This window comes from Hyperolius riggenbachi, chromosome 4 (genome assembly GCF_040937935.1).
Source record: "Hyperolius riggenbachi isolate aHypRig1 chromosome 4, aHypRig1.pri, whole genome shotgun sequence".
Lineage (NCBI taxonomy): Eukaryota > Metazoa > Chordata > Amphibia > Anura > Hyperoliidae > Hyperolius > Hyperolius riggenbachi.
The window spans coordinates 22281111-22344470 of record NC_090649.1 but is presented as its reverse complement, the minus strand read 5'-3'; the positions used below and the strand labels follow the sequence as shown (position 1 = coordinate 22344470).

Genomic DNA, 63360 nt, shown 5'->3' with positions numbered 1-63360 from the left:
CCAAAAACCGCTAGCAGATCCGCAAAATGCTAGCAGATTTTGAAACGCTTTTTCTTATTTTTCTGCAGCGTTTCAGCTAGCGTTTTGCGGTTTTGTGTAGCGGTTTTGGTATAGTAGATTTCATGTATTGTTACAGTAAAGCTGTTACTGAACAGCTACTGTAACAAAAAACGCCTGGTTTGCGTTTTTCCTATACTTAACATTGAGGCAGAAACGCATCCGCAATCCAAAATCTGCAGCAGCCCGGGAGTATGCGTTTCTGCAAAACGCCTCCCGCTCTGGTGTGCACCAGCCCATTGAAATACATTACTCTAGCGGATCCGCACCCGCAAGCAGATCGCAAACAGCAGCGGAAACGCTCCGGTGTGCACTAGGCCTTAAAGGGGCTTTGCTATTAACCGCTAAAGTCGGCGGGCGTTTAATTTTCCCACGGTCAGAAGAAGAATATTCAAAATCGATTTTCTCAAAAACTATAAGGTCTTTTTGAAAAAAATTTTTTCCTCTTGTTCACAATTTTCTTCTTAACATTCCCTGCAAATTTGGTGTTTTTAGCTTTTAAGGGGGCTTTGCTATTAAACATTAAAGCCGGCTGGCAGATATTTTCCAAACGGCAGCAAAGCAAGGGTTAAAACGATAAATATCGTTTGGGAACAATACAAATATAAACGATAAATATCGTTTTTAAAGCCGGCGCCATTTTTTAGCTGTCAAAAACGAAAAATAACTAGCGATAGTGGTTCTCTATGGGGCGCCATTTTTTAACTACGATAACTGGCGCCATTTTTAACGGACCCCGGATTTTCCATCTAGGTCGATCGGTAATTTTGATTGATTTTTGGCAAAGTGTGCTCGACCAGGAAAATTGTCCGTATGGCCTGCTTATATCTTCAAAAAAATAGGGAAATGTATATACAGTATATTATATACTCCACTAGTCATCACCACGCCACTATACACAAAGCAGAGCTAATGAGAGATTGCACAGCGGGACAAATGATCTGCCATATTTATTTTCCTTTAACCTGCTGAGCGGTCTGGACGAGCTCAGCTCGTCCAACACCGCCAGAGGCTGCCGCTCAGGCCCTGCTGGGCCGATTTTTGTCAAATAAAAAGCAGCACACGCAGCCGGCACTTTGCCAGCCGCGTGTGCTGCCTGATCGCCGCCGCTCTGCGGCGATGCGCCGCGAGCAGCGGCGAAAGAGGGTCCCCCCAGCCGCCTGAGCCCAGCGTAGCCGGAACAAAAAGTTCCGGCCAGCGTAAAGGGCTGGATCGGAGGCGGCTGACGTCAGGACGTCGGCTGACGTCGATGACGTCACTCCGCTCGTCGCTATGGCGACGATATAAGCAAAACAAGGAAGGCCGCTCATTGCGGCCTTCCTTGTTTATTCTGGGCGCCGGAGGCGATCGGAAGATCGCCTCCGGAGCGCCCTCTAGTGGGCTTTCATGCAGCCAACTTTCAGTTGGCTGCATGAAATAGTTTTTTTTTTATTTAAAAAAAACCCTCCCGCAGCCACCCTGGCGATTTAATCAGAACGCCAGGGTGGTTAAGCAATACCAGTCGCCTGGCTATCCTGTTTATCCTCTGCCTCTAATACTTTTAGCCAAAGACCCGGAACAAGCATGCAGCAGATCAGCTGTTTCTGACATTATTATCTGACAAGATTAGCTGCATGCTTGCTTCTGGTGTGATTCAGACACCATGGGCCATATGCAATTCACTTTTTCACCTGACTTTTCTCCCAGGAGATAATTTTTCATGTTCGATTTAAAATAAATTTTCAGAACTTTTCAACTAAAAAAATACCAAAAGTAGTTGAAAAATAACTATCACAATTATTTTGATTATTTTCTTGCTTCCTGGAGGCTTAAAAGGCATTTTATTGACAACTTTAAAAATATCACCTAGGAGAAAAGTCAGGTGAAAAAGTGAATTGCATATGGCCCCATACCTCCCAACTTTTTGAGTTGAGAAAAAGGGACACTTAAGCCACGCCCCTGTCACACCCCTGGCCACGCCCTCACCATGCCTCTAGGCATGCATACCATAAAGGTTTCATAAGAAAAATATGTTGTTTTATAATTCAAACCACACTGGTCCTTTCTATCCTGAATCATTTTCCTTCATATTAACATTTTAATATTAGAAATATATTAATTTAAAGTATGGGAATAAAGTTTAGAGTCAATCAAACACATTTTTAGTAGAGAAATATATATATTTACATAGAAAGAGGGACAAAGTCCTGAAAGAGGGACAAATGAGGGTGAAAGAGGGACAGAGGGACAGGGCTCCCAAAAAGGGACTGTCCCTCCGAAAAAGGGACAGTTGGGAGCTATGCAGACACTGCTGCACCCAAATAGGTCAGCAGGGCTGCCGGGCAACTGGTATTGTTTAACAGGAAATAAATATGGCAGCCTCTATATTAACCTCACTTTAGATTCCTTTGAAACGTTGTCCTTAATTAAAGGTAGGAAAAGGGTGCTGCAAATACACTGCTTTCCTGAACATGTTAAAACATATTTTAAAAAGTCACAGAATGCAAACCAGCGTATACCAGCTGAGACAGGCATCAGTGATATGCTGTAACTTATGCCAACTATAAGACTGCTTACATAATATGTGTTATAGAGAACCTCAGAGGCCACCCCTACACGGCAAACAGTGTTTATATAGCAAAGCAATAACCAGCTGAACCGGTTTCATGAAGTCTGATCTGCAGATGTTTGCGAAGGATCTCGAGCTATTACCTATGCAATATATCTATATTACAGCTCAAAGCCGCCAGGCAGCAGCTGGTCTTTGCTGAGGGGGAACTAGGAGGGAAAGCTGGCGTTTTGTGGAGGTGTGGTCATGTTATGGCTGTATTGCTGCACTGTGGATGCGGAAGTGTGGGCAGATTCATCTGCTCTTTTCAGTCCGAGTAAGGCCTTGATCACATTCTAAATCACCAGCGCTATCGCAAGCGCTGAGCGATTTTTTTGGCTTTTTTCAAATCGCTTTAACCTGCGCTTTGAGCCTATAAAAGCACTTTTGTAAGCGCTTTTGCTGAGCAATCAAGATTTTCACTTCCTGACGTCGGTCAGGAAGTGAACTCTTTGACCTGAAAAAGAATAAATACAATTGGCCTCAATTCACTAAGCTTATCTCCTGTCTTTAATAACGTTTCTAGAGTTGTTACCATGGTGATAAGGCATGTAGTATTCAGGAAACATTTTACCTCAGGCAAGCCTAAAGTTAACTCTTCTGTCTTTAAGTTAACTCTCTAATCCTTACAATAACTCCAGAGTTAAAGACAGGCTGTTAATGAACTGTGTGTGAAAATAACTACAGAGGAGGTAAATTAACTACAGAGGAACTTAAGGAATGAAGAGATAAAATAACTCTCTCACTGTGTGGAGGTAAGTTTTCTCTTGCCTTATTATCTCCAACATGATCTTAGTGAATTGAGGCCATTGTATGTATTCTTTAGGCCCCATTCACACTTGCTGATCGCAAAACGCTAGCCCTTTTGTTAGCATTTTGCTATAGTGATTTTCTGCGTTTAACGCTAAAAAAAAATCACCATTCACACTTGCCGATTTTTAAGCGATCCTGTTTAGCGCTTCTATAGCACTGAAACGCGATCGCCGGGAAATCGCCTGAAAATGGTGCAGGCTACGGGTTTGCGTTTGGCGTTTTTGGGCGATTTGTGGCGATTAGCGCAAATCACCCAAGTAAGAACGAGCCCATAGGGTTTTATTACACTAGCGCTTTCAAAAGTGCTAGCGTTTGAGCGTTTTGCCGGTTAAGCGTTTTGCCGAAATCGCCGGCAAAACGCTCTAGTGTGAATGGGACCTTAAAGCGCTCAGGAAACCACTAAACATAGCGATTTTTCAAGCATTTTGCGCTTTTCCTATACCTTCCATTATAGCCAAAGCCCCCAGAAAATGGTACAGGCAGCGCGTTTGCGATTTGCTGAAAATCGAAACGCTCACATGTGAACACTCTCATAGGAAACCATTACACGAGCGCTTTTAGGGTGATTTCTAAAATCACCAGTCCTTACAAAAATCTGCAAACACTCATAGTGTGAATGAGCCCTAAGCCTACATCTCTGGAGAGGCTGCACAAGTCAGGCAGGGCCGGATTTCTGGAAAGGCCATAAAGGCAACAACTTTGGGCGCCGAAAAAGCAGAAGGGCAGTAATGTTTGGATCACACACCTGAGACCTGAAATAAACAAGCATACAGCAGATCAGGTGCTCTAGCTGCAGTGTGACTACACTGCAGCTAGAGCACCTGATCTGCTGTATGCTTGTTCAGGGGCTTTGGCTATAAGTATTACAGGCACATGATCAGCAGGACAGCCAGGCAATGTGCATTGTTTAAAAGGAAAGAAATATGCCAGCCTCCGTATGTCTTTCTCCTCAGGTCCCATTTTTAAACTAACCTATCGGAGAAAAGGCGACACCCACATCCTCAACAAGACTACTTCCTGTCCCTGCTGTTTCTAAGTTCATCTGGCAAGTCCATTGTCCTCAAACTCAGTGAGGGTCTCCATCCATATCCAGTCCTTCAAGGCATTGCTCTGGTGATTGCCGAGCAATCCTGTCAATCAAAGCTGCCCACAGGGCTGAGTAACGGGAGGAGCAGGAAGAGGGGCTGTCTTCGCTTAGGGGAGCTCTGGAGATCCTCATCTTCAGGACATCGACACCGAGAACACAAGGGGCGTGGCATAGAAGAGGAGGACCACAGACCAGTTATAGACTGAAGCTTTCCAGGAGAGATGTCACCTTTTCTTCCCAAGTTCATGTTTGGCAACTCAAAAAGGATGCAGGCAACATCCATAATAATGAATAGCTCGTTTAAAAAAATCCAATGTTAACAACATTACCCAGCATACATTTTGAATTTATGTTATTCCTTCTTTCTCAAGCAGTATCATCATGTGAAGCGATACACATTCAGATCTCAGACTGGCCTCTGGCAGGGCTCTGCCCCCTGGTGTTTCCAGCTCAGGGCCAGTTCTAGACTGTTTTGCTGCCTGAGGCAAACTTATGAGGATGCCCCCCTCCCCCACCATTTGTAATGATAGCACAGCACCTGGCAAGCTCAACACAATAGCACACTGGCTGGCTGCGAGTCTGTGACAAACACCCTCAGCCACTCCATTCCTCCTAAGTCAGGACAGCAGTGCCACCTCCTCCCTTCTGCTGTGCAAGTCTAATGAAACACTGCTGCTCTCCTGCCTCCCCCTCCTCACTCACTGTCAGACTCCTCACACAGCACAACAAGCTGCTTTTCCCCAATGCTGCTCTCCTGCCTCCCCCTCCTCACTCACTGTCAGACTCCTCACACAGCACAACAAGCTGCTTTTCCCCAATGATGACCTCATCACCTCGCTCTCCTCTCACATCTCCTCCTACTCTGACTTCATGCTGTTAGTATAAACACAGTACAGACATGCTGCCCCTGTAATCTCTGCACCTGATGCAAGAGTTTCACCTTGCTTCATGAGAGAACCGGCCCTGTTCTAGCTTGATTATGCAATCTCACTCTCTTGCCTTCTAGTCTCTATTTTGATCAAAGACACTGAACTTCTGTTATCAAATCATTTGCATGATCTTATTTTGTTGTGAGCTCCTTGTATGGACTACCTTGTATGTTAACCCATTTATCTATTATGTATATGTTGGTGCTTTATAAATCCAATAAATAATAATAGTGTACTTATGTAGCTTTCGCATGACTTGTGGTGATCATGCAAATAAGCTACTGAATGCAATGCATGAAGCCAGCATCTTATTTTTCTTCTTGTTCTGTTTCCCATATAACTAACCTGCCCCCGCTCATCATATCCACACAGTGCATTATCCAGTGCTATACTCGTAAACTTCATTTTTAAAATGTTGCCAGTGACTCCACTTTAAAGCACTGTATACCTGAACTGAAAGGAATATGGAGGATGCCATATTTGTTTTACTGTTAAACAATACCAGTTCCCTGGCAGTCCTGCTGATCCCTTAGGCTGCAGTAGAGTCTGAATCACACACCACAAACAAGCATGCAGCTAATCCAGCCACCCTTATAGTAAATATGTCACCATCCATATATCTCTCGCTATAGGTACTCTTTAAACTAGATTAACTGAACAGAACTGGGGACTGCAGCTGTTGAGTTGTGAGTGTGCGTACGCTGCTTAAACTCCTCCTTACTATTCTCTTTACTCTTTGGGTTTGATGTGATATTACCGTTACTCGTGCATGGGAAAAGGTTATTGTCCCATGCATGATCGGCTTTGCGCTACTGAGCAGGCTTCCTGCTCTTGGGGTGACCATAACTGGAGGGGGGAAAAAGTGCCCCAAATAGGTACTTACCTCAGTAGAGGGAGGGCTCTGGATAATCCAGAGGCCTCCACCAATGCAAAGCTAGGACCTCCGTAACCTCTTCCACAAGGGCTAGTCAAAAAGTGTGCATGGCTGCTCTTCCATCCGTGGACAAGCATGGCCACACTGGACAGGCTCAGGACAAATCATGCCTGCGCAGTAGCATGGAGCTGATTGGACTCATCTTTTTCCACCGTGCCCGATGAACTCCGTGTTTCTGTATCCTGCGCTTCTTCATGGATGGGAGCGCGGCCACAAACTTTCAGAGAGTCCCAGTGGTGGTCAGTGGTCTTGAGGAGGATGTGGGAAGCCTCTGGAGGATCGAAAGGGTGCATTCATTACCATTGTGGGGGATTTTGGCACAGGGCGAAGCCAAAAGACAGCTCACCCTATGCTTGCACAAATTCCTGCCCGATGGTAATTACTATTCCCCCTCAGAGGTGTAACAACTCTAAATTACGACACGTAATTTGGGCACCGGCTATTGTGGATGGCAGAATTACCTTTTTTTTAGCTAATTTGTGCAATTCCTTGATGAACCTCTGGGCGCCCAAAGTAGCTATGTGTGTTTCTTTGAAATCAGCTACCTCGATCCAGAAGATTCCCTCTACCAAGGTAAGTATATAACCTTTGCTTTTTGTTTTTGTTTTTTAATCTTACAGGGTTTTTAGACATGTCACCAACCTTTACAACAAAGTTTAGAAAATGCATAGACACTGAGTGGGAAGATGTTTTATTGATCTACATCTCACTGACATATTCAAGTGCCAATCAGATTAAGCACCTCTCATGGATCACAGATTAAACATTCCACATATCTGAAATTCCCAAATGCTGGACCGACAGAGATGTTGACTCAGCGGCTGGTCTAGTCCAGCATTCTGCTCTCTCGATTATACTTAAACCATAAAAACCTGTAAAAATAAGAATGAGCGGACGAGTTTTTAAAATAAACCCTACAGCCCACATCTAAGATTGCAAGTATCTGGATATTCAGGTGTGGTCAAATCTGGACCTCAATTGACCTTCAAGCCTCACTTCCATCTGAGATGCAAGTCTTCTGTAGGAACAAAAGGGCCTTAATCCAAGAAATCTATTTGTAGAAGACTGAGAACAGTCACAACATTTTACTTCAGAATAATGGTTTCAAGATTTTGCCCGAACTCTCAGAGAGGCTGTTCCTGTTAATTGGAATCCAGTATTGAAGCCATCTTACAGTAACAAGCAACTGACCTGGCAAATTCCCGTCAGGCAATTCAGAAAATGTGGCTTTGAGCACCAGTTTATTTGTATGGTCATTTGGCAGTGCCAGTTTTCAATAACAGGTGGAGTATTGAGCATAATATGCATGATGTGCAATTTTGAAGAAGGCAATCAATGATCAATTTTCTCAACCATCAAATCCATTTCTTGTGAGCGACTGGAAACTATCATTTGGACCCTTCAACGGACCGGAAAATGATAAGCTATCCGATCAACCGTACGGTTGATTGTTTGGGAAATTGTACCATTAATGGACCCATTTAGACAGCGGAGTTACTTACAAATGGAGGATTGCATCAGAGATGCCTGTCATTTGCTAGTGGATTTTTATACTATATGCATAGGATTTGCATTTTTTAAAACACCGAACATGTAGTCTTTAATAAAACCAGTCAGACTTTCATATTACATTTGAGGGGATACAATGCAATTTTTTTTTCTCGTATGCACTGTGTATTAAAATTTTTGGGCAAAAATGCACATTCTGTTTCTTACTCATGACTATAAAAAAGCAAATGCAGAACTATGCAAAAGAAAATGAAAGTGCGTATGTGAGAATGTAGTGTGAAACGACCTTTAGAATTTGCTGTATTGAGGAGTGCAAGGATTTATGGAGACAAAGGGCCCCCTCAGTCAGTGTGTGACCCAAGAAAGGTGAGCTAACTTTGCAGAGGTCCATCTACACCTGACAAAGGAACAATGTTGAAAATAGTGAGGTGCACATTTTGGACCCAGGAGAAAATTGGTTCTAGAGGCCATCTATATCAGACTGCATCAACCATCCCTAAACAGGTGAGATGGCCTTCAATGCAGTTTATTATCACCATATAATGTTCTACTCAGCAGGAGATATAACCAGAAGACAATGCACCAGAGATAATGACCAGTCTCTACAGAAAATAATCTAATGCAAAAAATCTAACTGAAAAATCTAACAGAAAACCCTAAAGGGGTCCATACACCTAACAATTTTCCCGCCGATATACAGCAGATACGATCACTGTGATCGAATCTGCTGTAAAATCGTTGCGCAAACGCTGACAGAATGATCGATTTCCGTCCGAAATCAATCATTCCCGTAGATTCCTGTCGATGCGTCCATGTGGAAGATTTTTCTCAATCGCCGGCGGATCGGGAGTGCGTCGATAGCGGCGTTCGAATGCCCGACGACCGACGCAATACAGCGGCAATACATTACCTGCTCCGGCCGGCACGTGTCCCCTGCTGTCACCGCTGTCTTCTTCTCCGCTGGGTTTCCTTGTTCTGGTCGGGCTGCCTTCACTTCCTGTCCCGGCAGGAAGTTTAAACAGTAGAGCGCCCTCTACTGTTTAAACTTCCCCGGACAGAAAGAAGTGAAGGCAGCCGGACCGTAACATGGAACTCAGCGGAGAAGACATCGGTGACAGCAGGGACTCGCGCCGGCCGGAGCAGGTAAAGTATAGCTGGCGGGGGGAAGGCAGCAGCGCACCACCACAGATTGTGATCAGTTTCAGGCTGAAATCGATTCACAATCTGTTTGCAGTAAAGGCAGCCATACGATCCCTCTCTGATCAGATTCGATCAGAGAGCGATCTATCTGTTGGTCGAATCTGATGGCAAATCGACCAGTATACACTGGTTACCTTAACAGAAAATTGTATGGTGTGTACTAGGCATAAAGCAGTATTGTCAGTGCGAATTTTTCCTTAATATGTTTTTCAGAGTTGTGGTGTATTGCCTATAACAGTGCACTTTTTTTTTTATTTAAATCCATAAAGCTAGGTACCCCATGTTACTGAGACATTTCCCACGTGCCGATGGTGTGACGGTACCAACAAATAGAATGGTACTTGGGATTTGGCTAATTTGACCACGCCCAATGACAAGGAAATCAATTACCTCAACCAACAAAATTCAGGTATCTAGAAAAGCCACTCCACAGCAGTTAAAAGGAAAAGGTCAAAATTATATGGTCATGCCATAGGTTTCTCTAAGATAACCTTCCAAGTAACAACCCCGGGGAAATCAAAAAGGGTAAAACAAAAGAAATATGGACCTGGCGAAGCGCCTGTTTGGACCCAGATGACATTTGTAGAAACCTAGTTGTCCAGTTTCTGGTAAATAACTAGAAAGAATGCCAGTAACCACCCCAAGGTTCAACTGTAGATTACCCCATGACCATAGGCTAAGTAGGTGGTAAACCTACAAAAAATGCTTTTGTTGGGACAAGAGGGCAGGTTTGGCAAGCACTGTATTAGAGGAAACACAGTTGTTTAACTTTCAAGGTAAATTATTAAAATCTAAAGATTTGGCATAAGGAGGCTGATGCTTCCTTGTTCATCTGAAAAATGTCCAGTCACCGCAAGTAAGGACAGCATCTGATGGGCCAATGTAGTATCTCACAAACCACATCACTGCTCAGTGGGAGACTGCTCATCAATATAATGCCAGACTTGGCTACAATCGGACCCTGCCTTCTAACATCCTGGATGCAAGAAACAGAGCATTACCTTTGGTATTAGCATGCACTTGTAACAGTAACCAGTAACAGCCACCGGTAACAGCACACGTGAGGTTTGCGTCTCATGCAGAGGAACGTGTGGCTCCTGGAGCCTCTTCACCACGATCTGCATGACGTGAGCAGGAAATCTGCTCCAAATAAATAACAGCTCCTGGGAAGCCTACGGCTTCACTAAAAATAAATACAAATATTGCATTTTATCTTCGGCCTGTTCATGGGATTGTGTTTGGAATGTGACGACAGTTCATAGTCCGTGAAGGCCTTAAATGGAGACGGCCCGTAAGTTCTGGAAGTCCTGCTGTTCTCTGTTTTTTAGCATCTTCTTTGCAGCAATGATGGTGTTTTTCATCAGCATGGCGACTGTCATGGGACCAACTCCTCCGGGGACTGGCGTGATGTAACTGGCCTTCTTTCTCACCTCTACAAAAAGAGAAAGACACAAATAGACATTTACTAAAAATGTAACTGTACAAAGATAACTTTTTTTATATTCTCCCTCAGACTATCGTTCATCCAACCAAAAACACGTAAGACCTCATTTAAGCTATTTCTCTTGCCAAGTGGTTAAATCGTACCTCAGAAACATGTGTACACGTGAAAGGAAGTTCCTCTCACAAAGACAATGCAACACATGATATTTATTTGAGTCGGTTAAATGCATGATTACGCAGTGAATACTACCCGATTACTCACAGAAGGCCACCTCTAATCATGCACTGGAAACCACCCTGATTGCACACTAAAAGTATTCACTGATCATGCTCTGAAGACCACCCATGATCATTCACTGAAAACTGATCATGTACTTAAGACTACCTCTAATAAGGCCACAACTGGTCAGGTAATAAAGACCACCTCAAATTACGCTTTGAAGGCCAACAATGCCACCACTGAAGACCAACCATGATTATGCACTGTAGACCATCATTGTTTACATTATGTACCATTATATGACACATTGGCAAAAAATGTGCCTGGTAAGGTGCATATTTGCCCAAAAAAATGTGCTGGGTTACTATAAACGGCCCACCTGACATGTACACACTCTACCCAATTCCAGAATTGGCATATTGGCTAGAGTTGAGCCGAAATTTTCGTAATTTCGCATTACTAAAATTACGCATGCGAAATTTGCGATTACGATGCAAAATTATGGTAGCGTAATTGCCATTAAAATCGTAATTGAAAATACCATAAGCGTAATTTTCAACACGTAATTTCGCGTTTCGTTCATGCCGTAATTTCGCATTAAACGCTACCGTAATTTCGCGTTAAACCGTAACGCTCTGTATAATATAAAAAAGCCGCCGACTTTAAGGGTTAATAGCAAAGCCCCCTTAAATGCTAAGAGCCTCAAATTTGGAGAATATATTAAGGAGATCAGGAGGAATAAGAGGAAAACATTTTTTTTCAAAAATACCTTATAGTTTTTGAGAAAATCGATGTTAAAGTTTCAAAGGAAAAATGTAAACATTTAAAAACCCGCCGACTTTAACGGTTAATAGCAAAGCCTGCTTAAAGTTTAGGAACACCAAATTCCCAGGGTATATTAAGGGGATCAGTGGGAATAAGAGGAAACATTTTTTTTTCAAAAAGACCTTATAGTTTTTGAGAAAATCGATTTTTAAGTTTCAAGGGCGAAAATGTCTTTTAAATGCGGAAAATGTCAGGTTTTTTTGCACAGGTAACAATAGTGTATTCCACATACATAAAACTTTGGCGCTAAAGGTACTTCTTTCCTCCACCAACACCCTTCAAAGTGCAGGCTTACCAGCTCTTAGTGAGACCCAGATTATAAGGTCTGAAGCGCATGTAAATATATATCTCCACGATCACCATTTCTTGTCTTTATCTTCTATGCTTGTAAGTCCAGCCTCCTTCCTTAGCTTTTAGACATTCCCAGCATTTGCATGATAAATGAATAAAGATCTAAGTGTACTCCGTTTTAAAAGTACAAACATTTATTCCAATAAAATAGTGTTAACAGGATACTCACTCCTGGGCCCTTTTGAAAGGGACCCACAGCAGTAAAACGCAATATGATCAATCAATACATGGGGTGCCGCTTTCCCATCCACCAATCCTCCGCTCGACCAGGTTTCGCGATAGCGTCATCAGGAGCTCGGAGAACCGAATGGTGAAAAAAACGGCATTTAAATACAAAAGGACGCGGCGCACCCGACGTACCTCCAGTAATTACAGAGATACGTAACGTCATTTCCGCCGCGTCATCTTCCCTACTTCCGCCGCTTGGAGCGCACGGAGAGGTAAAGTATACATGCACGCATCTATAGCGTCACGTCCGCCACATCATCATCCAAACTACCGCCGCTTGGACCGCACAGACAGGTAAATATAGATACACGCGTCCATTGCGGAATTACTCGCTCTGGAACGCGGAAGAAAACAGAAGAGGAACGCAAGGAACGCCAAGCTGATGGCTCCGATGGGCGGTGGAGGTGGAGGCCGCGATTTCCTGGGGGGGAGGTTCATGGTGCAATCTGGGAGTCCCCTTTAAAAAGGGGTCCCCCAGATGCCCACCCCCCCTCCCAGGAGAAATGAGTATAGAGGTACTTGTACCCCATACCCATTTCCTTTAAGAGTTAAAGTAAATAAACACACAGACACTTAGAAAAAGTATTTTAATTGAACAAAAAACATAACCACGAAAAAAGTCCTTTAATATTCTTAATTAACCATTAATACTTACCTGTCCCTTTAAATAAATGGTCCCTCGCAATATCCTCGGAAATGTTCTATCAGTTACAATGTAACAAAGTTATTACAATGTAACAACTTTGTTACATTGTAACTACGCCGCACCCGACGTCACTCGCCGCCACCGCCGCATACGCGTCTGCGCTGCACAGACCCGACAGAGCTCTGAGCTATATAGCTCAGAGCTCTCTAAGCATCTTTGTATTTGGGCTCCAAGGAGCCCCATTGGTCCTTAGCAGACCAATGGGGTTCCTTGGAGCCCAAATACAAACATGGACAAGGGCTCGGAGGGGGAGGGGAAAGCTTGGCTGCCCCTCCCCTTCCGAGACCCCCCAATCCATGGACCATGCGGGCTGGTATAGTCAGGGTGCGGAGCCCCACGCGGCTGGTGCTCCGCATTCTGGCTATCCCAGCCTGCATGGGGGACAAGGGGTTAAAGAGGTCTGGGAGGGGGGACCCCACGTCGTTTTTTTTTATATTTCCCACACTCAGAACGAAGTAAGTAAAACTCTTCCCACTTGGGGGAATCTATGAAAATAATACACTATTGTTACCTGTGCAAAAAAAACTGACATTTTCCGCATTTGAAAGACATTTTCGCCCTTGAAACTTAAAAATCGATTTTCTCAAAAACTATAAGGTCTTTTTGAAAAAAAAAAATTTCCTCTTATTCCCTCTGATCCCCTTAATATACCCTGGGAATTTGGTGTTCCTAAACTTTAAGCAGGCTTTGCTATTAACCGTTAAAGTCGGCGGGTTTTTAAATGTTTACATTTTTCCTTTGAAACTTTAACATCGATTTTCTCAAAAACTATAAGGTCTTTTTGAAAAAAAATTGTTTCCTCTTATTCCTTCTGATCTCCTTAATTCTCCAAATTTGAGGCTCTTAGCATTTAAGGGGGCTTTGCTATTAACCCTTAAAGTCGGCGGCTACCTAACATTGATACATGCGTCAACTTTTCCGCTTGGGAACATGGCCATACGCATTAATTTCGTAATACCGACTGTAATGCGAAAATTAAGCGAAAAATTACGCTTACGCGAAATTTCGCGAAATCCTTCTTCATTACGATTATGTACTTACGGCCATAATCGTAATTACACTAATTACGCGAAATTTCGCGAAATCATAATTACGTCATTACGCTCATCTCTAATATTGGCACACTAGGCTAGTTTCTCCATTACAGCCATGATGGAGGAGAAGATTAGCATGTAGTCACTTTCAGCAGAAGTTATATTCCTGCTGTCACTCACCTTCAAAATCTACATCGCCCACAAGTTTGGATTTGCCAGTGACTGGATCCTGGACACGATTGATTCCAACATCGATAACAGCAGCACCTTCTTTGATCATGTCGGCAGTGATGAGATTGGGAATTCCTGCATGGAAACAGTCAGAGTTATAGTCTATCCTGAAGGTCCTACAGACCTTATCATCTATTCTATGGGTGTCACCAGTCATACTGACCCTATAATCTATCCTACAGGAGTCACACCTCTTACAGAACCTAAAGTCTATCCTACAGGTGTCACATGACATACAGAGCTTAGCATCTACCTTAATGGTGCCCAGGGGCATAACAATAAGGGATGCAGCCCCTGCACCCGCGTGGGGGGGGGGGGGGGGGGGCTGCTCAGGGCCTTTTTTTTCCCCCGGCAGGAGGGATCGCAGCATGAGGGGAGAGCACTGCACATCGGCGGGAAGGGGGGACAGTCCCCTCTCCCTCACCTTGGGCTCTCCATTCAGCACGCTTCCCTCCTGAGGTGCTATCACCCCACCCCGCCGATGTGCAAAGCTCTCCCCTCATGCTGCAATCCCTCCTGCCCCTGAGCGTGCACCGGGGGGAGGCATGCACATTTTTGTAGGGGGGCCAGGTGACTTCTAGTTATGCCCCAGATGGTGCCACCTGTCCTATAGAACTTGCCATCAAACCTAGTGGTGCCACCTGACATAAAGAACCCACCATCTATCCCAATGGTTTCACCTGTCATTTAAAATGTATCATCTATTCTTAAGGTGTCACGTCATAGAGGACTAATCTAAGGATGTCACATCCTAGAGGTGTCTCCTGCCATACAGAACTCGCTATTTTCACTACAGGTGTCACCTATTATGTAGATCTCACAGTATCTAAAGGTGTCACGTGTCACACAGAGCTTACCATTTATCCTAAGTTTGTCACGTGTCATATAGAATGGATTATTTATACTAAGGGTTCATTGCGAATTATGGTGTATCGGGGACTATGACATTACCCACACAATTTAAAGTCAATGACAATGTTCCGGTGCCGTACCTGCAGCAGCAACAACGATGTCGGCGATCTTAGTGTGCATCTTCAGCTGCTCCTTAGGCGTGTATCTGTGCGAGATTGTGACTGTGGCGTCTCCTGTAAGAGTAAAGTTCTGCAATCAGCATCAGCAACACAATATCCAGACATTTATCCCTAATGTTTTGTTAGTTATAGAAAATCAGAACAAGCTTCTGCTGCATTCCACCACCTGTACAGTTTACTATGCATATGCATGCGCCATACAGTTAATTAAAACAGATACGGCTTTATGATTGGGTGGTCTATCTGGAAAAATGTCCCTTATGCGAATAGTGGGTGGAGTTTGGGGGTGGAATTATCAGAGCAAGCTGCCAGCATGCAGAGCCCTGATGTATACATAGTACAGGCTGCTGTTAATGGGGAGGTGTTTGCAAACAAACTGCATCCCAAGGAGTCTCCGATCCACTAATTAATTTAAAGTACCAATGGTCTAGCACCATACAAAATAAATGGGATACAGTTGGGGACATCAAACTTGGAGAAGGACTTAGAAGTACTCATCGACAACAAGTTAAATAATCGTACTCAATGCCAAGCAGCTGCAGCTAAAGCTAACAAAATTTTAGGATGCATTAAAAGGGAAATAAAAACTCGAGATGCTAGCATAATATTGCCCCTGTTTAACTCTCTAGTGAGGCCACATCTGGAATATGGAATTCAGTTCTGGGCACCACATTACAAAAAAGATATTGCAGTTTTAGAGCAGGTGCAGAGACGGGCAACAAAATTGATACGTGGGATGAAAGGTCTCACTTATCAAGAAAGGTTAGATAAACTGGGTTTATTTAGTCTAGAGAAAAGACGCCTTAGAAGAGATCTAATTAACATGTATAAATACATCAGAGGGCAATATAAAAGCTTGGCGGATGAGCTTTTTGTCCCTAGGCCTTCTCAAAGAACTAGAGGACATGATCTGCGCATGGAGTAAAAACGTTTTACCCATTTATTTAGGAAAGGGTTCTTTACAGTAAGAGTGATTAAGATGTGGAATGAATTGCCACAGGAAGTAGTTATGGCACATTCTATACCATTAAAAGGGAGCTTAGATACTTTCCTTGCGTTGAAAGACATCCATGGCTACAATTACTAGGTAATGCCCAGTGATGTTGATCCAGGGATTTTATCAGATTGCCCTCTGGAGTCGGGAAGGAATTTTTTGCCTTTTGAGGCTAATTGGACCATGCCTTGTAAGGGTTTTTCGCCTTCTTCTGGATCAGCAGGGGTATGTGGGGTTTCAGGCTGGTGTTGTACTTTGTTCTCTGGTTGAACTTGATGGACATATGTCTCTTTTCAACCAAAATAACTGATTAACTATAGTATGTACTGTAACTATGTAAACCTGAGATAGGGGAACAAGTTCTTTTTTACTTACCCGGGGCTTCTACCAGTCCCTGTAGCCTCACAGGTCCCTCAGTTTGTTACCAGTCCCCTTCTTTGTACCTCTGTGACTCTCCGAAAGATTTCCCATTGCAGGCTACAGAGCTTGTATCATCCGGATTGTGCGCCTCCTCGAGTGTGCTTCCATAGACAGGAGGGCGATTGAGGAGGGGGCGTGGCCGGGATGTGCATGTGGTCCAATTAGCAAGCTTTTGGAGGGGCACAGGAAACAGAAAACAGAGGGACGTGCAAGGCAACAGAGGCTGAAAGAAGCTCTAGGTTAGTAAAAATAGACCCCCCCCACTTCATAGGTACACTTTAAGGGGAAATCAAGGACTTATTAGCATAGCTATAGGTACAAGTACACTTAAAAGACTACTTTAGGAGGGGTCGGGGGAAAAAGAGTTGAACTTATCTGGGGCATCTATTGGTCCCCCGCAGACATCCTGCGCTTGCGCAGCCACTCACTGATTGCCCGGCCCCGCCGCCGGTTCACTTCTGGAATTTCCAGTTAAAGCCGGAAAACCACTGTTCCTGCACGGCCATGTCCTCGCTCCTGCTGACGTCACCAGGAGCATACTGGGCCTGAGCAATACACTCCTGGTGACGTCAGCGTGAGGGAGGGCACGGCTGCGCAGGTGCAATGGTTTTCCGACTTTAAAGTCTGAAATTTCAGAAGTGAACCGGAGGCGGGGCCGGAGCACGGTGAGTGGCTGCGCGGGCACAGAATGTCTGCAGGGGACCATTAGAAGCCCCGGGTAAGTTCAACTCTTTTCCCCCCGCCCCCCCCTACAGTATTCCTTTAAGTGAACCTGAAGTGAGAGTAATATGGACGCTGCCATATTCATTTCCTTTTAAACAATGCACATTGCCTGGCTTTCCTCCTGATCCTCTGCTTTTAATACTTTTAGCCATAGACCCTGAACAAGCTCACTGATTAGGGCTTCTGACTCACGTCTGACTGGATTAGCCGCATGCTTGTTTCAGGGATGTGACTCAGTCACTACTAATTCCAGAAGACCAACAGGCTGCCAGGCAACTGGTATTGTTTATGAGGCAATAAATACGGCAGCCTTCATATCCCTCACCTCAGGCAAGACTGAGTATACAGACTCTTCTCTGTCACATGATTGGCTCTTACCTCCTGGGCGCTCGTGTCTGCCGTCTGTGTGTAGCAGCATTGCAATCGGCATCCCCACATTCTTGGACCTTCCGGCTACCACTACATTTTTTCCAAGCGTTGGAATTCCTGTATGGTGGGAAGAAAAGGAACAACTGAATAGAAGACAATATGTTGCTGTCAATATATTCTACATATTGTACCCACAATGTTTAACATGATGGAACCCCCCTGTCTGCATTTTAGCTGGCATTCCTCCATCGCTCACTTGGCAATGTGAAGGTCAGGACAATGCCAGTTTTTGGGGCTAATGGGAACCTGGTCTTGGAGTTGGTCAAACTGCTGCCTTGCTGGCATTATTCCAGTCAATTCCTTACAAATGTATTTATTTATTTATTTTATTTATAAAGCGCCAGCATATTACGCAGCAAATCTATGCAAACATCATTGCACTGTGTCTCCTCCTTCTACATAAGCAATTAAAATAGCCAGCTTTTGTAAAGAATAAAGGAGATACCGAGAATACCCCATGAGGAGACTGTACGGAAACCTGTCAGATCTGTGATTGTTACGGTCAAATGTAAGTGACAGCAGCATATGAGATTTATAGTGAATTTTAATCTTGGAGAATCATACTATAAGTGTGTGCATACAGTACATGTATTCCTTTAGGCCGTTTTTATCAAGGTGCATATGTTCATAAATCACATCTTTATCTCTAGGAAGGCCAATATACCTCACAGTGAGTATGGCCCAGAGCACACCAAAAACCGCAAGCAGATCTGCAGAACGCTAGAGGTTTTTGGAGCAGATTTTCAGAGCATTTCTAGGCCTGTTCAGAGAGGTTCTCTAAACATGCCTGGCTCTTTTTTTGGGCGTTTTTGTGTAGCAGATGTCATATATTGTTACATATAAAGCTGTTACTGACAGGGCCGGATTTGAACTTTTTGCCGCCCAAGACCCACTATGACCAGCTGCCCCCGGACCGACAGCGTCCTAAACTACCCCCCCCCCCTCCACACGGCAGGGATTAGATTGTAGGGTCCTCTGAGGACAGTTAGTGACATGATGGAAGGGATTAGATTGTAAACTCCTCAGCGGGCAGCACATTTGGTGAGTGACAGGCGGCTCAGAGAACACTAGTGCCTGTTTGCTGCCCCATGCATCCCCTGAGTGCCAGATCCGGCTGTTGGTAGACGCCCACTGCCATGTTTAAACTCTGTGTTGCAGGACAAATGTTCGGCACGCTAACTGCTAATGCCACCCTGCTGCCCACAGCCCGCCCCTTGCTTTCCTGGTGCCCTAGGCCATGGCCTAATGGGCCTTGCCAGAAATCCGGCCATGGTTACTGAACAGCTTCTGTAACAAAAACGCCTGGAAAACCGCTCTGATGTAGTGTTTTTCAGAGCGGTTTTCTACTTTCCTATACTTTAACATTGAGGCAGAAACGCCTCAGAAATCTAAAAAATGCTGCAGCCCCCGAGTTTGCGTTTGTGGAGGAAACGAGCCGCTCTGGTGTGCACCATCCCATTCACTTTCATTAGCCAAGCGGATTTCCCCCTGCAAGCGTTTAAAAAAAAAAAACGCTTCAGAACCGCTCTGGTGTGCACCAGCCCTGATTCCACCAGAACCAAGACTATACCTCTGGTGCCACCAGACCAAGACTATACCTCTGGTGCCACCAGAACCAAGACTATACCTCTGGTGCCACCAGAACCAAGACTATACCTCTGGTGCCACCAGAACCAGGACTATACCACTGGTGCCACCAGAACCAAAACTATACCTCTGGTGCTGCCAGAACCAAGACTATACCTCTGGTGCCACCAGACCAAGACTATACCTCTGGTGCCACCAGAACCAAGACTATACCTCTGGTGCCACCAGAACCAAGACTATACCTCTGGTGCCACCAGAACCAAAACTATACCTCTGGTGCCGCCAGAACCAAGACTATACCTCTGGTGCCACCAGAACCAAGACTATACCTCTGGTGCCACCAGAACCAAGACTATACCTCTGGTGCCACCAGAACCCAGACTATACCTCTGGTGAGTGCAGACACTGTATGAGGTATTTTTGTTGGACCTTCCTGAATGTAAAGACATTGGCACTTTATGATTGAATAATGCGGTAACACAAGCTTCTGTGAGACGGTCTTACCTGTCCTCTTGATGATCTCCCACACCCCCCAGGGAGTGGCCGGTAACATGGAGTACTGGTCTAAGCACATCCGGCCAACGTTCACCACATGGAACCCATCCACGTCTTTCTCTGGAATCACCGCGTTGCAGATCACTCGCTCATCAAGGTGTTCTACAAGGGTTGGAACATGCCAGGAAAGTGGGATTTAATGTCAATGCCAAACACAGCAATTAATCAGTTATGTGACATGAGAAACAGACATGGACTATCCAGGTGGCAGCATATCACCCCTTATCTCCTGACCAATGCAGGAGGTGCCCTTGTACAGCCAGATACCATCCAGCTCTCATTACTGTCATCTATTTATATCGTCCATTACTAGAGGGCCAATATTCATTCTTATTATAACTAGTCCACAGGCATTCTACCAGTCCCATGGATACTGCGCTCTCATTCAGTTGTGCTTCAAACTCTTTGATCTTCTGTGTATCAATTCACTCCATCAGACATAAAGATAAAACAAAAGAAAGAACAATACATATCGTGTAACGTAATTTTCCCACCACAAACACTTTGTATTCTGTTTGATCCCATCACACCAACGAGAGTCACAGCTCCTCCTTTATAGTGACTGCCTCATCATAGACAGCATGCACGTTTTATGACAATAAGGTTCAGGTGAGAGGCCAAGTGTACCTGTGTGTGGAGCAGCGGTTTGGTGGAGGATAGTGAAGTGAAGGTGTCCGATCACTTGACATAAAACGTGCATGCTGTCTATGATGAGGCAGTCACTATAAAGGGTGAGGAGCTGGGACTCACGTCGGTGTGGTGGGATCACACAGAATACAAAGCTACACGTGTTTGTGGTGTGAAAATTACGTTACAGAGTCACGCTATGTTTTGTTTTCTTTTGTTTTATTTTTATGTCTGATGGAGTAAATTAATACTCAGAACATCAAAGCGTTTGAAGCACAACTGAATGAGAGCGCAGTATCCATGGGACTGGTAGATTGATGCACTTTATGTTTGGTGATTAGGTCTGCAATCCATTGCTAGGTGGACTTTCATGTGGTAGTCTTATTATATGTATACACAATATTTATTTGTACACTAATAGAGCGCACTATTCATTGTCTATTTAGTCCACAGGCATTGCATAACCATCGGCAGAGCTGGACCTAGCAGTGTCCTTAGAAATTACAGCAATGGTCAGCAGCTAAGTCAGTATCGGCGGTACATTTTAGTCAGACCAATTACCGTGGCCAAATGTTAACATTCATGCAAAGGCAGCAGAATCAAATCTTGAGGATTATTTAACAATGGTAAAATATGCACCTCCTATTGCCTAGTATACTTACTGATAAATTAACAGCACAGGTAAATTGCACTTACTAACTCCCCAGTGACGCATGCTGGGTAGGTAGGCTGCAACAACAGGGCTGAAGCAGACAGCCATGGCCAGTAGTACAGCTTCCGAACCACTTCAGTCGTCTGGCTCATCCTGGCTCAAACTTGCCTCCCCCAACCAACACCCCCCCCCACACACACACACACACTAAACCCAGGTGCATCATTTTATAGTCCGGTGCATCTTATGGAGCAAGTTAAAATTCCTCCAAAAGGAACAAACAACAATAAAAAACAACCCTGCAGGAGTTCTAACTCATACTAACTGTAGGAAATGTTTTCCTCATTATTGTGTCCCTTAAAGAAGGAAACCATAACTTCTTTTACTGACTGATTGGAAGTCAATGGCATTCTCCTTTGTGCGGACCCTGACTAAAATTTTACTTTTTTGTATTAGTTATAGGCATTACTTACCCTAACCAAACCTTTCAAAATTATAGGGTGTTTAATTAGGCCTCAGGGTCTACCTCCAGGTACAAATCTAAAATACTGTTGTATAGGAATTAAAGCGTGGATGCATAGAGTTTGTAGTCCTGCAGCAAGAGTTACAGACACATTTCTTGCCTATTCTATTCCAAAGTCCAAAGAGAGTGACTCATGCTGTCAGCTCACAGTCCTGCCGCCACCAAACGAGACGTTACAGGACAACGCGACTTCCTGGCCGCCCCAACGCTGCCTGCCGCCCGTGTGAACTGGCCCTAACTCTTAATACATGCCCCATGCTGGAGATTACAAGGTGAGGCTTTATATAATTTTTTTTACACTTCACACACTTACTTCAGTGACAGGAAATGTGAGTAGATCAAATAGATAGTAAACACAAGGAAAACCTGTTTGTAACTCTGTTGCTGCTGGATTACAAACTAGCATATGTACACTTTACTTTATATACAGCAGTGCTGTGTGTTAAATTATTTTAGTTTTTCCCTCAACCTCCGCTGCTTGCTTCATAGGAGATCAGGTGACTGGAGGCCTGGGAGGGGCTTACCAGGGAGGGGCAGCTGCACCAGCAGACCATCCACTTTGCTGTCATGGTTGAGTTTGCCGATCAGATCCAGCAGCTCTTCCTGAGAAATGGATGTCGGCTTCAGAATCGTTTCGCTGCTGATACCTGAGGAGACAAAACAATGCGGCTGTTAATATATAAAAAAAACAAAACAAAAAAAACATATTTTATACTATTATTAGCACTCTTTATGCTACTTGTATCTACTGTTCCCTGGGGTGACTTTGTTACTCCTTCCCAGGGATGAGGAAGGACGTTAACAAAATAGAGCGTCCTGTAGAGAGCGGGAAATGTAGGGTATACTCACCTGGCTTCCACCTGCATTCCGGTGCGTCCCATCAGCGTACAATGGCGGAACTTACGGCTCTAAGTGCTGCAGTATTTGCCAATTGAACACACCAGAATATCTTCTTTCTGTGAGAGCTGCCTCACTCATCCCTGCTCCTTCCGTCTGTCACTGTATGACTAGGCATGATCAGTGACATTATAATAATCCTGAGATGGTGATGTTATTGTCATTTTATTTACATAGATGGGTCTTGAAATTGAACCAATCATATTCAGCAGCTGCTGATTTTGTGATTGGTAGATAGGCCACACCTACCTTTCCTGAAAAGCAGCATTCAGGGTTTTGACTCAGGGCCCGTTTCCACTAGTGTGACGCGATTTCGCCGGCATTCCGACGCTTGTAAAAACGCATGCGGGTGCGTTTCCGCATGCGTTTTACCCGCAATTTCGCGTGCGATTTCGCATGGCAGGGTGCCATGCGAAATTAACCATGACACTGCCAGAGCAAAATAACATTGAGAAGGGTGCGAAATCGCACGCGAAATCGCGGGTAAAAACGCATGTAACAAACGCATGCGTTTTTACTATTAAATACATTAGCGGCGATTCGCACGGATTCCCGACGCAAGCGAATTCTGCGGGTCCCGCCGTGCAGATTTGGCCCGCCGCCAAATCGCTCCCGCACGCCGCACAGGTGGAAACAGCCCCATCCACTAACATTAACTATGCGAATCCGCATGCAGTGCCCGCATGCGGATTCGCCCTAGTGGAAACGAGTCCTCAGACAATACTTACCATATGCCAGAAGATCAACAGGGCTGCCAGGCAACTGGCATTGTTTACAAGTAAATAAATATGGTAGCCTCCATATCCCTCTCACTTCGGCTTCCCTTTAAGCTTACATATTCCCAACTAAAGCACCAGTGCAGAAGTATGGCAGCCAACCATGCATGTGAACATTTCCCATAGGAAGTATACATACCGACATCTGCAGCGGCTCTCGTCTTATTGAGCACGTAGGAATGGCTGGCGGGATTGTCACCAACTAGCACCACGCTGAGATGGGGCCTCTTGTTGCCGGATGCCACCCACTGCTCCGCCTCAGCCCGGGCCTCCAGGCGGATCTGTCTGGCCAACTTCCTCCCAGATATGATGACCGCTTCATTCCTGAGATCAGAATCAGAGTCATCAGTATTTCAGATATTATTATTATTATTATGCATAAACAGATCTCTAACTACCAGGGGAGAAGACCCTGCAGTCACAGAGCTTCAGAGCTGTGGTGACCTAATTTTCTATACACCTTAAAGAGGAACTCCAGTGAAAATAATGCAAAAAGTGCTTCATTTTTTAGAAGAATTATGTATAAATGATTTAGTCAGTGTTTGCCCATTGTAAAATCTTTCCTCTCCCTGATTTACATTCTCACATTTACCACATGGTGACATGTTTACTGCTGGCAGGTGATGTCACTGGAAGGAGAAGCTGCTTTCTTTTTTTGGCAGCTGTTATTTCCCTCAAGGCAACAAGGCTCCCACAGTGTGATGTTAGGACCTTGGACCATGGTCCTGACATCACACTGTGGGAGGGGTTTCACCACTATATCAGCCATACAGCGCCCCCTGATGATCTGTTTGTGAAAAGGTAAAGATTTCTCATGGGAAAGGTGGTATCAGCTACTGATTGGGATGAAGTTCAATTCTTGGTTACGGTTTCTCTTTAAATATAGGGGCACCCTTACAGCGCTCCTCCTGTGGTAGCCACCACTAACATGACCATGCAGTGCAGTATTTTCTGGTTACACGATGATAAAAACAATTGTATCTATCCTCCTACTCCTAAAAATTATATATTTTTTAGATATCCAACATTACTTATTTAATTCACTGATCAACTCCTTGAAGAATTCAGTTTTAATTGATGCTGCCCTCATTAAAATCAGAATTTGTATAATAGTCAACGTCTTGCTCAGTGTTAATTTTAATCCCATCACATAAAAGAACAAAAAATAAATAAAGAAATAAATAAATACATATACATGCAGTCGTCTACTTACAAACGGCCCGTGCTGTAATCTGTCATAGATACAAACACAGTTGTCTCCATGTACACAATATACTGTATATTACTGTACATACTTTTATTATTATGATTTACTTTTGTCGCTATGTTACAGTATTGTGCTAACTGTTGTAAGAAGTAAGCAAATAAAAAGGACGTAAATAATGTATCCACGGTTTACTATCGTATGTATAACACATGACTCAATTTACAAACTAAATCCTGGAATGTAACCTGTTTGTAAGTAGGGGACCATGTATGTATATATATATATATATATATATATATATATATATATATATATATATATATATATATATATATATATATATATATATATATTGCCCCCTGAACCTAATAACTGGTTGGGCCACCCTTAGCAGCAATAACTGCAATCAAGCGTTTGCGATAACTTGCAACAAGTCTTTTACAGCGCTCTGGAGGAATTTTGGCCCACTCATCTTTGCAGAATTGTTGTAATTCAGCTTTATTTGAGGGTTTTCTAGCATGAACCGCCTTTTTAAGGTAATGCCACAACGTCTCAATAGGATTCAGGTCAGGACTTTGACTAGGCCACTCCAAAGACTTCATTTTGTTTTTCTTCAGCCATTCAGAGATGGATTTGCTGGTGTGTTTTGGGTCATTGTCCTGCTGCAGCACCCAAGATCGCTTCAGCTTGAGTTGATGAACAGATGGTCGGACATTCTCCTTCAGGATTTGTTGGTAGACAGTAGAATTCATGGTTCCATCTATCACAGCAAGCCTTCCAGGTCCTGAAGCAGCAAAACAACCCAAGACCATCACACTACCACCACCATATTTTACTGTTGGTATGATGTTCTTTTGCTGAAATGCTGTGTTACTTCTACGCCAGATGTAACAGGACACGCACCTTCCAAAAAGTTCAACTTTTGTCTCGTCGGTCCACAAGATATTTCCCAAAAGTCTTGGCAATCATTGAGATGTTTTTTAGCAAAATTGAGACGAGCCTTAATGTTCTTTTTGCTTAAAAGTGGTTTGCGCCTTGGATATCTACCATGCAGGCTGTTTTTGCCCAGTCTCTTTCTTGCGGTGGAGTCGTGAACACTGACCTTAATTGAGGCAAGTGAGGCCTGCAGTTCTTTAGATGTTGTCTTGGGGTCTTTTGTGGCCTCTCGGATGAGTTTTCTCTGCGCTCTTGGGGTAATATTGGTCGGCCGGCCACTCCTGGGAAGGTTCATCACTGTTCCATGTTTTTGCCATTTGTGGATAATGGCTCTCACTGTGGTTCGCTGGAGTCCCAAAGCTTTAGAAATGGCTTTATAACCTTTATCAGACTGATAGATCTCAATTACAGTACTTTTGTTCTCATTTGTTCCTGAATTTCTTGGGATCTTGGCATGATGTCTAGCTTTTGAGGTGCTTTTGGTCTACTTCTCTGTGTCAGATAGCTCCTATTTAAGTGATTTCTTGATTGAAACAGGTGTGGCAGTAATCAGGCCTGGGGGTGACTACAGAAATTGAACTCAGGTGTGATAAACCACAGTTAAGTTATTTTTTAACAAGGGGGGCAATCACTTTTTCACACAGAGCCATGTAGATTTGGAGTTTTTTTTCTCACTAAATAATAAAAACCATCATTTAAAACTGCATTTTGTGTTCAATTATGTCATCTTTGACTAATAGTTAACGGTTTTTAATGAGCAGAAACATTTAAGTGTGACAAACTTGCAAAAGAATAAGAAATCAGGGAGGGGGCAAATAGTTTTTCACACCACTGTATATATATATATATATATATATATATATATATATATATATATATATATATATATATATATATATATATATATATATATATATATATATATACATATATATATATATATATAGACAGCGCCAACACATTCTGTAACACTGCACAAAAGCATGAAACAATGGGAAGCCCTGCAAATCAGGATAATCAATACTGATGTATCTTGTATATATTTTATTATTATTATTCATGTTTTCCCCTCAGTCAGTCTCTTGTCTGAGGCCTAGTGCACACCAGAGCGGTTCGGCTGCGTTTTGCGATCCGCTTGCGGCTGCGGATACGCTTGGGTAATGTATTTCAATGGGCTGGTGCACACCAGAGCGGGAGGCGTTTTGCAGAAATGCATACTCCCGGGCTGCTACAGATTTTGGATTGCGGAGGTGTTTCTGCCTCAAAGTATAGGAAAAACGCGAACCGCTCTGAAAAACGGCACTTCAGAGCGGTTTTGCAGGCGGTTTTTGTTACAGTAGCTGTTCAGTAACAGCTTTACTGTAACAATACATGAAATCTACTACACCAAAACCGCTACACAAAACCGCAAAACGCTAGCTGAAACGCTGCAGAAAAAGAAGAAAAAGCGTTTCAAAATCTGCTAGCATTTTGCGGATCTGCTAGCGGTTTTTGGTGTGCACCAGGCCCGAGAGGATAAAAAGGATCTGATTGCGCCTAATCCCACATAATGAAATAGAGAAGATTATATAACTGAGCATTAATTAACTACAATTTAGAGGTTACACTTCAGACTGATAACATAAAGATGTGGAAAATACAGGAAGAATCTGAAACAGCTGGAAGGGCGAATGAAGAACAAACAGAAGTTAAAGCCACAGTTTTTCTTTCTTTTTCTTTCTTTTTTTTTTTTTTTGTGGGCAGGGTTCATAAATGGTAAGAACACCAACCATTTATTTTTAGATTTGTTATTCGATGTGCTAAATTGTATAGTCGGTTTGTAAAAAGTAAATTGGACGCAGGGCAAAATCAAAAAACGGCTCACCCAGCTCCTTCAAAAGTCTTGGAGGTGTTAATTACTATTCCCCCTCCAGGCTACCATGGATAGTGAGGGGTAAGATGGTAATTTGCCTTCCAGCTATTTCTGGCGGCTAAATTACATGTTTGTGAGTGGCCAAATTTCCCGGCTCCCTTGACATAATCTGGCCTATGCCATGGAGTACTTGGTAAGCATAGGCTTCCAAATAGCGGGTATGTACCATAATATTGCTGAGAAGCCCTGGTGTACAATCATAAATGTTAGTCTTTTAGTCCCCTATACTGTCCTAGTAGTTTGGGGTCACCCTGAGCTGCTGGAGTATTCTGTTAATCATGACTAATGAACTAGTAAAATTAAATCTGAAGGTTGTTTACTAGATCCAGCTTTCTGAGGACACATTCAGAACCTCGTTAGGTACTCTTCACATGCCAGCCCCCATGTTGTATGACTCTCAGCAGTCCATTCTGGGTATGAGGCCCCAGCCCAGCTAAATTTAGAACCAGCTGATAATGTTACAGTGTTTTCTTCCCCTGGAACTGCCTGAGAGACTTGCTCCTCTGCACACTATTTACCATCATGCCTCAGAGCCGGATGAAATTCTATGATCCTCCAAGTCCCCTTATTGCATTCATTTTGTTTTGTTTTGTTTTTTAAAAAGAAAAATTCTGCAGCGCCAAAATCTGGGCTACTGTGGCATTTTGAGTTTAAAATGTCCATCTGTTGCTATTGGCTTTGTTGAATAAAAATTCCACTCTTGCTTAACTGTGACATCACAATGTATCAGCTGGTTTAGCAGTTTCACTTCAGTCCTCTTCTTGCTCTGTATAATATCTAATTTATCGGGTCCAGATGAGTGCTGGAATGTTTCACCTTTTTTTTCCTGGCACCTCAGTTTTTAGTTTTTACCCATTTGGGAGATGGTCACTTTACTTTTATTGAATATTTTATTTTATTTCTTGCTCATGTTTATTTCAATTTTAGAAATAATAATCTTTTTAATAGTAAAGTCCTGGGGGGCGCATGCGCGGCGCGGAAGTGATGAGACGGATTTTCATGCTGCGCTGCTAAGCCTCTGATTAAAGCCGCGATTACCGGGGGAATCATCACCTTTTCATACTCCAAAGTACCTACCACCCCCGGGTAATCTGCTCGTGCATGTCGAACAGGCGGAAAAAGAAGGAATCACTGGCTCAAACATCGGTGAGAGACTATTTTACCAGGGCCCGCTCTGCAAGCATGTCTTCTCAAGATGGCGCCCAGTCCCGTTCCTGCCCTTCGCAAGATCTTATTTCAGAAGACGCCGGCGATGCCTGGCCTCAACACCCTCCGGGGTTGACCAAGAAGGAGTTGGACGATAGCCTGGAAACGATATACAATAAACTTGTCTCCAAGTTTCAGTCAGAGCTGCATCGTGCCACTACCACGCTATCTCAGGAGCTTGCGGCCTTAGGAACTCGCACACAGAAGCTGGAAACTGCCCAGGATGACTTATTTAAAGCGCATACTACACTTCGAAGGGAACACAAGGACCTACAATCTACGGTTACCCAGCTCCAAGTTTAAGCGGAGGACCTGGACAACTGTAACCGTCGGAACAACTTACGCATACGGGGCCTTAATGAATCCTATACAGATCTGGAGCTTCATGTCGGTAAGATTTTTCTATCTCTCTTACCTGAGGCCCCGGCTTCGGCCTTCATCTGTGACCGGATGCATCGTGCATTGAGATCAATGCCCGGACAAGACCAGCCACCTAGAGATGAGATCTTATGTCTTAAGGACTTTCTCATTAAAGAAAAGATCCTGTCCGCGGCCCGTAATACCTCTTCTCTGTTGTATGAAGACAAATCAATCCAAATTTTTCCGGACGTATCCCCTGTCACTTTGGAGAAGCGGAAAAGGATGAAGGACGTTACCGCGGTCCTCATAGAGGCCAAAATTCGTTATAGATGGGGTTACCCTTTTAAATTGATTGTGCCCCATAACGGCTCTACTTTTCTGGCTACTACACCTAAGGAGGGATTGGAGATCCTATATAAGCTTGGACTGAAAAGGCGTCCACATTCGCCTCAACAATCTCAGCGTTCTCCTGGCAAGGATCTATCCCAGCGCCCTACCTATTCCCAAGCACTAGACTCTTAAGGTACTTTCAGTTACTTTTATCTCCCTACTTTTGCTATTGGGCCTAGTACGCTCTTTTCAATTATGAGGACTAACTGAACTTAGGATCCCTTCGTTTTCCTGGATGATCAGGACCTCATAACATTCTCACCGAGGAAAAGATTCTGCCTTTTCTGACTTCACCTTATTTTTTATATATTTGCGGCTGTCCTCTCATGCTACGTGGTCAGCCCACTACCCCCCCATCATGCGGTGCTGTACTGTTTACACTACTTTGAAAGTCTAGAGGTGCCCTACGATGCTCTGTTTGCTGCAGAGGCTAAAAGATTCAACGGTTACAACCCTATGGCTGGAGTCCCAGCATTGGGCCGAGGCCCACACTTCTCAACAGGGTTGTGCTATTTGGTTAAGTTCCTATTTGATGTTTGTTTTAATAGTTTTTTTGCTCCCTATAGGTACATGTTCATTGCTGTGCAATTGGTTCTTATGCATTTTTAGTATCTGGTTATTTTATATTCACTCCTATAGAGGTGCTTCTCCTCTCTTCTTCTCTGTATTTAGGTCAAAGGTTAACATTTGTCTGTGGTGCTTAGCAGTATCTAATTGGAAATGACCATTACCTTTATCTCTCACAACGTGAGGGGTTTTAATACCCCCCACAAGAGGAGGAAAGCCCTCAGGGAATATAAGAAATCTAAACCAGATTTTATCTTTTTGCAGGAGACCCATTTCTGTGATCGTTCTGCACCAACCTTTTTTGATCCTTGTTATTCTCGAGTGTTTTACACTACCTTTGAGACGAAGAAGAGAGGAGTAGCTGTTCTCATTCATAATAAGACCCCCATCACTGTCATACAGGTATATAGGGACCCACAGAGCCATTTCATTATCATCAAGGCCAGACTAGGTTCCAAGGACATTACATTGGTTAACTGCTATGCGCCCCAAAGCTCTCAAGCGCAGTTCTACAGATCCTTGTTCCAGCATATGGATCAGTTTCATTCGCCTCATTTTATTCTAGCTGGCGATTTTAATGGGGTGTCTAGTCCCTCCATGGATAGGAGCAGACAAACTGTTTTCACTAGAGTGTTTCCCAAAACTCTTATTTCCTGTCTACGTAAGTTCCAATTATTGGATGTTTGGAGGGCTCACTTTCCTGGTGAGACTGGGCACACCTATTACTCCCAAGCTCGGGACGTGTATGGCAGGCTGGACTATATGTTTGTTTCCCCTGTAGATATTGGGGGCTCTTCGGGTGTTGAGACGAGGTGGCACTCTTGGTCAGATCACGCTTCATTACAGGTAACATTTCACCACCTTGGCTTTCCTTATTCGCTGGCTCATTGGAGGCTAAATGACTCTTTATTATCTGACTCCTCGGTGAGGGATCAGCTCTCTAACACTCTTGAGAATTTTTTTGAGGATAATGAGAGAGATGATCTTTCGCCGGGAATTCTTTGGACGGCACATAAGGCTGTCCTTAGGGGCCATTTAATAAGCATAGCCAAACATAAGCAAAAATCTAGAGGCGAAGAGATTGCCCGACTTAGTAGAGAACTTGATATTTTGCATAGGAGAAATATAATCAGCAGTTCGGGCTCCTTGAGAGACTCTATTACAGCTAAACGTAGAGAACTAGAATCCTGCTTTGATTCCCAAATTGATAAAGAACTTAGACGTTTTAAAACTCGGTTTATTCTACTAGGTAATTCGCACTCAAAAATGTTTGCACGCAAATTGAACCAATCATATAAAGTCCCTCATGTGTACAAACTTCGAGACTCGAGGGGCCGCCTCGTCTCTCACCCAACTGAGGTTGTAAAATTGTTTGAGTCCTTTTATAGTAAACTTTATACCCCCGAAGCCTCTCCTTCTTCTGAGAGTATCAAGGACTGGCTGGATACACTGCCACTGTCCAGGTTGAGTGCTGACCAGGTTGAGACTCTAGGCCATTCAATCACGGATGATGAAATACGTACGGCTATTCAATCCCTTAAAAACTCTAAATCACCAGGCCCCGACGGGTATACGGCTCTGTATTATAAAACCTTTAGTCACATACTTTTACCCCGTCTTAAGGGCTTGTTTAACTCAGTTTTGAACGGTTCTCCTCTTCCCAAAGAAATGTTATTGGCCAGTATGTCTCTCATTCCCAAATCTAAATTGGACCATACACAACCTACCAATTATAGACCAATTTCAGTCCTGAATAATGACATAAAATTGCTGGCAAAAATCCTAGCCTTTAGATTAAACAGAGTTATTCACTCAATTATTTCCCCTTCTCAGACGGGATTTATCCCTGGACGTCAGCTTACGGATAACACAAGATTAGCCATCAACATCATACAGGATGCCTGGTTAACAGGGGAACGGTTGGTTTTACTGGAAGCAGTAGATTTGGGCGCATGAGACAAGTGGACAAAAAGGGCGCCCCATTCACTTTCATTATAAATATCGTTTAATGGGCGCTGAACGGGGAAAATAAGGCGCCGGAGATTTTTAAGGATTTATAACTATGTTTGTGATGATTTAAGTTTACAAAATGAGCCCGTGACGAATAACGTTTATGAAGATAATAAATCACTATTTCTAAAACATTTCTAACACATTATTATCCACCCAAAAAAATAATTTACATTTTTTTTCTTTACATTCTTTATTTATTCATGTCTGTAAAACATTATTATCCATAGGGGGTCTTAGGTTTAGGCACCAACAGGGGGGTCTTAGGTTTAGGCACCTACAGGGGGGTCTTAGGTTTAGGCACTAACAGGGGGGTCTTAGGTTTAGGCACCAACAGGGGGGTCTTAGGGTTAGGCACCTACAGGGGGGTCTTAGGGTTAGGCACCTACAGGGGGGTCTTAGGTTTAGGCACTAACAGGGGGGTCTTAGGTTTAGGCACTAACAGGGGGGGTCTTAGGGTTAGGCACCAACAGGGGGGTCTTAGGGTTAGGCACCAACAGGGGGGTCTTAGGGTTAGGCACCAACAGGGGGGTCTTAGGTTTAGGCACCTACAGGGGGGTCTTAGGTTTAGGCACTAACAGGGGGGTCTTAGGTTTAGGCACCAACAGGGGGGTCTTAGGGTTAGGCACCTACAGGGGGGTCTTAGGGTTAGGCACCTACAGGGGGGTCTTAGGTTTAGGCACTAACAGGGGGGTCTTAGGTTTAGGCACTAACAGGGGGGTCTTAGGGTTAGGCACCAACAGGGGGGTCTTAGGGTTAGGCACCAACAGGGGGGTCTTAGGGTTAGGCACCAACAGGGGGGTCTTAGGTTTAGGCACCAACAGGGGGTCTAGGGGTTAGGGATAGGTACAGGGAGGGTTTTTAATAAACGAAAATATACGTTTCACTTTACAAACAGGGAAGATTAACGTTTTAAGAATTGCCGATCTCATACACATTATTTAGTGATTTATACATTTTTAAATCACTATTTATAAACGAAATTCTACACAATAATTTCTATAAACGATATTTCCATTTATCGTTTATACCACGCGCCCTTTTTTCCCGACGCCCTTTTCGTACGTACGCGGTTTTACTGAGTCTTGACCTGGTCAAAGCATTTGACTCTGTGCTCTGGCCATATATGAACACTACATTGCACCATTTTGGCATCCCAGACACAATACTAAATACGTTCCAGTCTCTTTATCGTTCCCCTGAAACAATAATTAGGATCCCAGGAGCCAACTCTTCTTCCATTACTATGCAAAGGGGAACCCGTCAGGGGTGTCCCCTCTCCCCTCTAATTTTCTCTCTGATGATGAAACCTTTAGCATGTGCCATTAAATCTAATCCGAATATTAAAGGTTATGAAAAAGGTCCATCGACCTATAAAACAATTATGTATGCAGATGATGCCCTTATGTTTATTACTCAACCTCTCACTTCTATGCCTAATTTGCTTAATTGTTTAGACGAATTTGCCGGTCTTTCAGGTTTGAAAGTTAGCCCACACAAATCTAAAGCTATGCCAATCAATTTTCCTCCAGCTGTCTATAAGGTCTATCAGGCAAACTTCCCTTTTGATTGGTCCCTAGATTTTATCCCTTATCTGGGTATAAAATTAACATCCACATATGAGACCTTATTTAAATACAATTTTCCCTCTTTGTTTACTTCGATTTTAAGCAACCTGAAGGACTGGCTTGCATGTAAAATCTCTTGGTCTGGTCGCATGGTGGCCTATAAAATGACCCTTCTGCCAAGGCTCTTATTTTTGTTTCGGGCAATCCCAATACCGGTTTCTAGATCCCTTCTAAATTCAATCCAGGGGCAGATTTTAAAATTTATCTGGGATAGGCGACCCCCTCGAGTTAATCGTAAATTTTTGCAAAGGCCTAAGCATTTGGGAGGGATGGGTCTACCTGACCTATGGTCCTACTATCTTGCCTCACAGTTCGCTCAGTTGGGCGGTTGGTACTCCACATTGGAACCTCCTCTTTGGGTAGCTTTTGAAAGGGAGGCTATTGGCCCCTATAATCTCCATTCTTTATTGCCCTCAAGTAAGAACCTATCTAAACACCTTTTGAAGTATAATAAAGTGGTTTCTCATGGGATATCTTTATGGTGGCGCAGGTTTGGGCGGTCCCTTCCAAAAATCTCAGTTATCCCTTTAATTGGTAATACTGATTTCCCCCCAGCTTTTGATAACCCGGGCTCATTTAAATGGTGGGAAGATAATGGCATGCACTATGCCAAAAAATTTTGGATCTCTGATATTTTTGTTTCTTTTGAACAGCTTAGATTTACCAAAGAGGTTCCTAGATCGGAATTTTTTCGCTACCTGCAGATTAGGCATTTTTTGCGCTCAAGGAGCCTTGGCAGAAGGGTTGACACCCCGTCACTCTATGATAGAATATGTAGAGGGGATGCCCCAAGTAAGGGGCTTATCTCCTCTATTTATGAGGATTTGATCACAGCCGGTATTGAAGCTAAACCAAAATATATATTGGATTGGGAGGGGGAACTGGGGATTACCCTTACTGAAAACCAATGTGTGCTCATTTATGACAGGATATTAAAATCCTCTCCATCCCCCTGCTTAAGGGAAACAGCATTTAAACTGATAATGAGATGGTATAATACACCGGTTAAACTCCATAAGATCTTTCCCACTCATTCTCCACTATGTTTTAGAGGTTGTGGGGGGAGGGGTACATTAACTCATATTTTTTGGGACTGTACGGTTGCCCAATCCTTCTGGGCTGAAATTTGGGCCCTGTTTCACAATATTACTCATATAACGGTCTCTAGCTCTCCGGCCCAAGCTCTGTTATATGCTAATGCCCCTAATATCCCTAAGACCTTCAGACGGTTATATAGTGCTTGCCTGTTAGCCGCCCAATGGGTTATCGCTTATAATTGGAAGCAACATACTCTACCTTTTTCATTATTTGAACAGAGACTGAATCTTATTATGGAATCTGATAGATTAGCCAGTGTCATCTCCTCTCATGATAACTTTCAAAACAGGTGGTCTGCCTGGTTGGAATATAAGTCCAATTCTTCTCCTGCTTGATTTTATATGTGCTGTATTGAGATCCAATGTTTCGGCAATGTCTAATTTAATATGTGCCTTTTTGTACTATGGAGCAAAGATCGTTTGAGATTTTGTCTGTTTTACTGTTATACTGTCATCTTATTATACTGTAAGCTATGGTTGCTTATAATTTTGTTATATCAAAAGTTTTATATTGTACTATGCTCTGTTGATGACTTTATTCTAATAAAGACCTTTTGTAAACTAATAGTAAAGTCCTGATGAAGGGCACACGACCGAAACAAACTAGTGTCGTTGCCTAGAAAAGTATTTTGCTTACCACTAAAAGCCAGAATGTATAATTTGTATTGGCCTCATGAGGATGTGATTGTCGATGTGCTTAGAATCTGTGATCTCCTTGAAGATTGACCAATTGAATTGTCTTAATTGCTTTCAATAAGGAATATTTTTGTATTTTGTGCAAATAAGGATTTGAACTCTTTTTTGACCTGCAAAACGTTGCGATATCTCAAGAAATATATGATTATGGGTGTGATTAGTGGTGTGACAGGGGTGTGGCTTAAATGTCCCTCTTTCTTATCTCAAAAAGTTGGGAGTCGTGAAAGGCGTTCATGGCCAGCAGTCAGGAGCCTGAACTGTCCAATAAGCAGGCCTTAAAGAGAAACTCCAACCTAGAATTGAACTTTATCCCAATCAGTAGCTGATACCCCCTTTTACATGAGAAATATAATGCTTTTTACAAATAGACCATCAGGGGGCGCTGTGTGACTGATTTTGTGCTGAAACCCCTCCCACAAGAAGCTCTGAGTACCGCGGTACTCTGGGCAAACTGCCACAATGTAACAATGTTCACAGACAGGAATTAGCTGTTTACAGCTGTCTGTAACAGCCAAAACAGCTAGGAGCAGCTACATAACCTGCCCACAGTAAAAATGTCACCATGTAATAAATGTCAATGTAAATCGAGGAGAGGAAAGATTCTACAATGAAAAAACACTGACTAAATCATTTATACATAATTATGGTAAAAAATTAAGCACTTTTTTTACTACATTATTTTCACCGGAGTTCCTCTTTAAGGTGCGTACACACGGACTACAGCAGCCAACGACGGGTCCGTCGGCACCTCCGCCGCGCGGTTCGTTCAGGAACAGCCTTATCAGTCCGCCGACAGTGCGTACACACGCACTACAGTCTGCTGAAAACCCGCCCAGCGGTAGGTGCCGACGGACCCGTCATTGGCTGCTGTAGTGCGTGAGTACGCACCTTTAGGGTGTACACACACATCGAATTTTTAATGACCAATTTCACCACTTCCATTATCCATGTAGTATGAGATCTTATCTACACAACTTGCATACATACAGCATGGACGTGGTCAATTTTTCACATCAAAATTGGATGTATGTACAACCCTTTTGTGTGGAGTAGCTGAACAGCCAGGCTTTTCCATTTGTCTTGCCTTATACATCAATCATCAATCGAACACAACATAGAAGAGACATATCAATTTAGTCAAGAAAGTTTTTTTTTTTTTTTTTGCTGCACTCAGTGTCAGACACTTTACAACTGACCTATAATTGTTCAGCAAACAATAACACTTACAGGTCCACTTAAAAGAATTTTTTTTGTAAATATTAACAAGTGGCCGACTTGTAACGGTTGTGTAGCCCCAGTCTTCAGAGGGAAGGCAGTGTGCTCATGTCTATACAGCTTGGTTACATAACACTCAGTAAATATAGAGAGCCAACAAACCAGCAGAGACCATCATCTCCAAGATCAGCTGTGTCTACAAGTAGCAGCTTGTCTCCAGGCCATGTACACAAGAGGTGAGACTGGGATACCAGGCCCACAGCAGGAGTTCTGTGAGGAGGGACTGGAGCATTGGGCAATACACTGTGAGCTCCTGAAGACAGTCAGTGACATGACTATGTACTCTGTAATGTGCTGCAGGAGATGTCAGTGCTATATAAATACATAATAATAATATGGTAGGACATTAGACTATGACTATGGTAGGATTAGAGTGTGATCTTCTCTGAGGACAGTCAGTGACATGACTATGTACTCTGTAATGTGCTGCAGAAGATGTCAGTGCTATATAAATACATAATAATAATATGGTAGGACATTAGACTATGACTATGGTTGGATTAGAGTGTGAGCTCCTCTGAGGACAGTCAGTGACATGACGATGTGCTCTGTAATGTGCTGCAGGAGATATCAGTGCTATATAAATACATAATAATAATATGGTAGGACATTAGACTATGACAGGATTAGAGTGTGAGCTCCTCTGAGGACAGTCAGTGACATGACTATGTACTCTGTAATGTGCTGCAGAAGATGTCAGTGCTATATAAATACATAATAATAATATGGTAGGACATTAGACTATGACTATGGTAGGATTATATTGTGAGCTCCTCTGAGGACAGTCAGTGACATGACTATGTACTCTGTAATGTGCTGCAGAAGATGTCAGTGCTATATAAATACATAATAATAATATGGTAGGACATTAGACTATGACTATGGTTGGATTAGAGTGTGAGCTCCTCTGAGGACAGTCAGTGACATGACTATGTATTCTGTGTGTGCTGCAGAAGATGTCAGTGCTATATAAATTCATAATAATAATATGGTAGGACATTAGACTATGACTATGGTTGGATTAGAGTGTGAGCTCCTCTGAGGACAGTCAGTGACATGACGATGTGCTCTGTAATGTGCTGCAGGAGATATCAGTGCTATATAAATACATAATAATAATATGGTAGGACATTAGACTATGACAGGATTAGAGTGTGAGCTCCTCTGAGGACAGTCAGTGACATGACTATGTACTCTGTAATGTGCTGCAGAAGATGTCAGTGCTATATAAATACATAATAATAATATGGTAGGACATTAGACTATGACTATGGTAGGATTATATTGTGAGCTCCTCTGAGGACAGTCAGTGACATGACTATGTACTCTGTAATGTGCTGCAGAAGATGTCAGTGCTATATAAATACATAATAATAATATGGTAGGACATTAGACTATGACTATGGTAGGGATTAGATTGTGAGCTCCTCTGAGGACAGTCAGTGACATGACTATGTACTCTGTAATGTGCTGCAGAAGATGTAATGATGGTGACACAGTACAGACTGTAAACCCACAAATGCAGGGTAATAAGGTGTCTTTCTGCAGAATGCTGGGTGTGATTCAGTGACTTGGCAGTTATACACCTGAGCTGTGTAATTACAGGTGAGTGTGCTTCATACCAGTCATGGCTAGATTTAAATAGGTTAGCAGGAAATTCCACCATCATCATATGAGAGCTATAAACATAGACTGGAGATACACCAGCATGCAGGTCATTCACTGATATTAATCAGGATACTTTCTGTTCTGATACTGATTGTAAGCTCAGATTGCCTTTCTTTGTTGCTATAGCAACAATAATCTGGAGTTCAGACTGCCTAGAATACCCATCTTGCTGCATGAAAATTTTGCTTGACAGCATTATTTGTCACCACAAGTGTAATCGTCCTTTTACCTGTTAGAACAAATAACAAGTGTTGGGATCCACTAGAGCAATTTTTTGAGCATTTTGGAGAACGATTCAAAACACTTGCGATTTCCCTAAACGCTCAGTTAATGTTAATGGATGGGCCGAATTCCACTGGAACGATTGCGATTAGCAAAATCGGTATCGCAGGACATTCAGCATTTTTGAGCGTTAGCATTTTGCGTTAGCATTTCTGCAATGTAAAGTATATAAAAGCTGGCGTAATCGCTCATGAATCGCGATTTGCTAGCGTTTTGAAATTACTGCACACTGTAAAAAAATTGAAAGGACCAATCACAATTAAAAACGCTGATCGCAAATCGCTACACAACCGCTGGCAAAACACTGACACTTTTTAAAATAGCCAGAAAACGTTTATGGAATCGCTTACAAACCGCTCATTAAAAACGCTAGCGATAGCGATTTGCGCTTTGTAGTGAGTTCCAGGCCTGAAGTGGTTAAGGGAAAGAAGTTGGTTTGGCAGATCAGGGTCCCTTAAACACCCACCATGTCCTAGGCATCTGCCTATGTCGCCACGCTGATGGCCTGGCTCTGGTTGTGCTACATACAAGCCAGTCTAGTAATAAGCTCCAGGCACTCCGGTTTCCTCCCACATCCCAAAAACATACAGATAAGTTAATTGGCTTCCCCCTAAACTGGCGCTAGACTACAATACATACATAGACATGTGACTATGGTAAGGATTAGATTGTGAGCTCCTCTGAGGGACAGCTAAGTGACACGACTATAAATATATATACTCTGTACAGCGCTGCGGAAGATGTCAGTGCTATATAAATACTAAATAAAAACAGTAGTAATCTATCATCCTATTGTAACAGACAGGTTCCATCACTAGAAGGCGCTCATTTTTGTTTAACATTTTAAGAAGGCCTTGTTCACATTATAAAACGCTGAGTGATTTATTAAGTGTTTTTAAAAGCGCCTTTCCCTGCACTGTGCACTTAAAAAAGCGCTTTTGTATGTGCTTTTCTAAGCGCTTTTACTGAGCGATTCCTTTTTCGCTTCCTGACGTCAGTCAGGAAGTGAACTCTTTGACCCGGAAATGAATAAAGACAATGGGCCTGATTCACAAAGCGGTGCAAACTTTTTCGCTGACTTTTGCGCGCGCAAAGTGCCACGATTCGCGCGATCGCGGCACTTTGCGCGCGCAAAAGTCCGCGAAAAAGTTTGCACCGCTTTGTGAATCAGGCCCATTGTCTTTATTCATAAAAGCACTCGGGAAATCGCTATAGAAAGCGCTTTTTCAAGCTTTTTGCGATTTCCCTATATGTTCCATTGAGCAAAAGCGCTCAGAAAATGGTACAGGCAAAGAAATCAAAATAATTACATGTGAACACTCTCATAGGAAAACATTGTACACGCCCTTTTAGGGCGATTTCTAAACTCTCCAGCACTTTAAAGAGACTCTGTAACAAAGAAACAGTTCCCCGGGGGGTACTCACCTCGGGAGGGGGAAGCCTCAATAGGGTCCAGAGGCTTCCCTCTCCCGAGGTGAGCACTCCCCGGGGAACTTTTTTTGTTACAGAGTAACAACTCTGTCCCACGGCGGTCTCACTGCAGCCCATGGAACACACAGCCGACAGTTTGTCAGCCTGTGCAGTAATTACCTTCCCTGGCTCCAGCGGGGGCGCTGTTGCAACTCTTCTGATGGAGATAGGCGAAAATAGCCGATCTCCGTCTGGTCTGCTCTACTGTGCAGGTGCCGGAGACTTGCGCCTGCGCAGTAGAGCAGCCCGACAGCGATCGGCTATTTCCGCAGAGCGGAGAGCCGATACTGCGCCTGCGCCGGAGCCGGGAAGGTAAATATCTACATCCCCGCTGCTCGGGGAGCTTTATCTCCGCCTCTGTGGGACCGAGGAGGACGGGGGAAGCCTCAATAGGATCCAGAGGCTTCCCCCACCCGAGGTGAGTACCCCCAGGGGAGGTTTCGGTTTTCTTTAAAAAAAAAATAAACCGGAAACGCTCATAGCACTCAATTCTCTAAAAAGCATGATGACTACAATCACAGCAGTTATCACACAATCTGCCGCGCGCAAAGGTTTTCATGTGAACAGCGTTACTTCACGTGATAAGCGTAGGTTTGCACGCGGCAGATCCCTGTGATAACTGCTGTGATAGCACGCTTTACAGGATCGAGCCCATAGTGTGAACGAGACCTAAGAGGGCTTTTTGGTCCACTATAGCCCTTTACACACTACTTGGAGTTCTGGGTAACCCTGAGCTTGCTGGGTAATCTGTAACACTAGAAGGTCCATCTGAGCTAAACAGCAATGCTGAGCTACACTGCAAGACACTGCAGAGGAACTGCACAGAGGACAAGCACTGCAGACTGATATTCTAGGAATACACAATCAGCTTTTTTGGCAGATTTACTTTCCAATTCTTTTTACAAATGATTTTAGAATAGTTTTTCTGATCGATTTCCATTCACTTCCATGAGATGAGAAAATCGTTCAGAAAATCGATCAATATAAGATCAAATCTGTCGAAAATGATCTATTGAGCCATCTATCTGCTGAAAAAAACTCATGGTGTATTCCCAGCTATAGGCTCCTATGATCTCACAGTACACATTATACATCTCCCAGCCCAGCCCAGCCTGCTCTGCCCCTCTCTGGTTACACAGCACTGAACAAGCTGACAGTGCAGCTGCTGCATGACTGTGGATTCTTCCAGCTACACCAGAATCATCTATTTACAGTACAGTAAGCAGAATCCCACATTCATTATACAACTCACATAAATAAATCGAGGGGTGTGACTTTTACTTTTTAATGGGGGGGGGTTGTTAACTGGCAGGCCTGCTGATCTCTTTGGCTGCAGTAGTGTCTGGCTCACACACCTGAAGAAAAGCATGAAGCTAATACAGTCTGACTTCAGTCAGAAACATCTGATCTGCATGCTTGTTCAGGGGCTCTGGGTATAAGTATTAGAGGCAGAAAGGCAGAGGATCAGCAGGACTGACAGGCAATGTGCACTGTTTAAAGGAGTATAAATAAGTCAGCCTCCATATCCCTGTCACTTCAAGTGTGCTTTAAAAGGAACCCGAGATGTGAGATCTATGGAAGCTGTCATATTTATTTCCTTTCAAACAATACCAGTTCCCTGGCAGTCCTGCTGATCTTTCTAGTCAATGGGGTCTAAATTTCAAATGCTACGGGAGAAAAACGCTTTACAAATGTTATTGCTGTCATTGTAAATCGCACACCTGAAACAAGCATGCAGCTAATCTTCTCAGATTTGGCATAGACATCTGATGTGCTGCATGCTTGTTCAGGGGATATGGCTAATTGTATCAGCGGCAGAGGATCAGGACAGCCAGGGAACTGGTATTATTTAAAGGGAAATACATATGTCAGCCTCCAAATCCCTCTCACCTCGGGTTCCCTTTAAAAAGATTTATATTTGCCTGCATCCTGCTAAGAATTTCCAAAGCTAAGGCCTGAAACTGATTGTCAAGGCCTGCACTAATCCACTGACTGGCAGCAAACAAAGGCACTCCTTTCTCAAGCACTGTGCAATGACTGTGGTTTATAGGCAAAGTAAGCAAGCTGTGACAGTGTTTGCCATTTATCCGTAATGTAAGTGCAGCCAAACTGAAAGCATAGAGTGTGTCAATAAACAAGGACGTTCCCTCCAATGCCACCACTTCCTGTTCCTTGATCACGCCCCTCCAGACAGTCATGTCTGAACCTGACATGTGCTATGCCTATGCAGCGTTCAGCAAGGTGTAAGCCAGCTCATATTACCTGTACATGCAGAGAGTGACCAGTGCCCAGATACACAGCAGCCTGGGGCTGGCACGGGGGGGGGGGCGTTATTTTGCACTGCGTTGTCTCTTGGTGCGCTGTTTTCATTGCATACTAATGGAACGAAAACGGCGCATGCGTTACATTAAGGCTACTTTCCCACCAGGACGTTGGGTTTAGGGGACGTTATAGGGCGCATAACGTGCCCCTAACGCAACGCCTGGTGGTGGTGGAGGAGGAGGACGCTACCAAGAGCCACGTTAAAAGCAGCTCTTGGTGCGCCTGCTCTGTCGGAGGCACTGCAGAGACCACGTGAGCGGAGCTCTCCGCATCACGTGGTCCCGCCAGTCAATCCGCAGCCGCTCCAGGATGTAAACACTGCAAGTGCAGTGAATATAAAGTAGCCATGTAGCGGCCTCTCCCCGCCTCCTCTCCTCCCACAAAATAAAAAAAAACCCACCTATACTGAGCATGTGCAAACAGTCTAACGCGGCTTAAGCCTTTAGAACGCACAGTATGCTGCACTTCAAACGAACGTGCAGCGTTACTGTGTAACGCAACGTGGGCACTGTGAACAGCCTATTGATTTTTCATTGCTGTGCGGTGGGGTGCGTTACAGGCTGCACTAACATGCGCCTGTAACGTCTTACTGTGAAAGCAGCCTTAATAATGAAAAAAAAAAAAACCATTACTGAGCATGTGCAACACACATAACACAGCAGATCCATTGCTAAACGCACAGCTTGCAGCACTTTCTAACAACGCTACACGTTACACACTAACGCAACGTGTGCCCTGTAGATGTCGCACAGACTTTGCATTGCTGTGCGTTACTCTGCGTTAAAGTATTTTCTAATGTGTGACTTTAACGTCGCACTGTGAACGAGGCCTTAAAGGACAACTGAAGTGAGAGGGATATGGAGGCTGCCATATTAATTCCCATTTAAGCAATACCAGTTGCCTGGCTGTCCTGCTGATCCTCTGCCTCTAATACTTTTAGCCATAGCCCCTTAACAAGCATGCAGCAGATCTGACAAGATAAGCTGCATTCTTTTTCCTAGTGTCATTCAGACACTACTGCAGCCAAATAGACCAGCAGGGCTGCCAGGCAACTGGTATTGTTTAACAGGAAATAAATATGGCAGCCTCCATATCCCTCTCACTACAGTTCCCTTTTCAGTTCCCCTTTAAAGAGGAACTGTAATCCAGGATTGAACTCCATCCCAATCAGTAGCTGATTCCCCCTTTCCCATGAGAAATCTATTCCTTTTCTCTAATAGATCATCAGGGGGCGCTGTATGGCTGATATTGTGGTGAAACCCCTCCCACAGTGTGATGTCATGACCATGGTCCTGACAGTTCGCTGTCTGTGAACCTCATTGCATTGTGGGGAATAAAGTTTCTCCCAACTGCCAAGCAAGCAGCATCTCCCTCTGTGCACAGAACTCTCAGTAACAAACATTCCGCTCAGATCACCTGGCAGAACTAAAGAGGTCACCACCAATGATAAACTTCAGAATGTAAATCAGAGAGAGGAAAGATTTTACAATGGGCAAACCCTGACTAAATAATCGATGAATTAATATTGTAAACAATAAGCAACTTTATTCATTATGCTACTTTCACTACAGTTTTTCTTTAATGTGGCCATGCACAAGAATCAAAGATGTATTTGTGAAAAAATAACGGCACAAGTCACAAGAAACATTTTTTGTTTGTAATGAAATAATCATTTAAAAATGAAAAAGTGTCGGTACTCTCCTACTTGTGTACACGCATGCAGAATTTTTGGTTATCTGATTATTTTCCCAGATTTTTATTTCGAAAAATTCATCATTTATGTATGGCATATTGGCCCAATGTTTAGATCAATTCTATCAAGTGGAATAATCGATTGAACTTTTCTGATAAAGCTTTATTACAACCATTCACCTTGGAAAACATTTTTTGACCCTGTGTGGCCACTTTAATATCTGTCCTGGAGCTAATAATGTAATAAATAAGTGTGGCTTCAGTCTGTCCAATCACAGATCAGCTCTACTGCAAACAATGCGAGAGAAACCTGACAGTGAAGCAGCAGCTGTAGTCTTCTAGCCTCCGGGGACTTGTCCAGTCCAGACTCATTCAAGTTCATACAAGCCATGTCACATACCATTCATCCTATCCGCATGTTTGCAGAGCAAATCTGATCATGTGACCAGACAGGACTGTGATCATGTGACCAGACAGAACTGTGATTGTGTGACCAGACAGGACCAGTGTTGCCAACTCGTCAGTAAGAAAAAGTGGGAGCAGTGAATAATGGCGCACAGCGCCTATGCATAAAAATGGCGCCGCATTAAAAAGATACGCTTATCGCTATTTATCGTTAGTACTGCATAATAATGGCGCACAGGGAAAAAAGAAGAAAAATGGCACACACTAACGTTATTTATCAATAGTGGCACACACTAACGTTATTTATCAATAGTGGCACACAGTAACGTTATTTATCAATAGTGGCACACACTAACGTTATTTATCAATAGCGCCCTACATAAGCCAAACTGCAGACATTATTTAACTGCAAAACGGGGAATGGATTTAATGTAACACTATCAAGGTTAGGGTTAGGCACCACTGGGGGGTCTTAAGGTTAGGCACCACCAGGGGGGTCTTAGGGTTAGGCACCACCAGGGGGGTCTTAGGGTTAGGCACCACCAGGGGGGTCTTAGGGTTAGGCACCACCAGGGGGGTCTTAGGGTTAGGCACCGCCAGGGGGGTCTTAGGGTTAGGCAACACCAGGGGGGTCTTAGGGTTAGGCACCACCAGGGGGTGGTTAGGGTTAGGCACCACCAGGGGGGTCTTAGGGTTAGGCACCACCAGGGGGTGGTTAGGGTTAGGCACCACTGGGGGTGGGTCTTAGGGTTAGGCACCACCAGGGGGGTCTTAGGGTTAGGCACCGCCAGGGGGGTCTTAGGGTTAGGCAACACCAGGGGGGTCTTAGGGTTAGGCACCACCAGGGGGTGGTTAGGGTTAGGCACCACCAGGGGGGTCTTAGGGTTAGGCACCACCAGGGGGTGGTTAGGGTTAGGCACCACTGGGGGTGGGTCTTAGGGTTAGGCACCACCAGGGGGTGGTTAGGGTTAGGCACCACCAGGGGGGTCTTAGGGTTAGGCACCACCAGGGGGTGGTTAGGGTTAGGCACCACTGGGGGTGGGTCTTAGGGTTAGGCACCACCAGGGGGTGGTTAGGGTTAGGCACCACCAGGGGGTGGTTAGGGTTAGGTACTACCAGGGGGGTTTAGGGGTTAGGGATAGGTACAGAGAGGGTTCTGTGTGTTAACGGTAAATAACAATAAGGCTTTAACGTTAAATAACAATAAGGCTTTAACGTTAAATAGCGATAAGCGGCAAACGGATTAGCGGCAACACCGTGCGCCATTATTCACAGGCGCCATTTTCAGATGGATGCAGAAAAAGTAGCTATTGGCTGTCGTAGAAGTCGCTAGAAGACGTCATCAAGTCATTTGCATAATGCACGCTGCACATGCAAGTTATTTGCAAATTCAGAAACCGAAAGTAAGAGACAATTCTGTCATATGGCTTTCATAAAGTTACGTGACACTTATTTAAAGCTTGAAATATGGTAAGAATGTGTATTTGTATCTGACAAACCCATTTGTAAGATTTTGACTTTTATCTCATAACATTGAGTTTATTCCTGTAGATTTACATATTTTTTTATTTTTAACGTGGCACTAAAGCTCCGTCGTACCGTCGTAGTTTTTATACATAGATATATAAATATATATTACTATATATATATATCATATTTAGCAGATGTTTTTATCCAAAGGCACTTATAAATGAGGACATTTAAAGGAATTAAAATCAACAAAAAAAACAAGACATGCAAATGCTATGCCATGTCTCAGCTTATACACAGTGCATTTAGCAAATGCTGATGATGAAAGAATAATACATGCTTATGGTAGGCCTCTGTTTTTATTTTTTTAATATATAATAGCCTAAATAAAATAAAAAAACCAGGGCGGGATCACTTAACGGCAGATTCGCGCATGGGCAATTCATTTGCAGTCGAGACTCGTAGGAGTGAGCATCTCCTGCTGTAACTGCAGCTGGGGGGGGGGGGGACTCCTGCGAGAGGACGGGCCTGTCTGTGAGTGCTTTGGGACGGGAGAGGGGGCAGCAGCTGCTGTGGCAAGTTGAGAAGAGTCAGTACAGACACATCAGAGTCAGTAACACAAGAAAAAGTCGCCAGATTTGTCGCTAGTCGCTTTTTGAAAAAATTGTCGCTAGAGGGATTTGAAAAGTCGCTAAGTATAGCAACAAAGTCGCTAAGTTGGCAACACTGGACAGAACCGTGATCATGTGACCAGACAGACCTGTGATCATGTGACCAGACAGACCTGTGATCGTGTGACCAGACAGGACCGTGATCTTGTGACCTGACAGGACCGTGATCGTGTGACCAGACAGAACCGTGATCCTGTGACCAGACAGGACCGTGATTGTGTGACCAGACAGAACTGTAATCGTGTGACCAGTCAGACCTGTGATCGTGTGACCAGACAGAACCGTGATCCTGTGACAAGACAGGACCGTGATCGTGTGACCAGACAGAACCGTGATCCTGTGACCAGACAGGACCGTGATCTTGTGACCTGACAGACCTGTGATCGTGTGACCAGACAGAACCGTGATCGTGTGACCAGACAGACCTGTGATCGTGTGACCAGACAGAACCACGATCGCGTGACCAGACAGAACCGCGGTCGTGTGACTAGACAGAACCGCGATCATGTGACCAGACAGAACCACGATCGTGTGACCAGACAGAACCGCGATCCTGTGACCAGACAGAACCGCGATCCTGTGACCAGACAGGACCGTGATCGTGTGACCAGACAGACCTGTGATCGTGTGACCAGACAGGACTGTAATCGTGTGACCAGACAGACCTGTGATCGTGTGACCAGACAGAACCGTGATCCTGTGACCAGACAGGACCATGATCCTGTGACCAGACAGGACCGTGATCTTGTGACCAGACAGACCTGTGATCATGTGACCAGAAAGAACCGTGATCCTGTGACCAGACATGACCGTGATCTTATGACCAGACAGACCTGTGATCGTGTGACCAGACAGGACCGTGATCTTGTGACCAGACAGACCTGTGATCGTGTGACCAGACAGAACCGTGATCGTGTGACCAGACAGAACCGTGATCGTGTGACCAGACAGAACCGTGATCCTGTGACCAGACAGGACCGTGATCTTGTGACCTGACAGACCTGTGATCGTGTGACCAGACAGAACCGTGATCGTGTGACCAGACAGAACCGTGATCCTGTGACCAGACAGAACCGTGATCGTGTGACCAGACAGAACCGTGATCGTGTGACCAGACAGACCTGTGATCGTGTGACCAGACAGGACCGTGATCTTGTGACCAGACGGACCTGTGATCGTGTGACCAGACAGAACCGTGATCGTGTGACCAGACAGAACCATGATCCTGTGACCAGACAGGACCGTGATCTTGTGACCAGACAGACCTGTGATCGTGTGACCAGACAGACCTGTGATCGTGTGACCAGACAGACCTGTGATCGTGTGACCAGACAGAACTGTGATCGTTTGACCAGACAGAACTGTAATCGTGTGACCAGACAGGACTGTCATCGTGTGACCAGACAGGACCGTGATCTTGTGACCAGACAGACCTGTGATCGTGTGATCAGACAGGACCTTGATCGTGTGACCAGACAGAACTGTGATTGTGTGACCAGACAGACCTGTGATCGTGTGACCAGACAGAACTGTGATCGTGTGACCAGACAGAACTGTGATTGTGTGACCAGACAGGACTGTGATCGTGTGACCAGACAGACCTGTGATCGTGTGACCAGACAGAACCGTGATCGTGTGACCAGACAGAACTGCAATCCTGTGACCAGACAGAACCGTGATCCTGTGACCAGACAGAACTGTCATCGTGTGACCAGACAGGACCGTGATCTTGTGACCAGACAGACCTGTGATTGTGTGACCAGACAGAACCGTGATAGTGTGACCAGACAGAACTGTGATTGTATGACCAGACAGACCTGTGATCGTGTGACCAGACAGAACCGTGATCGTGTGACCAGACAGAACTGTGATTGTGTGACCAGATAGGACTGTGATCATGTGACCAGACAGACCTGTGATCGTGTGACCAGACAGAACTGTGATCGTTTGACCAGACAGACCTGTGATCGTGTGACCAGACAGACCTGTGATCGTGTGACCAGACAGGACCGTGATCGTGTGACCAGACAGACCTGTGATCGTGTGACCAGACAGAACCGTGATCGTGTGACCAGACAGACCTGTGATCGTGTGACCAGACAGAACCGCAAACCTGTGACCAGACAGAACTGCGATCCTGTGACCAGACAGACCTGTGATGGTGTGGCCAGACAGAACCGTGACCATGTGACCAGACAGAACCGCGATCCTGTGACCAGACAGAATTGCGATCGTGTGGCCAGACAGAACCGTGTGACCAGACAGAACCATGACCATGTGACAGCTTGAGATATGGTTTTAATGCAGGAAAGGTCAAAGGGTTTTGCAATAGTGTTTTGCGATTTTTCGGTGTGAAAGAGCCCGTTTGAAGGATGCATTCAGATCTGTCCATGTGTGACAGGTTTCAGCATACATTGTCGGGATAGACTACATTTAAAGTGATATTGCCTTCCTTAGTAGAATTGATGTCCCCTTGCATGCTAGCTTTGCTTGCTGGGCTGCAGGCTCGCTCCTCGTATTGCTTGGACAACTTTTTAACCTAACTCTACATCTACTTGGATAGTGCACATTGCACACCAGGACCCTGACCTGCTGGAAGCTCGGGATGTAAGGTTAGAGCTGCAGCTGTGTATTATGGGGTTAATTTATGGGTTGCAGGACTTTGCACATGCTCAGTAGCATTCATATGCTATTCCGATGGATCTGCTGAAATGATGGAACACCTGCATAAAAGCCTGAACTTCTCAACACTAAACTTCTGCTTTCTCCCTGCAGAGAGTGCTGCATTACACAATCCTGTGACAGAGCTGTGTGTCCCCTGCTGCCAGCCTCCCCCTGTGCAGTGACAATGACATCAGGAGGAAGGGGGCGGGGACAAGGAGCTGCATGCAAGCAGAGAGTGAGATTTCATCAGCCACTCTGTACTTCCTCTATCAGCCGCCCATGTGGCTGTCAGCGCTCACATACACAGCGCGCCATGCTCTGTATACACACACACACACACACACACACACACCATGTAACATGCAGTATGGATAGATTCAGCCAGAAACTACAGCTTTATTCCACCTGCAGTGCTGGGCATACATGCAGCCAAGACATTCACAGCTTGTGTATTCTGGATCTTTCTGCATCTATATATGGTAACGATCTGCTGCATTACATGCAGTGTGTCACAATATGCTGCATTGCATTTATTATTATTTAGTATTTATATAGCGCTGACTCCTTCTGCATCTTACAAAGTACATTATATATAAGACAGTTTACCGGCTATACAGAATCTTATATCCCAGATCACTGACCTATAAATAACATACATTTACTGCATTCAAATCAATATACGTTTTAATGCTGATCCCTGATGACTCTGTTCTGCTGCTGCATACTAGAGATCAGATGGTAAATTCACTTATTTATGTATTGTTAAGGCAAAACTGTTTTTAATTTGATTTTGAGAAAACATGTCAATGATAATACAGTACATTTTTGCCCGGTACGCGGTTCGCTGACTTCTAATAAGTCTTTAACTTTATAAAAACACGCTTGCAAAAAATCTCATGTTTCCAAATATTCACAACTTTTTATCAAACTTCAAATGTCCATATCATTATTATAATTAGTATTAATTTATTATTATAACAGTGAGCAGCTGATGTCACTCGCTGTCCCTCCGAGGAGCTCACAATCTAATGTCCCTACCATAGTCCGTCTAAGGTGCACACCCCTGCTAGTATCAGTGCCACAAGCCCACAAGCAGTTACAATGTTACTGTTGGTCTGAGATACGGGATGTCATACTTGGCTTGTCCCCAGTATAGCTGTAATATTATATGGCATGTCCTCATCTCAGGGGCTGCAGGTTGTATGATCAGATTGCAGCATGTGTGGGATCACATCCAGGGTCATTACATAATACAACAGCTGCTACAGAACTACAGCAATAATTCCCCCCCCCCCCCTCCAGGCTTGCTGGGAGTTGTGGTTCCCCACATTATGACATCACAGTAACCACACACATACAGTCAGTCACCCAAGGTCACCTCCCCCTGTCTCCAGGGACATGAGCCGAGCGGCGGTACTCACCGGCAGGGCGTACAGTGCAGCGCTCGGTGCTGGGCTCTGGCGATGATGCGGCACAGGGAGCGAAAGGTGCTGAAGGTTGCCATGGTGATGCTGAAGTGCGGAGAGCTTTGTGAGCTGATGATGGAACAGCTACTGAGCTGAAGGGGGATCAGCTGCTGCTGCACAGCCTTATTATAGCCTCGCACACGTCACAGGAGGACACACCCACCCCTAGCAACAGCAGCAACGCCCTCTCCCCTCCCACACCTGGTGATTGACGTCAGGGCAGGGAGATATGTATATATATATATATATATATATATATATATATATATATATATATATATATACATATACACACCAACCACTAGCAGCGACGACACCCACTCCCCTCCCACAACTGCTGCCTGACTTCAGGGCGGGGAGATATATATGCATACATATATACATATACACACATCCATCAGCCAAATCATTAAAACCTCCTGCCTAATATAGTGTATATTGCCCCTGATCAGTTCTCACCCATCCAGGCCTGGACCCCACAAGACCCCTGAGAACCGTCCTGCAATATCGGACACCAAAACCTCACCAGCAAACCCTGCTCTTACCACAGAGATCACTTCCTCCAGCACATGTAACTTTACAATAGTTCACCAGCAGGCAGCCTGAATTATACGTTATTATTGCACTATGTACAGCGCTACGGGAGATGTTGATATATGAATACAAAAAAGTAATAATAATACTAGTTATTATTGAATTGCTGTAAAATTGGGTCATTTTATTGTACCGTGTGTCGCCATCTTAAAGGGACACTTAAGTCGAACAAAAAAAATGAGTTTTACTCACCTGGGGCTTCCAATAGCCCCCTGCAGCTGTCCGGTGCCCTCGCCATCTCCCTCCGATCCTCCTGGCCCTGCCGGCAGCCACTTCCTGTTTCGGTGACAGGAGCTGACAGGCTGGGGACGCGAGTGATTCTTCGCGTTCCTGGCCACAATAGCGCCATCTAAGCTGCTATAGCATATATCATATACCATATAGCAGCATAGAGGGTGCTAATGTGTCTGGGAACGCGAAGAATCACTCGCGTCCCCAGCCTGTCAGCTCCTGTCATTGAAACAGGAAGTGGCTGCCGGCGGGGCCAGGAGGATCGGAGGGAGACGGCGAGGGCACCGGACAGCTGCAGGGGGCTATTGGAAGCCCTAGGTGAGTAAAACTCATTTTTTTTGTTTGACTTAAGTGTCCCTTTAAGGGAACATACATACATCAAATTCTGATTGGCCAATGACTGGCCGAGTTTTCCACCTCCCTGTAGTTTGAGGACCAATAGCTTTTGAATACTATGAAGAGATTGTGTAAGTAAGGTCTCCTACTGCATGGAAGTGGTAAGATTGGCCAATCAAGATTGAATGTGTGGAGACACCCTAAATACCTATATATTATGCCAGTAGCGGAGACTTGTAGGCGTGCTTACATACAGCTGTGACTATCTGACCATTGCCTTCAACAAAAACAGAGTAACAAATAAATAAAGTTAACTTTCCCCCTAATTCAGTAAACTTTCTTTTTCCCATCAAATTGTCCCAGATGAATTGAAGTTGTAAATCACGTACCTGCTCTGTAGCACTGGTCCCTTAGTGATGCTGGGATCAAGGGAACCTCTCCCGGGACAGAACTGCAGATCACATTATCCAATCACCTTCATTATAAAGTTATGTGCCTGTTATCAGCCTGGGGTAGAGCTCACATACCCCCCACTGTGTGCAGCGCTGCGAGGGAGACCACATCCATACTATGAAGCAGGAATACACCGCATCTTATAGCCTCTCCTGAGAGGTCACAGCTTCCTGGAGCCTTATTACAGGCGTGTCTGTGCTGCGTGTAACATGTGCTGCGTGTAACATGAATCATCACATGTACAGCCAGATCACCCCCCTGTATTCTCTCCAGCAGCTCTGTGCCTGTGGATGGGGGTCCTGGGCTCACCATCCAGCACAAGGCAGCCTCCCCCTCCTCCTCCTCCCCCCTGTATTCCCTCCAGCAGCTCTGTGCCTGTGGATGGGGGTCCTGGGCTCACTTTCCAGCAGCCTCCCCCCTCCACTCCTCCCCCTGTATTCCCTCCAGCAGCTCTGTGCCTGTGGATGAGGGTCCTGGGCTCACTTTCCAGCAGCCTCCCCCCTCCACTCCTCCCCCTGTATTCCCTCCAGCAGCTCTGTGCATGTGGATGGAGTTCCTGGGCTCACCCTCCAGCACAAGACAGCCTCCCCCTCCTCCTCCTCCCCCCTGTATTCTCTCCAGCAGGTCTGTGGATGGGGGTCCTGGGCTCACCCTCCAGCATACAGCAGCCTCCCCCCTCAACTCCTCCCCCTTCTCTGCTCCTACATTAACTCCTTGTGGCCAGCAGTGCAGCTGCAGCTATAAGGAGAGTGACATCTTCCCTTCCAGATCCTATTTCACTGTCTAATAAAGCATTGTGCAAATCCTCCCTCCCCCCCCCCCCCCCAGATTTTTTTTTTTTGTGAAATAGTTTTAAATATCATTTTTCTATCTGAAATTGAGCACTTTTTCACTTTTAAGCGTACAGGTCAATTCAAGGCGTTCTATTTAAATGTACTAAAAGGAGAAAACACATTCATTAGATGCCATGTATGCCTGTACACAGCCATTTTGGACCAGAATTGAAATCTTAACCACTTCCCCTCCCCTGGGATGAGTATTTACCTTGCCTCTGCTTTACCTTGCGGGGACAAATGGGCAAATAAAATGTGTGGGTTTTAATTACGGTAGCATGTATTTTTAATTAATTAATTTCATTTTATTTTAAAACTATAATGGCTGAAAACTGAGAAATAATGACTTTTTTTTATTATTCCCATTAAAATGCAGTTGGAATAAAATAAAATAAGTTTTAGCAAAAAGTACCACCCAAAGAAAGCCTAATTGGTGGCGAAAAAAACAAGATATAGACTGTTTTGTTGTGATAAGTAGTAATAAAGTTATACGGGAATGAATGGAAGGAGCGCTGACAGGTGAAAATTGCTGTGGTTTTTAAAGGAAACCTAAACCGGTGTAAAAAAACTAAGTTTCACTTACCTGGGACATCTACCAGCCCCCTGCAGCCATCCTGTGCTCTCACAGTCACACAAGGCTCCTCCAGTCCCCCGCCGACCAGCTAGTTTCGTTTTTGCTGACTGGGAGTCGGTGGGCCGCCACATGTATCTTTGCACGCATTCCTCTGGGTGCAGGACGCTCCGCATCCGCGGATGTCAACACGTATCTTTGTATGCGTTGCACCTGCAACTGGTTGTTAAAGAGACTCCGCATGTATTAGCGGATTATTACGGACATTTTTCTGCATAAGGGCATAAGCGTCCACATACAGTGAAGTTTCTTCAATTTTCGATGCTGGTCGAAAACGCAAATTTTTCTGAATATTTTTGCGAAAAATTCGCAGAATTCGAAAATGGGATTTTCGATGCGAAAATGACTTGGGCGAAAATTCGCAAGCGACACTGCTCCAGACTCCATTTAAGTCAATGGGAAGCGAAACATCACCAAGTACTTGTAGGTGATATAAAATCGGTAGTTAAGTCAGAAATAAAACACCTCATTTTCTTTGTGAATTTCAATTTTTTGCGTGAATTACAGACTTTTTCGGACATTTACCACATTTTTTACGCATGCGGGAAAACAATGTGTACATTTTTACGCATGCGGTAAATAAATATGGTCTTATTTCAGTCAGGAATTTACCGTAAGTGCATTTCTGCATGCGTAAAATGATTGAGAATAGAGTTCATTGCAGTGGACCAAAAGGAATTGTCATACATCTTCACAATAAACAGGCAGAACACATGTCAAGCTAAGGAAAAGAGGACCAAAGAAAAATGAGAAAATGTATTATCTGTCAGTTTCCTTTGCAGCAGCTTGACAAATAATAATGACAATTTTTACGTTAACCCCATGGTATTGCCTGGAGGACAAACCACATGATTGAGGTATAAGACTTGTAGGCACAGGCTAGCAGGACATTTTTTAAGCAGAGTGGAACGTGGGGGGTGGGTTATAGGGAGGGGGAGGTGGGTTATAGGGAGGGGGGGGGGGGGGTTATAGGGAGGGATGGAAGGGAAAGAAAAGGGAACTAAAACTTTGCTTCATGTTTTATAACTTATGTGATCTGATTACATTTGTCTGATCCCCTTTCAGGGAATACCAATTTCTCTATTGATATCTGAAAACTATTTAAAACTGTTTTGGGTTTTTTTAATTTGAAGTTTGCCATATATAATGCCTCTGCCACATGATGGGCAATGTTCAGACGAGGACCATATTTTAGGAGCTCTGACATTGCTATATGTACTTGGAGGTGTTAGCAATATTCCTCATTCATTACTATAGACTAGGGCTGCTCAAATTCGGATCCGGGAGATACCCGGATAGTTGCTATCCGGATATCTCCCAGTGAACCTGTGCGGGGTGGGGGGGGTCAATCTTACCTGTCTGACGTCTTCTTCCTCCGTCCCTGGTGCCTCCCACGATACGGTCCACGCGGCGGTCACGTGACTACGAACACTTCCTCCTTCCGCGCGTAGACCGCATCGTGGGAGGTGCCAGGGACGAACGAAGAAGACGTCAGACAGGTAAGCTTGAACCCCCCCGCACAGGTTTACTGGGAGATATCCGGATAGCAACTATCCGGGTATCTCCCGGATCCGGATTTGAGCAGCCCTACTATAGACATTCTGAATAGACGACTACTAGGATTTTACCAGACATGCACTGTTCATTTGTTTTCCCTTGAAGTGTATTTTCCATTATGATCATAACCCTATAGCGTCCACTCATTACTTAACACTCAGTCCAGTAAACAAAGGAGTGTCCCAGCAACCATACAATGCATGGGGGAAGCGACCTGCAAGACAACCAAATAACACATATCCCCAAATAATCATGCAACGATACCCTCATCAAGACAATATATATTTTTTAAATTATACATATCTTTTTTCCCCCTAACATAAACAATAGAATAAAGCATGTAACATCTTTCGGGCATCCGTATCATCACTGTGCACTCGAAGCCCCCAACCATCTTGGCCTCTCCACTTTGCCCGGCCTGACATATAACTGATAACGTTTGGACTGCCATTGGCAAATTTTTCTGTACCATTGCCCTGGACTAACCCAAGCATGATGCATGGGCGTCCACAGAAAATTTTCCGGGGGGGTAGCAAGCCATGCTCCAAAAAATGGAGGGGTAAAGTTGTGAGGCCGCAAAATCGGGGTATAAGTACGGCGCAAAAAAATGGGTGTGGCAATGGACCAGGATGTGGGTGTGGTCATGGCTGTAGACAAAATTGACATGAACTTAGCAATGGTGGGACATTAGACTAGGACTATGGTAGGGATTACATTGTACCTCCAACACAAATGCCCCCCAGTTTAGGTAGTGACAGGGACCCCATGTGTAGTGACAGGGACCCCCATGTATAGTGTCAGGGACCCCCCAGCTTAGGTGATGACAGGTGAACACCTGGGATAGGTAGTGACAGGTGCCCCCCAGATTAGGTAGTGACAGGTGCCCCCCAGTTCAGGTAGTGACAGGTGCCACCCAACTTAGGTAGTGACTGGAGGACCCCAGTGTAGGTAGTGACAGGTGCCTCCCAGTTTAGGTAGTGACAGGTGCCCCCCAGTTGAGTGCGTCCCCGCTGCATCCCAGCAGCCAGTGTCAGACCTCAGAATCAGCCAGCGACCATGAGAGTGGGCGCACGGTACTCCCATTGACACCGTGTTGCATACGTGGAAATGATGTCACTTCCACATATCAGTGCGGTGTCCGCGAGCTCCTAGCACCAGCACTCACTGGTCGCCGGGTGATTCTGAGGTCTGACGCTGGCTGCTGGGATGCAGTGGGGATGGCCAGGGGGGGGGGAAGACTGATGGCTGGGGGTGAGGCGACTGATGGCTAGGGGGGGTCCGAACCATTTTTGCCCCTATATACGGACGCCCGTTGGTGTGATGCCTCCATGGCTGCACCTATACGGAAACAGTACGTTCTGTATTCTTCCATTTTTTAAACCCATTTGCTGTAAGCATTCTCTGAAAACTGTCACAATTTGGAAATGTGACATTGATGATCCATCAGCATGTACAAGCAAGCTATTCGCCATTTCCGGGTGGATTGCCACATATTCACACCGTGCCTTAACTGGGCAGCAGTCACTACCTTCCAGTGAGAATAATTCAAGCACAGTCCCAACTGAACTGTTTTGGACCTACTAATATGAACCACCAAGAACCAAAAGAAACAGGCTCAAAGGCAAGGCTCCCCATTTCCCTTTTAGTGATACTGACTACGGGCTGGTGCACATCGAGCGGCTTTTTCTGCGTTTCTGCAGCCGCTTGCGGCTGCGGATCCGCTTGGTCAATGTATCTCAATGGGGTGGTGCACACCAGAGCGGGAGGCGTTTTGCAGAAACGAAAAATGCCGGGGTGAGGCATTTTTTGGATTGCGGGTGCGTTTTTGCCTCAATGTTAAGTATAGGAAAAATGCAAACCGCTCTGAAAAACGCCTGTTCAGAGCGGTTTTGCAGGCGTTTTTGTTACAGAAGCTGTTCAGTAACCGCTTTACTGTAACAATATATGAAATCTACTATACTGAAATCCGCTGCAGCAATCCGCAAAACGCTAGCAAAACGCCATAGAAAAATTAAAAAAAGCGTTTCAAAATCTGCTAGCATTTTGCGGATCTGCTAGCGGGTTTTGGTGTGCACCGGGCCTAATTTGACTAATTCGCCTACCCGTAATGCAGCAATTTTTCTATAAGGCCTTGTAAAATCTCCAATGTGACCAGTCTGCGTGCGTCCGGAGGGCGCGTTCCCTTTTGGAAACCCTTTGTGGCTGGATAATGTAATGGTTAAGGGCTCTGCCTCTGACACGGGAGACGAGGGTTCAAATCTGGGCTCTGCCTGATCAGTAAGCCAACACCTATTCAGCAGGAGACCTTAGGCAAGTCTCCCTAACACTGCTACTGCCTATAGAGCGCGTCCTAGTGGCTGCAGCTCTGGCACTTTGAGTGTTTGTCTTTGTTGTTGTTTGTTTGTCACCTGATGAACCACAAACAATTATTTGCAAATTATGTCAACCAACCCTTCAATTTGTAATAATTGGTAATTGTAGCGCTCTCACATATAATGGCAGCAAGGAGTATACCACAAACACCGCAAATCGTAGTAACCTTTGAAAATACACTGAAAAACTCCTGCGCTCTCTAAAAATGTATTAATAGCAATCACGATAAAAATAATCAAATTATGTAAAAAAGCACTTAATAGTGCCACACCCCATATGCCACACTCCAGATGGCAACAGCTCACAGCACACCACAGTACCACACACACCTTCTGCATACAGTCACTGCAGTGATAATCAGTGCCTGTCTTTGGAGTATTAGCTTGTGGATCCACTTAGCTTATAGAGAAATCATTTGATTCACGACAAAAGTTCCTTCATAAAAAGTTTCATTAAGAAGCCCTCTTCTGGGCATTCACATCCACCAAGAATAGTAATGAATGCACAATTAAGCCTCCTTTGCTAACACCAGCCATGGAATAACTCACGTCTCCCCGTGTGTAATGTAGATGAACCAGTCCTCTGTGTGCTTCTTCTAGAGCTAACCCTTCAGATGTCAGCGGGTTAGTAGTTAACAGAGAGCCGATTCAGCTGCCACGGACCGGCCGGTTAGACTCGCCGCCAGGAGCAGCTCTCAAGCAGCGGGTTGAGTTCGTAAGGCTCCAGACCAGGAAGTCCTTTTCGTGACATCACAACTGTTGAGTTTCAATTTTGCTAGAAATGCCAAAACCGCTAACTTCTTATCCAAAGCAGGAGAGTCAAGACCTTCAAAATGTGATGGACCCCCTAGAATCGCACCTCATTCTCCTTCCACTCATGGTAACTCACCCAGGCAAGGGGAACCATCTACCAGGATGCATATAACGAGTGTGACTACCATGACTCCCCCATAACAGTATGATAACCATGATCTCCTCCCCAAACATCCATAGCAAGTGTGGCCACAGCACTGTGTGCTCTGAAAGGGGCCCAGTATCCATCCAGAGAGGGAGAGTAAGTAGTTGTAGCCAAGCCCCCCACCACGCCCTCCATGCGACAGGTGCAGCATTGTAACACGCTGCATGCAACACGTCACCGCTAATCACACTCGTTAACAGTAAAGTGAAGCATACTTTTCATTGACTGTATGCTTCATGTACCCGAAGTGACAAAAGCATTATATGCAGCGCTGCTGTCTTGATCCGTTGCATTGTGTTCCTGCTATTACAGGTAGTAATGGAAGAACATTGTGGAAGAACGTTCGCGAAACGATCCTTCGCGACAAGTCCCATAGACATTAATGGCAGGAGAATGACAAAAACCTTCAGGGCATCTCTGCAACCACAATTTATTTAACCTCCTTGGCGGTAATGACGAGCTCAGCTCGTCCATTACCGCCAGAGAGTGCCGCTCAGGCCCCGCTGGGCCGATTTTGATAAATTTTTTAAAAAACATGCAGCAAGCACTTTGCTTGCTGCGTGTTTACACCGATCTCCGCCGCTTGCCGCCAATGCACTGCTACCCAACGCGTTATAGGGCCCCCCCGAGACCCCGTGCGCAACCTGGCCAATCAGTGCCAGGCAGCACTGAGGGGTGGATCAGGACTCCCGATGATGTCACGGCGTTGATGACGTCATCACGATCATCGCCATGGCGACGGGGGAAGCCCTAAAGGAAATCCCATTTAGAACGGGATTTCCGGATGGGCATGATCGCCGGCGGCGATTGGAAGGGTGGGAGGAATGCTGCAGAGAGGGAGGAATCATGTAGCTAGCGCTAGGCTAGCTACATGATTTAAAAAAATAAATAGTGCTGCGCCGCCACCCTGGCGCATTTAATAGAATCCCAGGGTGGTTAAAATGTACCAGAAATGGCAACCACTTCATTTTTGACACTTACCCGCAGCTTCCTCCAGCCCCATAAGCACGTGTGAGTTCCTCGCCGTCCTCCTGCGGTCTGCCATTCAGCCACGATCAGCCCCGGTAACTGGTTACGGACCTCTCGCACATGCGCAGAAGACCCCGACTGATGCAAATTAGCCAGTTACCGGGGCTGAACGGTATCCCACAGGAGGATGGTGAGGGGCGCATCCGTGCTTATGGTGCTGAAGGAAGCCGCGGGTCAGTATCAGATATTGTAGTTGTTGCCGTTTCTGGTTTCCTTTAAAAAGGTTTGCAAAGTGTCCACCGCCACTTTCCACCAACAACAATCAGATAAACATTTATGAAAGTTCCAAACATCTTTCTGCCAAACTGCTAAAGATATATAGTAACCTGTAAAAAGGACTTTTAAAAAGTTCAATTATAATTGGATCTTTCCTGTGAGCTGTATGGGCAGACACACTCCCATCTGGTGTTAAACCGGATGAAAAATGCATGTTTAAAAATCCAATTCACTGCACTGCAAAACTATTGTCAAGGACTTGCTGTATTTTCTTTCACCTGATGGTGGCACTGCAGCTGTGCGTCTATTGGCATGTACTTCTGGAGGCCACCAGTAGGGGCTGCACTGCGTTCTGCCCTAGGCAGCACCTGTAGCTGATGGATGGGAGGGTATATATTGTAGCCACACCTCAGCTGTCTGGCACTATCTGTGCAGACATGTGGAGGGTGGGCTGGGAGGCTGTTAAGATAGCTTACAAAACTTTATAGCAGTGTTTAGGTCAGGAAATGGACTATGTTCATACTTGTAGTCAGTTGTTTGGAAAAGGGATTATATATATTTTATGTAAACAGTTGTATTTTTGTAAACTGTCTCCCCTCTCCCTGCCCCCCACCTCCATTGCTGTCAGGGGATTGCAGTATAGGCACTCCCAGCTTAGCAGTGGTCAGGGCCCTGCATGCTGCTGTGCAGGCTGCACACTGCAGTGGCTGGCAGGTGAACTGTGGTAGACAGCCTGTGTGCTGCTCAGAGGAGGCCTTACTGAGTTTAGCTGTGTTTAGGAATGATGGCTTCTTTAAAGCGGAATATAACCCTGCATTTCATCTTTGCTCTAAAACATTATTTACAGCATATTATAAGCAACCAGCATTTTTTTTACTAGACCAGCATTGGAAGGGTTACACACAGAGCTTGAAAGTTCAGTGCAGTGAAATGTGGAGGCATTGGAACTTTAGATAATGTTATCTTGTGTTTACTTAAATGTATCAAGTGAGGAATGTGACACGTTCTCTGACTGGGGAAGCAGCTCCACACAGAGTCAAAGCATTTCTGAATTCAATACATAATGAATAAAATGCAAAGTCGGCTCTCAAAGCAACCTACTTCTGGGAACCTATAATATCTAAATGAATGATACTTATGCACAAATGCGAATATAACTGTATGGCATATAAAAAGTAGGAAACCATGTTTTATTGAATGTCAGGGTTTTAAACCACTTTAAGGACAAATAAAAAATAAATAAATTACAATTTCTAAAGCAAACCTGTCAGCCAGTCATCACCTGAGCTCTGTTAGATTAGCTTACATAGGCCCATGTCTGAGTGCAGAATTGCATAATTAACACTTAGTACTGAAACCAGTGCAATGTCAATGGAATGGTTTCCATTTAATGCAATTTTTTTTTCCTAACCTGTGACGTGAAAAACACAGCTTGCTGCAGGCTTTTGTACTGTGCACCAGTTCCCCGTGTAATCAGTGATGCTAGATGCATGTGAAAATTTGCATATGGAATACTCATGTGATATGGAATACCCTTACTAAAAGGAGTTTGTCTGAATTTTTGCTACACTAGTGCAGGTTTTTTTTTTTTTTTGTAACCTTTCTTGCAAAGTTAAACTTCGCTTTTTTTTTTTTTTTTGCAAGAATGTTATACCAAAGATGCACCTCCTGCTATTTTCCACTAGCAATCGCTAGCGTTCGTGCTAAACGCTAGCGATTGCTGAATCGCAAGTGCAGGAAACTTCCCGGCGATTGCATTCACGATTTTGCTATGCTATGCACTGCATTGCAAAATCGCGGCAAAGATCGCTCCGCGGTGCAATCGCGTTTGAGTAAAAAATGAATCGCGGTAGTGGAAATTACCTACCGCGATTCCTATGTTAAAAAGCAAACCGTAGCGATTTCAAAATCACTAGCGGTTTGCGACTTTGCAATTCAGCATCGCAAACGCCGCTAGTGGAAAAGGGCCCTATGGGCACTAAAATGCATAAGCAATAATCTGACTCTTGTAATGTCTCTATGGAGGCCTTTATGGACAGAAAATACCAGTAAAACATTACTTCAGAATAATGCTATGCTTTATGAGGCTGTGCTTTTATACGCTTGTAACGTTTCAATGCATCTTATGCAGACTGAGAAATGGTCTGTATAGTCATGAACTGTAAGGCCTGGTGCACACCGAGTGGTTTTTGAAGTGATCCGCAAACCGCTTCTCCCTGTGAAACCGCTTGGCTAATGTATTTCAATGGGATGATGCACACCAGCAGTTTGAGGTTTTTAGCAAACCACAAACGTGGCTCCTGCAGCACTTTTGCGGTTTGCAGAAGCGTTTCTGCCTCAATGTAAAGTATAGGAAAAGCTCAAACCGCTCTGCAACGTTAGATTAGAGGTTTTCCAGGGGTTTTTGTTAGTGGCTGTTCAGTAACAGCTTTTACTGTAACAATATGTGAAATCTGCTACACAAACGCTCCCAAAACCACTAAGTATGTTTAGAAAATCTCTCTAAACATACCTAGAATCGCTCTGAAATCCGCAAAACGCTAGAAGTTTTTTGGAGCAGATCTGCTAGCGGTTTTGGTGTGCACTGGGCCTAAGGGCCCATTCACACCTGAGCGGGAATCGCACGATTCCCGCTCGCGGCAAACCGCTAGCGGTTCTGCAAGAACCGCTACACATTGTAGCCAGTGGCCGTGTTCTCACTGCCGCGGTTGCGGTTAGCGATAACCGCAACCGCGTTGCATGCAGCGGTTTGCCGGCGACGAGCGTTCCGCGATTTGCGATCGTGATTAGCGTGCATAGCACGCTAATCGCGATCGCTCCAAAACCGCCGCAGTGTCCAGTGATTTTTCCGCGCTAATCGCGGGAAAATCACTCCCGCAGAACGCCGGCGGTAATCGCCGGCGTTCTGCGATTGTAAGTGTGAATGGGCCCTTACTGTATCTAAAAGGATAGTTTGTGTATTAGAGTAACTCGCATGCATGTAATCCCATTAACTGGCTGATCAGTAATTGGGAGGCTGAGAGCTCGTTAGTCTCACCCCTGCTAACACCTGTGCTAAGGGCTCATCATTCACTATGGCCTTTTTTCCACGGGCTGTTGATAGGCAGTTAAATGCCTATCATACTCTCGTAACTGCTTGCTGCTGCCTGGTAACTGCTTGCTGCTGCCTGGTAACTGCTTGCTGCTGCCTGGTAACTGCTTGCTGCTGCCTGGTAACTGCTTGCTGCTGCCTGGTAACTGCTTGCTGCTGCCTGGTAACTGCTTGTTGCTGCCTGGTAACTGCTTGCTGCTGCCTGATAACTGCTCACTGCTGCCTGGTAACTGCTTGCTGCTGCCTGGTAACTGCTTGCTGCTGCCTGGTAACTGCTTGCTGCTGCCTGGTAACTGC

At 44.6% G+C, this 63360-nt stretch overlaps 1 protein-coding gene across 1 annotated transcript; it reads right to left on the bottom strand.

Annotated features, from left to right (window-relative positions):
• Positions 1–7082: 7082 nt before the first annotated feature.
• LOC137571132 (bifunctional methylenetetrahydrofolate dehydrogenase/cyclohydrolase, mitochondrial-like) lies at positions 7083–50871 on the bottom strand. Its single transcript, XM_068279859.1, has 8 exons — positions 50718–50871; positions 23508–23692; positions 22220–22342; positions 19843–19995; positions 17701–17808; positions 15147–15239; positions 14104–14229; positions 7083–10548 (listed from the first exon to the last, which is right to left on the bottom strand). Exons 1-8 carry the CDS (start codon positions 50798–50800, stop codon positions 10391–10393), a joined length of 1029 nt encoding a protein of 342 aa, XP_068135960.1. The 5' UTR covers positions 50801–50871; the 3' UTR covers positions 7083–10390.
• Positions 50872–63360: the final 12489 nt, after the last annotated feature.

Bases quoted from the DNA above. Each gene is read 5' to 3' on its own strand.
- LOC137571132 (XM_068279859.1), bottom strand. From the start codon at position 50,800: ATGGCAACCTTCAGCACCTTTCGCTCCCTGTGCCGCATCATCGCCAGA. The intron at 19,996-22,219 runs GTAAGCCCCTCC...CAACCCTTGTAG, and splicing joins GGTGCAGCTGCCCCTCCCTG to AACACCTTGATGAGCGAGTG. The intron at 15,240-17,700 runs GTAAGAGCCAAT...TTACTCTTACAG, and splicing joins CAGACACGAGCGCCCAGGAG to GAGACGCCACAGTCACAATC.